Source organism: Lemur catta, chromosome 7 (assembly GCF_020740605.2).
Source record: "Lemur catta isolate mLemCat1 chromosome 7, mLemCat1.pri, whole genome shotgun sequence".
Taxonomy (NCBI): domain Eukaryota; kingdom Metazoa; phylum Chordata; class Mammalia; order Primates; family Lemuridae; genus Lemur; species Lemur catta.
Window position 1 is genome coordinate 94,984,122 of NC_059134.1, and position 72,089 is coordinate 95,056,210.

General features: G+C 35.7%; 6 protein-coding genes and 1 pseudogene across 6 annotated transcripts; 6 read left to right on the forward strand and 1 right to left on the reverse strand.

The window, feature by feature from the left end:
• Positions 1-3,491: 3,491 nt before the first annotated feature.
• Positions 3,492-4,478, forward strand: LOC123641775 (olfactory receptor 4A5-like). Its single transcript, XM_045556714.1, has one exon. The coding sequence runs from the start codon at positions 3,492-3,494 to the stop codon at positions 4,476-4,478; it is 987 nt and encodes a 328-aa protein (XP_045412670.1).
• A 14,943-nt stretch (positions 4,479-19,421) lies between these two features.
• Positions 19,422-20,366, forward strand: LOC123641776 (olfactory receptor 4A5-like). The gene has a single exon (XM_045556715.1). The coding sequence runs from the start codon at positions 19,422-19,424 to the stop codon at positions 20,364-20,366; it is 945 nt and encodes a 314-aa protein (XP_045412671.1).
• A 4,234-nt stretch (positions 20,367-24,600) lies between these two features.
• LOC123641777 (olfactory receptor 4C46) lies at positions 24,601-25,624 on the reverse strand. The gene has a single exon (XM_045556716.1). It carries the CDS (start codon positions 25,599-25,601, stop codon positions 24,663-24,665), a length of 939 nt encoding a protein of 312 aa, XP_045412672.1. The 5' UTR covers positions 25,602-25,624; the 3' UTR covers positions 24,601-24,662.
• An 11,150-nt stretch (positions 25,625-36,774) lies between these two features.
• Positions 36,775-38,390, forward strand: LOC123642100 (annotated as a pseudogene).
• A 4,802-nt stretch (positions 38,391-43,192) lies between these two features.
• Positions 43,193-44,110, forward strand: LOC123641778 (olfactory receptor 4A15-like). The gene has a single exon (XM_045556717.1). The coding sequence runs from the start codon at positions 43,193-43,195 to the stop codon at positions 44,108-44,110; it is 918 nt and encodes a 305-aa protein (XP_045412673.1).
• Positions 44,111-57,315: 13,205 nt separating this feature from the next.
• LOC123641779 (olfactory receptor 4A16-like) lies at positions 57,316-58,302 on the forward strand. The gene is given in 1 exon segment (XM_045556718.1): positions 57,316-58,302. A coding segment is annotated over 1 exon segment (987 nt).
• A 10,607-nt stretch (positions 58,303-68,909) lies between these two features.
• Positions 68,910-69,842, forward strand: LOC123641782 (olfactory receptor 4A5-like). Its single transcript, XM_045556720.1, has one exon. The coding sequence runs from the start codon at positions 68,910-68,912 to the stop codon at positions 69,840-69,842; it is 933 nt and encodes a 310-aa protein (XP_045412676.1).
• Positions 69,843-72,089: the final 2,247 nt, after the last annotated feature.

A 72,089-nucleotide genomic window follows, 5' to 3' on the forward strand; every position in this document is an offset into this window, starting at 1 on the left:
AGAAGAGAAAAATTCAGGTAACTAAATTTAATGTTGTTAAATGTTTTGTTTATTTGTGCCACCAAATAATGGGCTTAGCCTTGTTAATTTACACTAGTTAGATGAATTTTTACATAGTCATGCAAACATAGCATTTTTGTTTTTCTATGAAGAAATTTTTCCAGCAGGTGAGAATATTCAACTACCTTTGTACAGTAAATATTGACATTATGTTTAAGTGTCTTGTTTTTATATTTTAGGCATGTGCCTTGGTAGCTTCTATAGCTGTCTGAAGGACTGAGATAATGGGAAGCCTGTGTGGAAATATGGAAACTGTTGCCACTTGGATCTATTTCTAGGTTCAGTGATCATCCACATGATATCTTGTGTTTTATGCTCACACATAGATGCTTGAGGTATCTACAGTTATCTTAAGTGAAAGAAGCATTGACTTTTCCAGACCAAGGACAGGACCCAAGATGTGAGTCCTTGACACAATTGACAAGGGCTACTCATTGAAATTTCCTGTAATGTGTTGAAATATAGCTAATGTCTTAAATATCATACGTTTTCAGTGGAGAAATCAAAATTTTAAATATTAATGTAGCAATACACAGAAATTAATCAGCATATACAAAGTACATTTGATTGTAGTATACAACTAGATAGGCGTTTATTTTTCATTTTGCCAAATAACATGAGAAACATGTTACATGTTACACGTATAACAAATAAACCAATGGATGTATAATCTCAGTTTTGAGGGTATGATATTTTACATGATATGTTAATAAACCTGTAAATTTCCTTTCAGATATATTTGAATTAGAGAATTTAAAATCATGTGTCGTACCAAGTGTGTTAGAGTGTAAAAGAACAAATGTGTATTTTGTTCTGGAAACACGATGTGGGCTTTTATGTATGGATCTAAAAATTAATTATGTATCCCAGCAAAAATGACACTTGGAAATTACCTTGTGTACTGTCATTTAGAATGATTTATAAGAGCGTAATTGTAAAATACCAAAGAGGTTATTTTTGTTATTATGGGAATTTTTCTTTTAAAAATGTCATGTTTTTAAGAAACTGCATGAAATTATTTTTCTACTAGAAAAGTGATAAAATAGTGTTTCACATTGAAAGTCTAGTAATACTACCCTAAAATATTAAGTTTTTGATGGCGTAAACTATAGAGGATACGTAATGTACCCTAATTGACAAGTAGATATTTAAATTGCCCAATAGAAGATTTATCCAGGTGAGATCTATCATTGATGATTAAAGAGAGAGAAGGCCCTCACCTCACAGATAGTAAGATGTGGATAATAAAAGAGAATTGGGTATAGACTACTTTATACTCTTACACTCTTCACAGTTATGCCTTTATTAGTCTATAGCTTCAACAATGACAGAACTCCTGGATTATGTGAATGAGACGTAATTTGAGAAGAGCTCAAATTCTCCCTGCATGTGACCTCCCCCACCACCAAATCTATGTAAATGGAATCATCTTGTCTACGATTTGAGATTTATTAATTTTCTTCAGCAGTGAATAATCGGAAAGTCTAGGTTTGTAGCTATACTTGTTCCATTTTTCTCTGTTCTTCAAGTTTGGCATTAACCATCAGATCTAGAAACTTTAAGAAATCAATGCTTTTGTCTTTTTGAATTTTTGGAAGTTTTCTTTACTAGGATCTGGTTTGAGTTTATTTGTTGTGGAAACCCCATGAATCTTCCTGTGTATCCTCAGGGACTCTCAGGAGCTTGGGCTCCCAGTACTTCCTCCCTGAAAGAAAGCTTTCTTAAGAACATTTTTAAAAGAATGCTAGCCTCTCTTAATTATGACAGTAGTATTCTTATTACTTGTGCACATTCATTTATTAACTATACTATCTGTTTCCTGATTTGATCCTTCTTTTCTTTCCTCTTATACCATGTAGCTCTCCTTCTGGTGAAGGGTTGAATCTTCCCCCTATTATTCTGCATGCTTCTCTTCAGAGTCCATCCAAGCACAGGTATAATTACTTCTCACATATAGTTATATTTGTAATTCCTAAGATATCCAATTTTATGTTGTTTCTAAAATGAAGTTAATGAATTATGGGTTTTATTTCATTTTATCTTAGACTATTTCTATAATTGTTTTCAAGTTGACTGACATCCGGATGATTTCCTGTGACCCAATGTTCACAGTGAAGCTTTCAAGAACACTAGCAACAGCTCTCATTTATTCAGACTTTGCCAGGTGCCAGGCACTGTTCTAGGCACTTTACCTGTTGTAATAAACAACAACCCTAAGAGGTAAGCACTATGGGTGTCCCCATTCTAAAAATGATGAAACGGATGCCCAGAGTTTTACTAGGTGGCTCAAAGTCACATAGTAAGTGATCAAACTGGTAGAGGCCGTGTGGCTCCGGAGTCCACATTATTCACTGCCGTGCTGTGCTCTCTCTGCAAGGTTGTCTTGGATCTTAAATATTTACACCCTGAATGAGAAACTTAGATTCATTATGAGATCACTGTAATGATCAAATCCCATTTGTGACTCATTTTCATTGTTCAAGTAATGATGATAATCTGGGATATTATTATTTAAATATAAAAATCTGAAGAATAAAAGAAATCAGGAGAATACAATAAAGTAGGGAGGCCCTAATAGTATCATAGACAGTTTGACTGAAAAAGATTCTGAGATTGTCTAGTTCAATACCATTATTTTCCAATGAGCAAACTGAGACTTGTAATTACATTTAGAAAATTACTCAATCACATGTCTTCTTACATTGAGCTTGGAATTTTCCCTCGAGTATAATTCCCTTTTGGAATCTGGACACTGAAGTTCTATTTTTGAGCACTCTTGGTACCTAAACAGAATTATAAATAAACCCCTGTCCTACTGTTCTTTACCTCTCTTTTCAGTGCCTATTTTCTCTTCCTTCACACAGTGGCATGACATAGTATTGTGTGAGATATTTTGGAAGACTTTTCTATTAATATGTTTGGTGCTACACAGATCATATTGTAAAGATGCCATGACTGCTATAAATTCAAGGGACTGACCCTATGCCAATTTATTTATTTAGAGTTTATTGCTACCGCCAGACAGTATGTTTCCTGAGAGCTGGAACACTTTCTCTGTTTGTAGCTGATGTCTGTGCCAAGTAGTAACATATTTTACATAAGGAGTTATTAAATGTGTGAATGACTGTTGGGGCCTTATTCTTCTTTATAGAATATCCAGTAAGACTTAGAGATAGAACCTTTCATCTGTAGGAGCAAAACAAATTCATCTGAGGAAAACTAATATTATTAATGGCAGGTGTATTGACCTTCAGAAGAGGAACTAAATAGATACTTTCTAAACGTATCTTGTAAGTAGGCCACTGTTGAAGGTATGATGATGAATATGTGCTCCAGAACATCGTGGGTGTGTTCATAGTCCTGTCACAATTTCATTACAGGTGTTGGTCTCCTGAATTCTCAGCTCTGATACAAGCCCTACAGAAGAGTAAATGGGAGAGAGTAACAATGTGACCGAATTTGTCCTCCTGGGTCTCACTCAGGATCCTCATGGGCAAAAAGCATTATTTGTAATGTTTTTACTCACATACGTTGTGACGATGGTGGGCAACCTGCTCGTCACGGTGACTGTTATCAGCAGCCCCTCCTTGGGCTCCCCAATGTACTTCTTCCTGGGCTCTCTGTCACTCATTGATGTTGCTTATTCTACTTCCATTTCACCCAAATTGCTTGTAGACCTACTCCGTGATAAAAAGAAGATTTCCTTCCTAGGATGCATGGGCCAGCTCTTTATAGAACACTTGTTTGGTGGAGCTGAGGTCTTCCTTCTGGTGGCAATGGCCTATGATCGCTATGTGGCCATCTGTAAGCCTCTGCACTATTTGACCATCATGAATCGACGGTTTTGCATCCTTCTGTTGGTGGTGGCCTGGGTTGCAGGTTTTGTGCACTCTACGGTCCAAATTGTCTTTGTGTACAGTCTCCCCTTCTGTGGCCCCAATGTCATCGACCACTTCTTCTGTGACATGTACCCATTATTGGAACTTGCGTGCACTGACACCTACTTTATAGGTCTGACTGTGGTTGCCAATGGTGGAGTCAGCTGCATAGTTGTCTTTACCCTTCTACTTATCTCCTATGGAGTCATTCTAAGCTCCCTTAAAAGTTACAGTCAGGAAGGGAGGCGTAAAGCCCTGTCTACCTGTAGCTCCCACATCACCGTGGTTGTCTTCTTTTTTGTCCCCTGTATTTTCATGTATGCTAGACCTGTCTCCAACTTTCCTATTGATAAACTCATAACTGTATTTTATACAGTTTTCACTCCCATGTTGAATCCTTTAATATATAGCTTGAGAAATTCAGAGATGAAAAATGCTATGGAAAAACTCTTGTGTAAAAAGCTAACTGTAGATAGAATAAGAATTTCTTCCACACTGAACGTGTTTATTTCCAGTTCTAAGACAACAAATATACAGTAAATTCTAAGGATGGATTATGTAGTTCTTTCAATGGATTCTCTAGAAATGTTTCTCTTTATTCAAAGTCACCAATAAAGTGAAATAAATTATGTTTTGAGATTAGAATCAATCTAATCGAGAAGTTCTGCAGGGTGAATAAAAGGCACTGGTATCCTATTACAAGTAATAATAAAACTAAGCGCATCTTGTAACTTTATTTTTATTAGTTTATATTGAAATGGGACTTAGAAGAAAGTGGTTTATTCTTTTCAAAGGAGAAAAACAGGTTGTTTTTGAAAATTTACTATCACTCACATTCATGTGAAAGCAATTTAATTAATCCTTAGAACAAATTTCTAAGGCCAAAAGATTAGATTTTGTGTTTTAATGTTCATTAATTTATCAGCAAAGCGGCTCTCTTTAGCTGTACTATACTTTTTCTTTTTTTTTTTAAGATTACTTTTGTTTCTCATGTCATTGTCTATGCATTTCCAGTTCAGGAAATTTGGTTGACAGATAATATTATGTTTATTTAAAGACACTATTGGTGGACAATTTTGTTGGTTGAAATGTAGATGGTGACAAAAACAGATTAGAGTTCTTGATTATGTGATGGAGACTTGACTTTGGTTTATTTTGTGATTTTTCCTCACTGGGTATCGTGTGCATTTTTGCCTTTCTTCAAAGAACAGGCAAAGCTTCTTATTTTGTCTTCATGATGGTGAAGATATTGGTAAAGAACTGTCTTGGTTTGCATAAGCAATGTGCTTCCTAAATGTTATATTAAATCTGAATACTTAAAAATGATTGGTTGCGGCATAAAAAAATTTTTCTGTATTAGAGGATAGAAAGGAGCAGAAGCAGATATGAGGATGAATGAGTGTAGATATCTAATGTACAACAATTTTACTTTTCTAAAGGAAAAAGCATTTTAGAATTCATTATTTTAAAATTTTTATGCCTACCCAATCATGTATGCTATTTATTTATAAATTTTGTAACTTCTTTGCTAGAATATTATCAATGTCATTGAAACTACCTGTTTGTACCTACCTGATGCTGTAAACTTGTCTCTCCCTAGATGCTAAACTTATACTTAAAATATATTATTTACAGTTCATTATTCCTTATCTTTATTAAAATTATATGGTACACAATTTTCTGAATTTTACTGTTATCCACAATGTTAATTTTCTATAATATGATCACATTGCTGCCTGTTGCTTTAGTCTCATCCTTTCCCCTGCTGTGTGTTACTGCATGTGTGAATATACCACAGGTTATGAAACCATTGAATCAGAGACCGTTTGCATTATTAGCAGTTTTTTTATATTGCATGCAATATTGCTATGGACATCCTGATGGCAAGTCTTTTGTGTTAAGTGGAATTTTACATGTTTACTTTTACAGATGGCTGCAGTTTTCTCTAATGCTGTGTTATAAGTGACATTCGTACCAGTAGGACATAACAGTTCCATTGCTCTGTGTCCTTACCAATACTTGATATTGTGAGATGTTTGATATTTTTGCTAATGGAATGGCTTTAAGACTGTGAGTTCCTTGTAGTTTTAATTTGCAATCTTTATTGTTCTTGAAGTTGAGCATATTTTCATATGTTTATTGGATCTCTATTTTTTTTCCAGTTTTCTATGAAATGTGTATTTAAGTGTTTTCCCAATTTTCTGCTAGTTGTTTTTCATTATTATTAATTTATTGGAGTTTTTAGGTATCCTGTGTACTAGATCTTTTTTGTTTATAGGTATTGCAGAGTATTTTCTCAGTTTGTGATTTTCCATTTTTATAATTTTTTTTTACTCTTTAAATTACGTTATTTTCAAGTGATTATTATTTGAATTGTAGAAGAATATTGTTAAGTTCCCAAACAAACCATTGCTGTGCCATTGGAATTACATTAAATTTATAGGTTAATTTTGACCACACATTAGATATCTTTTCTTATTTAACTGTTATTCTATGCAAAGGAGAAATTTGTCTTTTTATTCTTTTTTTATTTTTATTTTTTTATTGATACATAATAATTGTATTTGATTAAGGGACAGAGAGAGCTTTTTTTCTTTTTTTTTTTTTTATTTCAGCTCATCATGGGGGTACATAAGTTTAGGTCATATACATTGTCCATGTCCTGCCCATCCCCCCGAGTCAGAGTCCCAAGTGCGTCCGTTCTCATTCTCCAGACAGTGCGCCTGGCACTCATCATGTAGTCATACCTCCATCCCCTCCCCCCCACCTCCCCGGGTCTGCACCTTCAAGCATGAGAGCTTTTTTTCTACATAGCACATTGCAGTCTCACTGCTACCAGAAAAATCATCCTGTTCATGGTTTTTACTGAATTTGCAAACTACTCATAGTTTTCAATAACCAGTTGTTCGTATCATGAACCACGAGAGGTGTGAAGAGGTTAATGGTGTCTGTGCAATAAAACTTTTGCCAGGTTCTACCTCCTCTGAGCAGAGGATAGTTTTATATGCAGGTATAGATCTTCCTCCTTTAGTAATCTGACATGGTGCATCTTGAGACAACAATATCTAGTGGATTCCAAAGACAATTTGAAGGAAAGGTGGATGTAAACTCTTGCTTTGTTTTTGCTTCATTCTGTTTTTTTTTTTAAAATCTCCTTTTTTATATTGGTACTCTCTTTTGGAGTGTCTGTCCGTGTGTGAAGGGTATGCACTGTTCTAATGATAGTGCACTGCTTACTTCAGCCTTCGTGGGAATACAGGTCCAAGTGTCAAGAATTGATTGTTCCAGCCATTTTTATATGTGACTTAAAAAATTGGCTGCATGCATTAAAAATGTATTGGCTGCATTTGGGAAGGTTTACTCTTGCAAGTAAAAATGATCACCCATGAAGTGTAACAAATTGTATTTAATTTTTGTTGTGTTTTTGTTTGTTTGGGTAAGATTCTTAAATAAATGAAAGAAAATAAAAAAACCTTAATTTTCATCTTTTTAATTCATTAACTCTTTAAATTGACAAATGAAATTTTATAGATGTATCATACATAACATTTTATTTTAAAAATACATACATATTGAGAGATGGCTAAATCAAGGTATTTATTATGTGTATTACCTCACAGACTTAAGTGATGAGAACACTTAAAATCTACTCTTTTAGCAATTTTCAAGAATAAAAGACATGGTTATTAACTATAGTCACCAGGTTGTACAATAGATCTCTTGAATTTATTCCTTGTATTTAGCTGAAATTTTGTATTCTTTGATCAAAATCTCTCAACTGTGCTCCACCCCCACCCCCTGGCTCCTGGTTATGACCATTTTATTCTCCACTGCTGGGAATTCATCTTTTTAAGATTCCACATATAGTGAGATCATGCGGTATTTGTTTTTCAGTGTGGAGAAAAGGGAACCTTTGTACTCTGTTGGGGGGAATGGAAAGTGGAATGGCCATTATGGAAAAACACTATGGAGGTTCCTAAAAAAATTAAAATGAAAAATAGAAGTACCATATGATCCAGCAATCCCGCTTCTTGGTATATATTCAAAGGCAATGAAATCAGTATCTTGAAGAGATCTGCACTTCCATGTATACTGAAGCATTATTCACAATAATGAAGATATGGAAATATCTTAAATGTCTATCAACCTGTCAAGAGATGAATGGATAAAGACAATATGATACATATATATGTAACACACACATTCAAACATATATGTCCAATATGGTATATTATACATATATCTCTCCCAATATGGTTTTTAAATATATATCTATATATCTATGTATATCTCCCCACTATGGTATTATTAACTAATGTCAGCATGTTATACCTTAGATTTCCAGAATTTATTCATCCTGCGTAACTGGAACTTTGTACCCTGTGTACACACACACACACACACACACACACACACACACACACATATGTGTATATGAAAAATATACATAATGGAATATTATTCAAGCTTAAAAAGAGGAAATCTTGCCATTTATGACAACATGCATAAACCTGGAGGACTTTAATAATGCCTTTTAGTTTTGACTGACAAATTATTTTATATTCTTATGGAGATGTTTTGATATCATTTGCAACAACATAAATGGACCCAGAGGACTTTATGCTATGTGAGATGACTTCTTATTTATTTTTATTTATTTTCTTTTTTTAAATTTAAGAATATTATGGGGGTACAAACATTTTGTTTACATATATTACATTGGCATCACCCAAGCCAGAGCTGTAAGCATGCCCATCCCCAGACAGTGAGCTCTGCACTCATTAGTTAAGAGTTTACCCATTCCTCTCATCCCCATCCCACCTGCCTGGCATGTGATGAATACTACTTTCATGTGTGCACCTAAGTGTTGATCAATTAGTACAAATTTGAAGGTGAGTACATGTGGTCCATTCTCCTGATACTTCACTGCAAAGAATGGGCTCTAGCTCCAACCAGGATAATATAAGAGGTACTAGTTCACCATTGTTTTTTGTGGCTGAGTAGTACTCCATGGTAAACGTATACCACATTTTATTAATTCACTCATGTATTGATGGGCATTTGGGTTGTTTCCACATCTTTGCAGTTGTGAATTGTGCTACCATAAATATTTGAGTGCAGATGTCTTTATTATAAAATCCCTTTTTTTCCTTTGAGTAGATGCTTAGTAGCGGGATTGCTGGATCAAATGATAGTTCTATTTTTAGTACTTTAAGGTATCTCCATGTGACTTTCCATAGAGGTTGTAATGAGTTGCAGGCCCACCAGCAGTGTAAGAGTGTTCCTCTCTCTGCAACCACACCAGCATTTTTTTGTTTCGGGACTTTTTGATAAAAGCTGTTCTCACTGCAGTTAAGTGATATTTCATAGTGGTTTTGATTTGCATTTCCCTGATGATTACAGATGTTGAGCACTTTTTTATGTTTGCTGGCCATTATTCTGCCTTCTTTTGCAAAGTTTCTGTTTATGTCCTTTGCCCACTTTTTAATGGAGTTGTTTGATCTTTTTCTTGTTAATTTTCTTAAATTCTATATAGATTCTAGTTATCAGCCCTTTATCAGATGTGTAGCATGCAAATATTTTCTATCATTCTGTAGGTTGTCTATTTGCTCTAATGATAGATCTTTGGCTGTGCAGAAGCTTTTTAACTTGATCAGGTCCCATTTATTTATTTTTGTTGCTGCTGTGATTGCCTTGGGGGTCTTCTTCATAAAATTTTTGCCTAGGCCAGTGTCTATAAGAGTTTTCCCAACATTTTTTTCTAGAATTCTTATGGTTTCATGTCTTGGGCATAGTCTGTTATCTATCATGAGTTGATTTTTGTGAGAGGTGAGAGGTGTGGATCCAATTTCAATCTTCTTTATGTGGCCATCCAATTTCCCCAGCACCAGTTATTGAATAGGGATTCTTTTCCTTAGTATATATTTTTGTCTGCTTTGTAAAAGATTAGATGACAATATGAGGATGGTTTCATATCTGAGTTCTCAGTCCTATTCCATTGGTCTATGTCTCTGTTCTTGTGCCAGTACCATGCTGTTTTGGTTACTATAGTCTTGTAGTATAGCTTGAAGTCTGGTTGGAAAATGCATCCTGATTTGTTATTGCCTAAGATTGCTTTGGCTATTGGGGGTCTTTTTGGTTCCATACAAAGCATAGAATTATTTTTTCTAGATCTGCAAAAAGATGACATTCGTATTTTAGTGGGGACTGCATTGAATGTATAAATCACTTGGATAGTATAGACATTTTATCAGTATTGATTCTGCTGATCTGTGAGCATGATATGTTTTTCCATTTGTTTACATCCTCAGTGATCTCCTTCTTCAGAGTTTGCAGTTCTCCCTGTAGAGGTCTTTCACCTCCTTGGTTAAATATATTCCTAGGTATTTTATTTTTTTTTGTTGCTATTGTGAAAGGTATTGAGACATTTATTTGACTCTCACCTTGACTTGTTATTGGCATATATGAAAGCTAATAATTTGTGCACATTGATTTTGTAACCTGAAACTTTTCTGAGTTTATTTATCAATTCCTGTAGTCTCTTTGCAGAATCTTTGGGGTCTCCAGATAGAAGATTGTATCTACAAAGAACGACAGTTTGACCTCTTCTTTCTCCATTTGGATACCCTTAATTTCCTTTTCTGGCCTCATAGCTCTGTCTAGGACTTCCAGCACTATGTTCAGCACCAGCTATGACAGTGGGCTACCCTGTCTGGTATCAGTTCTAAGCAGGAATATTTTCAATTTCTCCACATTCAGTATGATGTTGGCTGTGGGTTTGTCATATGTGGCTTTTATTATATGGAGGTATGTTCCATTTATACCTATTTTGTTAAGCATTCTTATCACAGAAGGGTGCTGAATTTTGTCAAATGCTTTTTCTGCACCTATTGAGAGAATCATACGGTTTTTGTTTTTGGTTCTATTGATGTGGTGAATCACGTTTACAGCTTTGCCTATGGTCAACCAATTTGCATCTCTGGGATGAAGCCCACTTGATCATGGTGGATTATTTCTTTGATATGCAGCTGAATTCTGTTTGGTGGGATATTGTTGAGACTTTTTGCATCTATATTCATAGTGCATATTGGTCTGTAGTTTTCTCATTTTGTTGTGTCCTTTCCTGGCTTTGGTATCAAGGTGATATTAACCTTGTAGGACAAGTCTGGGAGGATTCCTTATTTCTCTATGTTGTGAAATAATTTCTGCAGTATAGGTACCAGTTCTTCTTTGTAGGTCTGGTAAAATTTGCTGTGAAACCATCTGGGATTTTTTTTGGGGAAGTTTTTTTTATTGCTTCTTCAATTTTGTTACTTGATATTGGTCTGCTCAGAAGTTCTGTTTCTTCCTGACTGAGCTCAAGGATGTTGTGTGGTTCCAGGAATTTGTCAATTTCCTCAATGTTTTAAAGTTTATGAGCCTAGAGATTTTTATAGTATTCAGAGATGATATTTTGTATTTCCATTGTATCAGTTGTACTATCTCCTTTTTCACTGAGCTTACTAGGGTCCTTTCTTTTCTGTTTCTGGTTAGTCTAGCAAGAGGCCTTTCAATTTTGTTTATGTTTTCAAAGAACCAACTTTTTGTTTCATTAATCTTCTTTATAATTCTTTTATTATAAATTACATTTAGTTCTTCTCTGACCTTAGTTATTTCTTTTCTTCTGCTGGGCTTGGGATTAGTTTGCTTTTCTTTTTCCAATTCCTGGAGATGATTCATTAGTTTTTTTTTTTTTTTCTGAAGTCTGGCTTTAGATTGTTGATTTGTGATCTTTCTGTCTTTTGGGTGTAGGCATTTAAGCTTATACGTTTTCCTCTGACTGCTTTTGCTGAATCCCACAGATTTTGATAACTTGTGTTCCCTTCATCATTGTGTTCAAACAATCTTTTGATATCCGTCTTACTTTCCTCCTTGACCCAAAAATCATTCAGTGGTAGGTTGTTTAATTTCCATGACTTTGTGTAGAGTTGAGTGTTTCTATTGGAAATGATTTCTAATTTTATTCCTTTGTGGTCTGAGAAGATACATGGCATAATTTCTATATTTTAACATTTTTGGGGACATATTTTATGGCCTAGGATGTGATCAATCTTAGAGAATGTTCCATGAGCTGATGGGAAGAATGTATATTCAATGGTTTTGGGGTAGAATGTTCTGTAAATGTCTGTTAGGGCCATTTGTTCTAGAGTTCTGATTAAGTCTGTCATTTCTTTGCTTATATTCTGCTTGGAGGGTCTGTCCAGTTCTGTCAGTGGGGTGTTGAAGGCCCCAGCTATTACAATGCTGCTATGACTTTGTTTAGATCAAGTTGGATTTTCTTTATGAATCTGGGTGCACCTGTGTTAGGTATATAAATATTTAGAATTTTTAGGTCTCCTTGTTGAATCATTCTCTTCACCATTATATAATGACCATCTTTGTCTTTCTTTACTTTTGTTGATTTGAAGTCTATGTTATCTGATATGAGATCAGTTACATCAGCTTTCTTTTGGTTTCCATTTGCATGGGTTACTGTTTTCCATCTCTTCCCCTTGAGTCTGAATGAGTCGTTGTGGGTTAGATGTGTTTCCTGGATACAGCACATACGTGGCTTGCATTCTTTTTTATCCAATTATCCAGCCTATGTCTCTTGACTGAGAAGTTCAAGCTCTTCCCATTTCTTGAAAAAATTGATAGGTGGGGTGGCTTTCTGTTTATTTTGGTGAGTAGAACTTTATACTTTTATTTTACCTTTTGAGCCATTGTAGTTTCTGGGCTCTGATCTTTAGCTTTTGGGTGATTTTATACTGGTGACTGTCTATTGTTCTAATCCATGTATAATGCACATCTGAGTACTTCCTGCAGGGCAGGTTGGTTCTTGAAAAATTCTCTCAGTGTTTGCTTGTCTGGGAAAAATCTTTATTTCTCCCTCATATACGAAACTTAGTTTTGTAAGATACAAAATTCTAGGTTGGCCATTATTCTGTGTGAGAAGACTAATAATGAGGCCCCAATCCCTTCTGGATTGTAAGGTCTCTGTTGAGAATTCTGCAGTTATTCCAGTAGGTTTTCCTTTTAGGTTACCTGATGCTTTTGCCTTTTCTCTCATAAGGGTGCCTCTTTTGTGTTTACTTGGTCCAGTCTGATAACTGTGTGTTGTGGTGATTGTCTCCTTACAATGAATCTCCCAGTGGTGCTTTGAGCTTCTTGTACCTGGATATCTAGATTTCTAGCAAGGCCAGGGAAATTGTCCTCAATTACTCCTCAAATAGGTTTTCCAACCCTTGTGTTTTTTCTTCTTCACCCTTCAGGGACGCCTATGAATCTTATGTTAGGCATCTTTACATAATCCCATATTTCTTGGAGGTTTTATTTTTTCAAGTTATGTCTCAGTTCCTTCTCTTTGACTGACTTTTTTAACTTAAAGTTGTTGTCTTCAAACTCTGAAATTCTTTCTTCTGCCTGATATGCCCTATTCTTGAGGCTTTCTACTATGTATTATACTTCCGTATATGAATTTTTTTAATTTAGGTTATATATTTTATTTTTCAAATTTATTATCTATCTTGTGCTTTAATTATTTGTACTTGCTAAGCTTATTTTAGCTTGCTTTTCATTATTTGAATCATCTATGTCTACTTTTATTGCTCTTGCCTTTCAATCAGGCCTGTTTTGTCCTATACATTATTATTTTTAAGTGCTAGATTTTGTATATAAAAAGTTGTAAGACAATTGTAGACTTTTTCCAATGTTTTCTGCCTCAAGAGAGGATTTCCTATGTTTATGGGTGGCAGCTAGAATTGGAGAGGTAAAGGTCCCGTATAACACTAATATAATCGAGAAATTAGATGACTCAAGCTGGGCTTGATTTCCTTTGAGGCCTACTCTGTAGTCTATTCTTCCCTACTACAAGAGTAAAGCCCTCAAATGGTCTTGGATGAAAGCCTGGCTATTTAAGAAGGACTCTTCTTCTTGATAGACCTTGAATTTCACATGTCCCTCAGGGTAAACCATCTAAAGGGAGAAGGTTTCAGCTTTTCAGGCTTTCGTCTGTGGCTTTTAGGATTATTCCATACCTTTAGAGAAAAGAGACCCCAAATGCAGAGTTCACATCTCTGGCTTTCCTTCAAAATATTGGTCCCCAAGATCCTTTGTTCCAGGCATTTTTTTAAATGCTTTCAAGACATGCATATTTCATGTTTCTAGCTCTCATGGTTGTTCTTACATGGAGATTTGGGGTAAAAGAAGCCCTTTTTGCTAGATCTATCTTTAACTTTCTAGTTTGGCAATATATGTCGGTTATAGAGAATTACTGTGGCATATTTTGAGGCAGCATACATATCAGTTAATATTTTCAATGTATTTTTTATTGGAGTAAATAAATTCAGATTCTGGGCTATTGTAGACATCATCTGATCTAGCAAACAGTGTTGCCTCATTCAAATAAGCAGAAAGCATTAGTAGTTCTTTGAATTCAGCTGGAAGGGATACAGAAAATTATGGCTTATGCTTATAGTAGTTTTTCATCTTAGAGTCATAATTTAATCCACAGTGACTTTGATTCCATTAGATAGTTCTTCAGAATTAAAGTATGTTTGTGCATCTTTTACCGCTTACCAATAAGAGAGGCACAGTTCTTAGATACGCTCTTTAACTCTTAGAAATAATACATAGGATATTTGGGGTTGCTGGATTAAACCCATTTATTGGGTAAATTGAAAATTTCCAACTTTTAGTGGAGCCTGTTACATGATAAAGATTTTGGCTGGTTCAGATAGGTATTTATGTGACTCTTTAATCTAAGGCCCTTACAGCATAGAAGACCCATGTTTAACTAAACATAAGATAAAGATAAAGATGCTCAGTGGAGCCAAAGGGAAGTCAAGTCAAGGAAATAACAGTGAGGACTTTAGGTGCTGTTGCTGTGTTGGAAAAGAACAATTTTTTTTTCTTGTAGAAACAGTCATTGAATTGATATTGAACTAAAATTAAGGGATTGAGTGACAGACTAAAGATCATCATGGTTACATCTGACATAGGTGCAGGCCTTGATCAATACTCTCTGCTCCAACCTAAAACTGCAGAACTAAGATTGCCTATCTTTCAGAGCATAAGAATGTCAACTTCAGCTCTAGGGCTCTCTGTCTTTGAGCTTCATGGCTTCAGGGGCAGAGACTTTCTAACAGCCAGAGTAAAACCCTCCTTTGCTGGGGATATGGTTGGGTAAGGGAACCTGGGGGTGCATCCTCCTTCATTCTGGTTTAAATATGACTTGCCTTATAATGTGAAACTCATAATTTATTATTCAACTTACTATAGGATTTTTCTTTTCACATTACAGGCTTTTCACATTCCTTGGCATTGAACTACTTTTTCTTGGAAAGACTCAAGTCTTTTTCCTCTAGGGATTGTTCTAGGGAAGAAAACTGCTCAGAGAGATTACTTCATCTGAGTTTGTGCCAAATATTCTAATGAACTAATCTTTAATGACCTACATTCTCCACCATTTAAATTAGTGATAATTCAAAATGTTGTAAAAATGTGTCTGCACATGTAAATGGAAGAATTACTTTCCTGATAAAATAACCCAGGAGATTTCTGAAGACTCAGTTTTCTGCCCAAGCTGGAGTATGTGTTCAGTTGGTATCTAGTCCTCTAGCTGTGATTTTTTTTTGTGATATCCATCACTGCTTGGAGAAATTTTTGCAAGTTCTAAATTTCCAGGGATGAGATTGGGATATATAGGGAGATGCTTTTAATTAGTAAATTGCTCATAGGGGTATGGTATTTGAATGACTGAATAACTGAAGAGTTTTTCTTCTATCTGTGAGAAAGCTCTGTCATTGGTTTTTCCATGAAGTTAAATTTCAGCATTTGCTTTGTTAGGTACAGAGCTTAAAGATATGAAAGTTATAAATCCTCAATCATAGTAAAGTACTTTTTTGTTTCTTCATCATAAGTGACAGAGAAGAGAAAAATTCAAGTAACTAAATTTAATGTTGTTAAATGTTTTGTTTATTTGTGTCACCCATAATGCACTTAGCCTTGTTAATTTACAGTAGTTAGGTCAATTTTTACATAGTCATGCAAACATAGCATTTTTGTTTTTCTATGAAGAAATTCTACCAGCAGGTGAGAATATTCAACTACCTTTGTACAGTAAATATTGACATTATGTTTAAGAGTCTTGTGTTTATATTTTAGGCATGTGCCTTGGTAGCTTCTACAGCTGTCTGAAGCACTGAGATAATGGGAAGCCTGTGTGGAAATATGGAAACTGTTGCCACTTGGATCTATTTCTAGATTCACTGATCATCCACATGTTATCGTGTGTTTTATGATCACACATAGATACTTGAGGTATCTACAGTTATCTTAAGTGAAAGAAGCATTGACTTTTCCGGACCAAGGACAGGACCCAAGATGTGAGTTCTTGACAAAATTGATAAGGGCTACTCATTGAAATTTCTTGTGATAAGTTGAAATATAGCTAATGTTTTAAATATCATAAGTTTTCATTGGAGAAATCAAAATTTTAAATATTAATGTAGCAATACACAGAAATTAATCAGAATATACAAAGTACATTTGATTATAGCATACAGCTAGATAAGCATTTATTTTTCATTTTGCCAAATAACATGAGAAACATGTTGCATTTTACACGTATAACAAATAAACCAATGGATGTATAATCTCAGTTTTGGGGATATTATATTTTACATGGTATGTTAATAAACCTGTAGATTTCCTTTCAGATATATTTGAATAAGAGAATTTAAAATCATGTGTCGTACCAAGAGTGTTAGAGTGTAAAGGAACAAATGTGTATTTTGTTCTGGAAACACGATATGGGCTTTTATGTATAAATCTAAAAATTATCTCAGGAAACATATTAGGGACCATATCCTAGCAAACATGACACTTGGAAATTACCTTGTGTACTGTCATTTAGAATGATTTATAAGAGTGTAATTGTAAAATACCAAAGAGGTTACTTTTGTTATTATGAGAATTTTTCTTTTAAAAATGTCATGTTCTTAAGAAACTGCATGCAATTATTTTTCTACCAGAAAAGTGTTAAAATAGTGTTTTACATTGAAAGCCTAGTAATACTTTCCTAATATATTAAATTTTTGATGGCTTAAACTACAGAGGATAGTTAATGTACCCCAATTGACAAGTAAACATTTAAATTGCTCAATAGAAGATTTATCCAGGTGAGATCTATGATTGATGATTAAAGAGAGAAAAGGCCCTCACCTCATGGAAACAAGGTATGTATAACGAAAGAGAATTGGGTATAGAGTACTTTATACTTTTACATTCTTCAATAGTTATACATTTATTGGTCTATATAGCTTCAACAATGACAGAACTCCTGAATTATGTGAATCAGAGGTGTAGTTAATCACATCTGCCTTCTAGGAAGAGCTCAAATTCTCCCTGCACATGACCTCCTCCACCGCCAAATCTATGTAAATGGAATCATCTTGTTTATGATTTGAGATTTATTAATTTTCTTCAGCAGTGAATAATTGGAAAGTCTAGATTTGTAGCTATACTTGTTCAACTTTCCTTTATTCTTTAAGTTTGTCCTTAACCATCAGATCTAAAAACTTTAAGAAATCAATGCTTTTGTCTTTGTGAATTTTTGGAAGTTTTCTTCACTAGGATCTAGTTTGAGTTTATTTGTTGTGGAAACCCCATGTATCCTCCTGTGTATCCCCAGGGATGCTTAGGAGGTTGGGCTCCCAGTACTTCCTCACTGAAAGAAATCCTTTTTGAAGATTTTTTAAAGGAATACTAGCCTCACTTAATTATCACATTAATATTCTTATTACTTGTGCACATTCGTTTATTAACTATACTATCTGTTTCCTGATTTGATCCTTCTTTTCTTTCCTTTTCTACTATGTAGCTCTCCTTCTGGTGAAGGGTTGAATTTTTCCCCTACTATTCTGCATGCTTCTCATCAAAGTCCATCCCAGCACAGGTATAATTACTTCTCACATGTAGTTATCTTAGTAATTCCTGAGATATCCAATTTTATGTTGTTTCTAAAATGAAGTTAATGAATTATGGGTTTTATTTCATTTTATCTCTGATTATTTCTATAATTCTTTTCAAGTTGACTAACTTCCAGACGATTTGTTGAGACCCAATGTTCACAGTGAAGCTTTCAAGAACACTAGTAACAGCTCTCATTTATTCAGGCTTTACCAGGTGCCAGGCACTGTTCTAGGCACTTTACCTGTTGTAATAAACTATAAGCCTAAGAGGTAAGCACTATGGGTGTCCTCATTCTAAAAATGACGAAACGGAGGCCCAGAGTTTTATTAGGTGGCTCAAAGTCACATAGTAAATGGTGAAGCTGGGGTTGCAGCAGAGGCAGTGTGGCTCCAGAGTCCACATTACTCTCTGCTGCACTGTGCTCTGTCTCCAGGGATGCCATGGATCTAAATATGTACACCCTGAATGAGAAACGTACGGTCATTACTTGCTCACTGTAATGATCAAATCCCATTTGTGACGGGTTTGCATTGTTCAAGTAATGATGATAATCTGGTATATTAGTATTTAAATACAAAAATCTGATAAATGAAAAAAAAAGTTAGCAGAATGCAATAAAATAGGGATGCCTGAATAGTATCATAGATAGTTTGACTGAAAAAGATTCTGAGATTGTCTAGTTCAATACCATTATTTCCCAATGAGTAAATTGAGCCAGACTTGTAATTACATTTAGAAAATTACTCAATCGCCTGTCTTCTTACGTTGAGCTTGGAATTTTCCCTCGAATATGCTTCCTTTTGGAATCTGGACACTGAAGTTCTATTTTTAAGCACTCTTGGTACCTAAACAGAATTATAAATAAACCCCTGTCCTACTGTTCTTTACCTCTCTTTTCAGTGTCTATTTTCTCTTCCTTCACACAGTGGCATGACATAGTATTGTGTGAGATATTTTGGAAGAGTTTTCTATTAATATGTTTGGTGTTACACAGATCATATTGTAAAGATACCATAGCTGCTATAAATTCAAGGGACTGACTCTATGCCAATTTATTTATTTAGAGTTTATTGCTACTGCCAGAGAGTATGTTTCCTGAGAGCTGGAACACTGTCTCTGTTTGTAGCTGATGTCTGTGCCAAGTAGTAACATATTTTACATAAGGAGTTATTAAATGTGTGAATGACTCTTGGGCCCTTATTGTTGTTTAGAGAATATCCAATGAAACGTAGAGATACAACCTTTCATCGGTAGGACCAAAACAAAATCATCTGAGGAAAAATGAAATTATTAACCTGGTGTATTGTCCTTCAGAAGGGGAACTGAATAGATACTTACTGAACGTATATTGTGTGTAAACCACTGTTGAAGGTATGATGATGAAGATGTGTTTCATAACATCGTGGGTGTGTTTGTAGCCCTGTCACAATTTCATTACAGGTGCTGTTCTCCTTAGCTCTTAGCTCTGATACAAGCCTTACAGAAGAATAAATGGGAGAGAGTAACAATGTGACAGAATTTGTCCTTCTCGGTCTCACTCAGGATCCTGATGGGCAAAAAGCATTATTTGTAATGCTTTTACTCATATACATTGTGACGATGGTGGGTAACTTGCTTATCATGTTGACTATTATCAGCAGCCCCTCCTTGGGCTCCCCAATGTACTTCTTCCTGGCTTTCCTGTCACTCATAGATGGTGCTTATTCTACTACCATTTCACCCAAATTGCTTGTAGACCTACTCCGTGATAAAAAGAAGATTTCCTTCCTAGGATGCATGGGCCAGCTCTTTATAGAACACTTGTTTGGTGGAGCTGAGGTCTTCCTTCTGGTGGTGATGGCCTATGATCGCTACGTGGCCATCTGTAAGCCTCTGCACTATTTGACCATCATGAATCAACGGGTTTGTGTTCTTCTGTTGGTGGTGGCCTGGGTTGGAGGTTTTGTGCACTCTGTGGTCCAAATTGTCTTTGTGTACAGTCTCCCCTTCTGTGGCCCCAATGTCATCGACCATTTCTTCTGTGACATGTACCCATTATTGGAACTTGCGTGCACTGACACCTACATTATAGGTCTCACTGTGGTTGCCAATGGTGGAGCCATCTGCACGGTCGTCTTTGTCCTTCTGCTCATCTCCTATGGAGTCATTCTAAGCTCCCTTAAAAGTTACAGTCAGGAAGGGAGGCGTAAAGCCCTGTCTACCTGTAGCTCCCACATCACCGTGGTTGTCCTCTTTTTTGTTCCCTGTATTTTCATGTATGTTAGACCAGTCTCCAACTTTCCCATTGATAAGTCCGTGACTGTTGTTTACACAGTTGTCACTCCCATGTTGAATCCTTTAATATATACCTTGAGAAATTCAGAGATGAAAAATGCTATGGAAAAACTCTTGTGTAAAAAGTTAACTATAGATAGAATAAGAATGTCTTCTACATGAACGTATTTATTTCCTGTTCTAAGGCAAAAAACCTGCAGTAAATTCTAATGATGGATTATGTAGTCCATTCAACGGAATCTCTAGAAATGCTTCTCTTTATTCAAAGTCACCAATAAAGTGGAAGAAATTATGTTTTGAGATTAGAATAATTCTAATTGAGAAGTTCTGGGGGGCAAATAAAAGGCACTGGTATTCTATTACAAGTAGTAATAAAACTAAGCTCACCTTGTAATTTTATTTTTTTTAGTTTATATTGAAATGGGACTTAGAAGAAAGTGGTTTATTCTTTTCAAAGGAGAAAAAAAGGCTGTTCTTGAAAATTTACTATCACTCACATTCATGAGAAAGCATTTGACTAATACTTAGAAGAAATTTCTAAGTCCAAAAGATTAGATTTTGTGTTTTAATAACCATTAATTTATCAGCAAAATAGCTCTCTAGCTGTATTATACTTTTTTTTTTTTACAGATTACTTCGGTTTCTTAGGTCATTGTCTATGCATTTCCAGTTCAGGGTATTTGGCTGACCGATGATATTATGTTTAGTTAAAGATACTATCAGTGGACAATTTTGTTGGTTGAAGTGTAGATGGTGACAAAAACAAATTATAGTTCTTGATTATGTGGTGGATACTTTGCTTTGATTTATTTTGTGATTTTCCTCACTAGTTATTGTGTGCATTTTTGCCATTCTTCAAAGAACAGGCAAAGTTTCTTATTTTGTCTTCACGATGCTGAAGATATTGGTAAAGAAATGTCTTGGTTTGCATAAGCAATGTGCTTCCTAAATGTTATGTTAAATCTGAATACTTTACTTATAGACTTAAAAATGATTTGTTGTGGCATAAAAAAAATTTTTCTGTATTAGAGGATAGAAAGGAGCAGAAGCAGATATGAGGATGAATGAGTGTAGAGATCTAATAATGTACAACAATTGTACTTTTCTAAATGAAAACATTATTTTGGAACTCATTATTTTAAAATTTTTATGCCTACACAATCATGTATACAATTTATTTATAAGTTTTGTAACCTCTTAGCTGGAATATTATCAATGTCATTGAAACTACCTGTTTGTACCTACCTGATGCTGTTAGTCTGTCTCTCCCCAGATGTAATCCCGATGGTAAACTTTTCCTTAAAATATATTATTGACAGTTTATTATTCTTTACCTTTATTAAAATTATCTTATATATACACAATTTTCTGAATTTTACTGTTATCCACAATGTTAACTTTCTAAAATATGATCACATTGCTGCCTGTTGCCTTAGTCTCATCCTGTCCCCTGCTGTGTGTTTTTCCATGTGTGAATATACCACAGGATATGTAACCATTGAATCAGAGACCGTTTGCATTGTTAGCAGTTTTTTTATATTGCACGTAGTACCACTATGGATATCCTGAGGGCAAGTCTTTTGTGTTAAATGAAATTTTATATGTTCACTTTTACAGATGGCTGCAGTTTTCCCTAATGCTGTGTTATAAGTGACATTCGTACCAGTAGGACACAACAGTTCCATTGCTCTGTGTCCTTACCAATACTTGATATTATGAGATGTTTGAAATTTTTGCTAATGGAATGGCTTTAAGACTGTGAGTTCCTTTTGGGTTTGTTTTTTCATGTTTATTTATTTATTTTTTATTATTTCAGCATACTATGGGGGTACATAAGTTTAGGTTACGTATATTGTCCTTGCCCCCCCACCCCCCTGAGTCAGAGCTTCAAAAGTGTCCATCCCCTAGACAGTGCACATTGCTCTCATTATGTATGTATACACCCCCCCCCACATCTGCCTGACACCCGATTAATGTTACTCCTAAATTTGCTCTTTGGTGATGATCAGTGAAACCAATTTGATGGTGAGTACATGTGGTGCTTATTTTTCCATTCTTGGGATACTTCACTTAGTAGAATGGGTTCCATTCTATCCAGGATAATACAGGAGGTGCTATATCACCATTGTTTCTTGTAGCTGAATAGGACTCCATGGTATTCGTATACCACATTTTATTAATATGCATATGTATTGTTGGGCACTTGGGTTGTTTCCACATCTTTGCAATTGTGAATTGTGCTGCTATAAACATTTGAGTGCCCCAGGTATAAAACCATCTTCATATAGCCATCTAGTTTTGACAAAGCAGACAAAAATGTACACTGGGGAAAAGAATCCTTATTCAATAAATGGTCCTGGGAAAACTGGATACCAACATGTAGAAGACTGAAAGAGGATCCACACCTTTCACCTCTCACAAAAATCAACTCATGGTGAATAACAGACTTAAACCTAAGGCGTGAAACTATAAAAATTCCAGAAGAAACCATTGGAAATACTCTTCTAGACATTGGCCTAGGCAAAGAATTTATGAATAAAACCCCAAAGGTAATCACACACACACAAAAAAGTAAATGGGACTTGATCAAATTAAAAAGCTTCTGCACAGCCAAAGAAAGCAACTATCACGTGAGCAAACAGACAACCTACAGAATGGGAGAAAATATTCACATGCTACACATCTGATAAAGGGCTGGTAACTAGAATCTATTCAGAATGCAGGAAAATCAGCAAGAAAAACATCAAACAACCCTATCAAAAAGTGGGCAAAGGACATGAACAGAAACTTTTCAAAAGAAGACAGAATAATGGCCAAGAAACATATGGAGTTACATGTTTTTAAATACATAAGGCACTCTTATGAAAAAGCGAACTGATTAACAGAGAAATATACATAGTTTGCAATTATAAGATAATGAAATTTAGTGAGAACAGAGAGAATTTGGTAATATGCTGAGAATTTATTTCAAATTCTTACTTATTCTTCAGTGTATGGAGGAATAAAAACAAACTGTCATTTCCTCAAGAGGTCCAGCTGGAACTCTCCTCAGATTCTGAATCAGGTGTGGGTAGGAAAGAATTCCCTTGTCTCCAATACCATTTTTCTCTCTACATTTTGTTGAATTCATTCATCTTCTTTAGTATTTTTATTCATTCATTCAATATTTTTCATGTACTGGACATTGTGCTGCCTTGCAGTAACTATTGTTATCTAGAAGGTGATATTTTATGGCTTATGATTGTATACTTAATGAATAGAAATTTCTGCCTGACATTTAAATGTTCTTTTATTTGAGTCATCAGTCTTTCTGATGGGTTTTATCATAATATGGGTGACATGAGCAATACAAAGTGGTTCTAAAGCCTACAAGAACAATTGGAAACATGGCATAAACTTCATTACCTACCCAGGAGAGGTTAAATGGCCGATTGCTATTTATAGCCCTAACGGAGTTAGTTACCATAATGTTTCAAGCATCAAATGATCGTCAATTATGATATATAAAATGAGCCATTATTAATAAAAATTATTATATTTTGTTTATATAACTAACTAATATATGCAATGTCCTCAGCACAGCCCCTGGTTCCAAGATGTTAAGCAGTATAATTATGTGACCTTTCAGTCATCATTCTGTGGCAGAGTACTGCAGAAGTCAAGAGTATGGTCTGGAAAATCAATCATATTTTGGTTTTTGGCTTGTCAATGTTTCTGTTTCGAGAACTTCCCCTTTCTATCATTTTCCTCACTTATGAAATGGGGGTAACAATAGTGCTTCCCTCTTTGGAGTGTTGTTGACATTACTGCTCAATACCAGTATATTGTATTATTTCTTCTTTTTATTCATTTATTTATGTATTTATTTTATTATTATTAGTTTTTAATTTTAGCATATTATGAGGGTAGGCATGTGTAGGTTACATATATTGCCTTTGCCCCACCTGAGCCAGAGCTTCAGGCATGTCCATCCCCCAGAATGTGTGCACTGCACTCATTAGCTGTGAATATACTCAACCCCTCCTCCCCCTCCAACTTGCCCGACACCCAATGAATGTTACTACTGTATGGAGCCCATTCTGCTAAGTGAAGTATCAGAAAAATGGAAAAACAAGCACCATATGTACTCACCATCAAATTGGTAATAACTGACTTAACTGACCAATACTTAAGGGCACATATTTCTTCTTTTTAATGAGAAAGAAAGCCTATGAATCCATGTAGTGGATGAAGCTAGTAAAACTAAGCCCCAATTTGGTAGACTTTCCTAAATACGCAGGGTTGTCCAGGATTAGATTTGCTCCTATTTTCTGGAAGCATTTCTACTTCGATCAGTGCAAAATCTATGAACGGTATGGCGAATTTTATCTCTATCCAATAAGGATGCCACCCTCAGATTATCCAAAATATTCTTTTGACACCTGCCTCAGTTAAATCAAAGTTGGACTCCAGGCACATTTATTTGTCACCTGAAATAGCTTTATTGATACACAATTTCCTAATGGCATTTTTCATCTGGGCATTCCTGAAGGTGTAGATTAAGGGGTTCAACAAGGGAGTTATCATAGTGTAGAATATAGCAACTGCTTTATCAATGGGTAAAGTAGCTGCAGGTCTCATGTACACGAATATGCAGGGCACAAAGAATAAGACGACCACTGTGATGTGGGAGACACAGGTGGAGAGGGCTTTGCGCCTCCCTTCGGAGCTGTGGGTCCTTAGGGAGCACAGGATGACCACATAGGAGACCAGCAGGAGGAGGAAGTTCAACAGGCAGATGAACCCACTGTTGGCGGCAACGAAGAGCCCCAGAGTGTGGGTATCAGTGCAGGCAAGATTGAGCAAAGGGTTCAGATCACACATAAAGTGATCTATGACATTAGGGCCACAGAAGGGTAATTGGAAGATGAAGAGGATCTGTATGGTTGCATGAAGAAAGCCTCCTACCCAAGCCACTCCCACCAGAAGGCCACATACACGCTGGTTCATGATGGTGGTGTAGTGCAAGGGCTTGCAGATGGCCACATAGCGGTCATAGGCCATCATAGTAAGTAGGATGACCTCTGCTCCTCCAAAGAAATGTTCTCCAAAGACTTGAGTCATACAGTCATTGAACAGGATGGTCTTCTTTTCATGGAGTGAATCTGTGATCAGCTTCGGAGTATTGACAGAGGAATAGCAGGCATCAATAAAGGAGAGATAAGCCAGAAAATAGTACATGGGGGACCTCAGTGATGGGCTGACAGTGATCGTGACCACAATAAGCAAATTTCCTACCACAGTGATGATGTAGATGACAAAAAACGCAGCAAATATGATATTCTGCATCTTTGGATTATCTGTAAGGCCCAGTAAAACAAACTCTGTGACGTTGTTTCTATTTTCCATGTATTTCATGTGATGGTTAGTTACATTACCTGAAAAAAATTTTTATTAATGCAGCCTTGAATTCATTACACTTCTTCATTCTAATAAATAATAACTGCTTGAATTCTATAGAGCTGTGAATGCTTATAAGATTTTTCTTGAGACGTAAATAAAGATTCTCTGTTCGTGAAGATTACTCAAATTACTTCCCTGGTGAAGACTCTGTTAAGAGTATAGACATGAGGAACTTTTTTAAACACACAAGTCAAGAGATCATCTGTGTACACTTGATCATCTGAGGCGACTAAGAGACTAATTTGAAGTAGTAGATTGAACACAGAGTGGCAGCTAAACCTGAAAAGGGAGGTTGAAGCTGAATGTACAGGCCATGGTTGTAAAGCTAAGGAATTTGTTCTTTATTCTTTAGAAAATGAGGAACATTGGTAGGTTACTGAGAATATGACTGAGGATGAAGAGGAGTTTCAGGAAGCAGAAATCTTGGGATATTCCTCCAGTGAAGGTCTTTGTGAGTCTTAAATGAAATGGACTGAGATTCCACAAGGAGGTGGAAACTAGAGAAAGAAACCCCAGTGAGCAGAATATTTAGAGTTGGCCGGGCGCAGTGGCTCACGCCTGTAATCCTAGCACTCTGGGAGGCCAAGGTGGGTGGATCGCTCGAGGTCAGCAGTTCGAGACCAGCCTGAGCGAGACCCCATCTCTACTAAAAAAATAGAAATAAATTATCTGGACAACTAAAAATATATATACAAAAAATTAGCCGGGCATGGTGGCGCATGCCTGTAGTCCCAGCTACTCGGGAGGCTGAGGCAGGAGGATTGCTTGAGCCCAGGAGTTTGAGGTTGCTGTGAGCTAGGCTGATGCCACGGCACTCACTCTAGCCCGGGCAACAAAGTGAGACTCTGTCTCAAAAAAAAAAAAAAAAAAAAAAAAAAGAATATTTAGAGTAGTTGACATAAGTAGCTGGGCATTGTGATGGGAATGCAGAAAAGAATAAGAGAGCTACTGTAAAATAATTCACAATGCTATTGTCTAAATCTAATTAATTTTATAATAGTTAATAATATATACCTTTTAATGATTAATTTCCTTGTGCAAGGTATGCTAGTAAGTGCTTTGCACATATGACTCAACACTGGCAACAATCTGTGTGTGTGGTTGGTATTATTTCATCCATTTTGCAGATGAGGCAACAATGTCAGAGGCTAATGTTAATGGTTATATTAACACAGTAATAGTTATAAAAGTACTCATATTAACATTAAAACGTTCACAGTTGTAATAATGATGATATTACCTAAAACATACTGAGCAGTTCTAAATATTTTTTGCAGACACTTGTTGATTTAATCGTTAACATAAGCCCCCCAAATAGTTAATGCAATCATTTATGTACTTATCTTACATGTTAGGAAATAGAAACAGGGAAGTTAAAGATTCTGTCCAAGATCAAACAGCTAACAAAGGACAGAGTCAAGAATAGGTCAGATTCTACTAGTTAATTTTTTCTCTCCAAATCCTGAACCCATGCCCTGTATTGCTGTTATAATAAACAACATTAAACTAGTAATCTACTTTTGAAATGACCTTTGTTATTATAACTACTCTAATACTACTTAGGAGGCAAATTTGTATGGAGTAATTTCATCAGTAGACACACACACACACACATGCACACACACAATGACATCTTTGAATTCCGAAATATTAAGAAAAATGTGATATTGCATTAATTGAAGGGACTTTTATCTTAGCCTCTCCCTCAGCCTCAGTTCTTTTCTTAAACCCTTTTCAAATCATGGGACCCCAGACTCTTAAGCAAAATGTTGAAATGACTACCACAGTGGTTAAGTATATTAGATTTAGAATCAGAAGTACATTGCATTAGAATTATGGTTTTTATATTTGTAACTTCTTTTACCTGGGGTACATTTCTTGGCACCTTACATCCTTGTTTCCTCATCTAGAAAGTGAGAATAACAACACTGCCTCACAGATTGTTATGAGAATTGATTGAGGTAACATATATGAAAAAAATCTAGCACAGTCCTGTGGATACATATAGGAATTTCATTTATTTTTATGAGTGTGTATATACTTACGAGATAGTAAGAATTGATAGAGCAAATACCAGAGGAACATTTAATCATGCAACAAGCTCAGGAAGAAGCATCTCCAATATTATTCTCGAAGAAGTAATAGAGACTTTTATTATCCATAGCAGTTGATCCCATGAAGTGTTCTCCATGTTTGCACTTGGACTAAACAGCTGATGATTTATGCCATTTATATTTATCTTTTTTATATGTGAAGTGTATCACAAGAATGGAAAAACAAATACCACATGCACTAACTATTAAATTAGAACTAACCAAATAGCACTCATGTGCACAGATGGAAGTGAAACTTAATGGAAATGGAGCAGGTGGGGAGGGGTGAAATCATACCTAACAGGTGCAGTGTACACTATCTGGGTGATGGGCACACTTACAACTTTGTCTGAAGCAGTACAAAGGCAATCCATGTAACCTAACATTTGTATCCCTCTAATATTCTGAAAAAAAAATCCTCCTGACTAGTTTTGATTATTAAGGAAGTGTCTCAGGCATAAGCATGATGTGGTATCAGAGAGCTGCGTTCTACAAATTGCTTATCTCAATGAGCCTCAAATTTTTCAACTGTCAAATTAGGTTAGTGAAATTTACCAACTCTCTTTGAAGAATTAGGATGAGGATGAAAGACTCTATTGCTATATTTGAAGTGTTAAAAATACTGATTACTGTGTATGGAAAGTAACAATATTTAATAAGCAACAGGACTATTGAAAAGCTTACCTCAGTAGTCTGAGCACTTAGATGGTCTTACTGATGTTGGGGGGTGTCCAGAAACAATCCCTTCTCAAACTGATCTCCTCTTGGAGTAAGCATCAATGTGAAAGATATTTCATACTTGTGAGGAGCCTATTCAGAATCAAATCGGCAGTTGTTAAGAAACTGTAAACATTTAATGTGCAGGTTTCTTTTGTATATCAATTATGCTTCAGTAAAGCTGTTTGAAAAAAGGAAGGTGTTCTTACAAGTATAAATCTTTTTCCCTGGCCTAAGCCTCAAAACTTTTCACAGAAAACCTGGGATTTGAATTAAAGTAGATTTACTTAAAACCCTATGAACAATTGTCTATATATGGCTCTGTGCCTGCAGTAGAAGAGACAGAAAATGTGGAGGAAACAGATATAAATGGGTCACTCCACCCTTGATTAATCTTGCTGTGGAGATGTGGATGGCAATGAAATCATTTTCATCTTCATGGCATGGATATTTAAAGAGGTTTCCATAAAGTTTCAGGGATCTTTTTCTGTAGTTGCTGCTCTCTCCCAGGAATTCATTATCTACTTTGATGGAAAAACTTCGTTTTAGAAGAAGGTATTCTGGAGAGACATGCTTGGGAAACACCATTTTTGAATGGGGAATTGTATTCCTTACACTTGGAAGATAAGCCTGTGAGAGTCCTCTTTCTCATCTGAAGTGGGGTTCTTAAGAAAGCTGAATGCTATGTGACTATAAAGGTGCCTAACTCCAGTGTGTGGACCCATGATGGAGTTTCTGTGCTGACTCATGTCACAGAAAGAGGTTTTGTTTTCTTATCACTATTAAACCTTTTCTGGAAACCCACCATTGCTTGAGATCTAGAGTAGTGAGGGGACAAAATCCATGGCATCCATTTAATTAATTAATTTCAATCTTTAATTTTTTAAATTTGTATTTTATTTATTTATTTATAATCAGGATATTATGGGGGTACAATAATTTTGGTTACATAAAATGCATTTGTCGTGCTCAAGGCAGGGCCACAAGCGTGTTCTTGCCACGTACAGTGTGCCCCATCTCCATTAGCTGTGGGTTTACCCACCCCACCTGCTCTATCCCACACCCCCCATCCCCCATACCTGACTGGCACCCAGTGAGTATTACTACCATATGAGCACCTTAATGTTTGTTGATTGATTAGTACCAGTTTGATGACGAGTACATGTGGTGCATGTTTTTCCAACCTTGTGATATCTCACTTCAAAGGATGGGCTCAATCTCTACCCAGGATAATATAAGAGGTGCTAGATCACCATTGTTTTTTGTAGTCAAGTAGTATTCCGTGGTATATATACCACATTTTATTAATCCACTCATGTGTTGATGGGCACTTGGATTATTTTTACATCTTTGCGATTGTCAATTGTGCTGCTATAAACATCCTAGTGCAGATGTCTTTATTACAGAATGTGTTTTTTTCCTTTGGAGAGATGCCTAGTAGTGGGAGAGCTGGATCAAATGGTATTTCTATTTTTAACTCTTCAAGGTATCTCCAAATTACTTTCCACAGGGGTTGTACTAATTTGCAGTCCCACCAGCAGTGTAAGAGTGTACCAATCTCTCCACAACCACACCAGCATTTGTTATTTTGGGACTTTTTGATAGAGGCCATTCTCACTGGAGTTAGATGATATCTCATTGTAGTTTTGATTTGCATTTCCCTAAGGATTAGAGATGTTGAGCATTTTTTATATGTTTGCTGGCCATTATTCTGTCTTCTTTTGAAAAGTTTCTGTTCATGTCCTTTGCCCATTTATTGACTGGGCTGTTTGAGATTTTTCTTGTTGATTTTCTTAAGTTCTATATAGATTCTTATTATCAGCCCTTTATCTGATGTGTAAAAAGCAAATATTTTCTCCCATTCTGTAGGTTGTCTATTTTCTCTAAGGACAGTTTTCTTAGCTGAGCAAAAGCTTTGTAATTTGATAAGGTCCCGTTTATTTATTTTTGTTGTTGCTGTGATTGCTTTGGGGGTCTTCTTCATAAATTCTTTACCTAGGCCAATGTCTAAAACAGTCTTCCCCACATTTTATTCCAGAGTTTTTAAGGTTTCAAGCCTTAGGTTTAAGTCTGTTATCCAATGTGAGTTGATTTTGGTTAGAAGTGAGAGGTGGAGATCCAGTTTCAATCTTCTGAATGTGGATATATAGTTTCCCCAGCACCAGTCATTGAATAGAGATTCTTTTCCCCAATGTACACTTTTGTCTGCTTTATCAAAGATTAGATGACAATATGAGGATGGCTTTATATCTGGGATCTCTGTCCTATTCCAAAGGTCTGTATCTCTGTTCTTGTGCCAGTACTATGCTGTTTTGGTTACTATAGCCTAATAGTAAAGATTGAAGTCTGGCAGACTGATGCCGTCCAATTTTTTCTTTTGGCTTACATTGCTTTGGCTATACAAGGTCTTCTCCGGTTCCAGACGAAGCGTAGAATTATTTTTTCTAAATCTGTAAAGAACGATGGTGGAATTTTGATAGAGATTGCATTAATTCTGTAGATCACTTTAGGTAGAGTGGACATTTTAACAATATTGATTCTACCGATCCATGAGCATGGTAGGGATTTGCATCTGTACATTGTCTACAATTCCTTTTCTCAGTGTTTTGTAGTTCTCCCTATAAATATCTGTCACCTTCTACGTTAAATATATTCCTAAATATTTAATTTCCTTTGATGCTATTGTAAAAGGTGTTGCATCTTTGATTTGATTTTTGGCTTGACTGTTATTGGCATATATGAATGCCACTGATTTGTGTGCATTAATTTTGTATCCTGAGACTTTACTCAATTGATTTATCAATTCCAGGAGTCTCCTGGCTGAATCTTTGGGATTTTTTTTAGGTATAATAGCATATCATCAGCAAAGAGTGAGAGTTTGACCTCTTCTGCCCCCATTTGGACAACCTTAATTTCCTTCTCTTGTCTGATTGCTCTGGCCAGGACTTCCAGCACTATGTTGAATAGAAGTGGAGATAGTGGGCAACCTTGTCTGGTTCCACTTCTAAGCGGGAATGTTTTCAATATTTCCCAATTCAGTATGATATTGGCTGTGGGTTTGTCATATATGGCCTTAATAATTTTTAGGAATGTCCCATCTATACCTATTTTGTTGAGTGTTTTTTATCATAAAAGTGTGCTGGATTTTATCCAATACTTTTTCTGCATCTATTAAGAGAATCATATGGTCTTTGTTCTTGCTTTTATTTATGTGGTGAATTACATTTATAGATTTGCATATGTAGAACCAGACTTGCACCCTTGGGATAAAGCCCATCTGGTCATGGTGAATTATTTTTTTGATGTGCTGTTGGATTCGGTTTGCTGAAATTTTGTTGAGAATTTTTTCATCTATTTTCATGAGGGATATTGGTTCTCTTTTTTGCTACATCCTTTCCTGGCTTTGCTATCAAGGTGGTATTGGCTTCCTAGAATCAGTTGGGGAGAACGTTATCCTTCTCAATGTTTTGGAATAATTTCTACAGTATGGGTATGAGTTCTTCTTTGTACATTTGGTAAAATTCAGGTGTGAACCCATCTGGTTCAGGACTTTTTTTTTTTTTTAAGATTTTTTTTATTGCTGCTCCAATTTCTGTGCTTGATATTGGTCTGTTCAGGAGTTCTATTTCCTCCTGATTGAGCTTAGGGAGGGTGTGTGTTTCCAAGAATTTGTCCATTTCCTCCACATTTTGTAGCTTTTGGGCATATAGATTTTTATAGTATTCAAAGATAATGTTTTGTATTTCCATGATGTCTGTAGTGACACTTTCTTTTTCATTTCTGATTGAGTTTATTAAAGTCCTTTCTTTCTAGTTCTTGTCAATCTAGCAAGAGGGCTATCAATTTTGTTTATCTTTTTGAAAAACCAGCTTTTGATTTTATTGATCTTTGGTATAGTTCTTTTATTCTCAATTTCATATGGTTGTGCTCTAATTTTAGTTATTTCCTTTCTTCTTCTAGGTTTAGAGTTAATTTGCTCTTCCATTTCCAGTTCCTTGAGATTGTTTATTAGTTTGTTGATTTGTGAGCTTTCTGTCTTTTGGATGTGAGCATTTAATGCTATTAGTTTTCCTTTCAGGAATCCTTTTGCTGTATCCCACAGGTTTTGATAGCTTGTGTCCCCATTATCATTTAATTCAAAGAATTTTTTGATCTCCATCAGAATCTCTTCCTTGAACCAGTAGTCATTCAGCAATAGATTGTTTAATTTCCATGACTTTGGGAAGTGGTGAGCATTTCTGTTGGAATTGATCTCTAGTTTTCTACCACTATGGTCTTAGAAGATACATGGTACAATGTTTATTTTTTAAAAATTTGTTGAGGTCTGATTTGTGGCCTAGGATGTGGTCGATTTTGGAGAAAGTTCTGTGAGCTGATGAGAAGAATGTATATTCAGCTTTATTTGGGTGGAATGTTCTGTAGATATCTGTTAGACCCATTTGTTCTAGAGTTCTTTGCTTTATTGCTTTATTTGCTTTATTAGAGTTCTTTGCATTATTTCTTTGCTTATTTTTTGTTTGGATTATCTGTCCATTTCAGACAGTGTGGTGTTGAAATGCCCACTACTATGGCATTACTGTTTATCATACTATTTAGTTCATACAGGGTTTGCTTTATATATCTGGGTGCTCCTGTGTTAGATGCATAGATATTAAGAATTGTTAAGTCTTGTTGGATTTTTCCTCTCACAATTATATAGTGACCATCTTTTTCTTTACTTGTGCTATTTTAAAATTTTTGCTGTTTGAAATCAGAATCACTACCCCCACTCTCTTTTGGTTTCCATTTGCCTGAAAGTTTGTTTTCCAATCCTTGACCTTGAGTCTGAAAGTGTCTTTGTGGGTTAGATGCATTTCCTGGAGACACAAGATACTTGGCTTATAATGTTTTATCCACTTAGCCAGTCTATGTCTCTTCAAAGGACAATTCAAGCCATTCACATTTATTGAGAGGATTGATATTTGGGGTAGATTTCTGTTCATATCATTGGAAAAATTCTTACTGTTTTGTTTTACCTTTTGAACCATTGTGGAATCAGGGTTCTGGACTTTAACTCTTGAGTGTTTTTAATTTGGTGGGTGTCTATTTTGCTGTTCAGTTTATAATGCAGGTCTGAGTACTTCCTGCAGAGCAGGTCTGGTCTTTGCAAATTCCATCAGTGATTGCTTATCTGGGATAGTCTTTATTTCTCCCTTGTAGGTGAAGCTCAGTTTTGCTGGCTAAAGAATTCTAGGTTGGTCATTATTCTGCTTTAGAAGATTGAGAATGGGTCCCCAGTCCCTTCTGGCTTGTAGGGTTTCATTTCAGAAATCTGCAGTTAGTCTGATAGGTTTTCCTTTGTAGGTTATCTGTTGTTTTCATCTTACTGTGTGAAGGATTTCCTCTTTTGTGTTTAATTTGGCCAGTCTAATAATTATGTGATGTGGTATTTGCCTCTTCTCGTTGAGTCTCCCAGGAGTTCTGTGTGCTTCTTGTATCTGGATATCTAGGGTTCTTGCCAAGCAAGCATATTTTCCTCCAGTATTCCAAGAAATAGATTTTCCAGCCCTTGTGTATTTTCTTCTTCTCTCTCTCAGATGCCTATAATTCTTATATTTGGTTTCTTTGCATAATCCCACATTTCTTGTATGTTCTGCTATTGTCTCTTGCTTCTATGTTCTTTTCCTTCATCTGATTTGTTTAGCACATAGGCATTATCTTCAGGCTCTGAGATTCTATCCTCTGCATGATCCATTCTATTTTTAAGGCTTTCCACTGTGCTTTGAAGTTCCTTGAATTCTTCATTTCTAAGATTTCTGTTTGGTTTTTCATAATATTTCAATTTCTTTAGAGAATTTTTTATTCAATTCCTGTATTGTTCTCATGGTTTCTTTGTGTTGGGTTTCTATTTTCTCTTCAATTCCATTGAGTTTTCTTACAATCCATATTCAGAATTCTTCCTCTGTCAATTTAATCGTATCATGTAAGTTGGTATCCATTGATGGAGGTAGAATGTTTTCTTTTGGGGGTGAATTTTCTCTCCGATCTTTCATGTTTCCTGTATTCTTTTGCTGATTCTTTCTCATCAGGCTACTTTGTCAAGAACTAGGGCTGCTGGGGCTGGTTTATGGCCTTATCCCCAAGTCCCCAACGGGACATTCCTTGACAGTGCTGGGGAGAAGCATGCTGGTCCTGTATTGCCTTAGAAGTGTTTTAGCCAGTTGGGTTACCGCTGACCTGTTGTCTTCACCTCTTGCCAAGGGAGATTAGTGAGTTTGGACCCTTTGCTTAAGCTCCCAGGTGGTAAATAACTCTTGTGTGTGTGACTCTGCTGCCCTCCATAGTTTGAGATGGAAGGCACTGTGTTGAGCTTTGGGGTTACCCTCTCTGTTGTTGCATGTAGTTTGTGTGGAAGAGCCAAATTATCAAGGTATTCTGATGCCTTTGTGTTGGTCTCTAATCCCTGAATGAGGTATAGGAATGCCCCGATCTTTGGGAAATGTCTTGTCACTCCTGAGTGTTACTTGAGCCCTGTTCCCACTTTAGATGGAGTAAGGGCAACTGGTGCCTGCAAGCCTGAGAGCATATATTTCTATGGTTGCTTGATCTGGTGCTAGGAGGGAGCCACTAATATGTTATTCAGGGCTCTTTCACCACACTTGTGAGGCACCTCTGGTGGGGGGTGTCAATTGGTGCAATTTCTGAGGACTCTGGCCAGGATTTTCCTTCCCAGTCCACAAACACCAAAGCTGGCAGCGGCCTCGGCACCAAGAGCAAGTCCTAGTGTTATGTTCTTATCAGATGATCAAAGGCAGCCCTCTTGGACCAAATCAACAGGCTGCCCCCTATTGCTTGGTGTCAAAGTCCCACAGATTCACACCAGTTGCACAGAGAAAGCAACTTTTCTCCCTTCTCCCTGCCTCCAAGGTCAAGCCTGCCCTGCCTGGATTGGGCAGGGGTGTTGTCTGAGGCCATTTCCTGAGCCTACCCTGCTGGGCCAGTGCCCAGAACCGCAAGGCGCCTCAGCGTTTCTTGGCTCTGGACCCCCAAAATGGTGGCTGTCCACCCACGGAGAGCCAGCAGTGGGGGCAACTGCTTAGGGTTCCACAGGTGCAGGGTTTGGCAGGCTGTCTCAACAAGCCACCGGCTGCCCCCATTGCTTCCCTGTCCTGCTGTCTCACGTCAGTCCAGTACAGGGTCCTGCACTCTCTGTACCACCCTGAGCCAGGCAACTCTTTGGTGGTTTCCAGGAGCAAAGCCTCCTTTTCAGCATTCACCTCCTTTGTTCTGATCCCATTGACCACCAGAGGTGAGATGCCTATCTCCAAACTCCCTCCTGTGGACCCGGGAAGTGTCCACTCAGACTAGTCCTTCTCCCACCCAGTATGGACCTAGCACAGAGCACCAGGGAGTTCAAAATGTTTCCCACTATTATCTCTTCTCCCCATAGCCTGTCATCCCATGCCACAACTTTGCACTGACTTCCAGCACATCCTTGCCTGAGTGGATGTGGAGGTCGGTGGAGGAACAGTTGTCCTCCTGTGGGTCAGAGCCTTCTGCCTGGGCTGGCCGGCAGGTGGCACTGTCCCATACTCTATTCCCTGTTGTATATCTCGCAGTCTCCAGACATTGTGGTTGATTCTCCAATTCACCTCTTTTTTTTTTTTTTTCCCCCAGTGCTGCTTGTCCTATGCTGCTTCTCTGAAGATTCACGATGCTGTTCTTGGGGGAGGGTGATCCACTCGTGTATAGCTGTCTGTGTTCTTCACCTCCTATTCTGGGAGCAGAGAGCCAGGAGGTCACCACTGATCCGCCATTTTTGGGCTCCTCCTGGTCATAATTAATTAGTTATTCTGATTCTCAGTTTCTTCAGCTAGGCCATGGGAATTATACTTTTTACTGTAAAGTTTAAATTTGAGAAATTAAGTGTTAGTACATTACTGTAATTAATTCTAGGGTTTTTGAGCAGGGGAGCCATAGAAAGTGAATAAGATTTCAAAAGCATCACTTGGGCTGCTTCAGGAAAACATGTTGTTGGAGGCCAGAATGAAAACACAGAGACCTGGCAGTAGGCTTTTGTCATGGACCAGGAAGGTAACAAGAATTAGTGAAATGATCAAATTTATGATACATTTTGGAAGTAGATTCAATAGGATTTGTTAAAGCTATCAATAAGTAATATGAGAATAATAAGAGAGTGAAGGACAATGTGAGATTATTTTTCTTAACAGTAACATGGCTGGTAGTCCCACTTAATGAGATGGGGAAGACTGAGGTCTTATGGAAAATTAAAAAATTATTAATTTAATATAAACTAAATATTTAAATTTATATTGAGGATGTCCATAATTAGAGATGTTACCTATTCAGGTTTGAAAGTTAGGAGAGATATAGAGGTAGGTTTCATAAAATTGAAGTGCTTTAGCATTTATTGATCAGGAAAAAAGAGAAAATTCAACTAAAGACCCTAAAAGAGATGTCAAAGAGGTAGGAGGCAAACCAACCAGGACAGTAACCTTTCATTCACAATTTGTTCTACTGGCTTTCAATATGTAAATTACCTCAATGGGTCTCAGGTATTATACTTCTAAGATTTCACAAATGATTCACCATTTTATGAAATATATAATTCCCTTCCCATCTTCCCCTCTTCTTTCACTTTTTGTTTAAAACTCAGTTAAAGTATTGCTTCCTCTGGGAAGCCTTCTCTGATTATGGTTTGATTTGTATATTCCTACGCTGTAATCCTTAGCATCTTGAGAATATTTATGGCATTTGTTACATTGGTCTGTATTTTTTTTTTTTAATAGACACAGGGTCTAACTCTGATGCCCTGGCTAGAGTTCAGGGGCCCAATCATAGCTCACTGCAATCACAAACTCCTGGGCTCAAGTGATCCTTCTGCCTCAGCCTCCCTGAGTAGCAGGGACTACAGGTGCATGTCACCATGCCCTGCTAATTTTTAAATTTTTTGTAGAGGTGAAGTCTCTATGTGTTGTCCAGGCTGGTCTTGAACTCCTGGCCTCAAGCAATCCTCCCACCTCAGCCTCCAAAATGCTGGGATTGCAGGCATGAACCACTGTGCCCAGCTTGTAATAGATCCCATCATTACGTATCAAATCACTGAGGGTAGGGAACCATGTTCTTTTCAACTTCGTGATTCCAATGTCTATGACAGATTTGACATAAATAGATATTTGATGCAGTTTTTAAAAATTGAATGAATAAATAAAAGAGATTATAAAGCATTTAAAGTCCCCTCCCCTTATTTATAGGTAAACTGCTTCTGCAATTTGAAGTTAGCACCTGTAAAGAATAGATGGAACCAATGACCAATGTTACTTTGTCCTCTTTGACCCCACATAGAATCCAAAGAAGCAGAAAAGTCCTTTTTTTGTTCTGTTCTTGCTCTTCTACATTCTGACCATGGTGGGAAACCCGCTCATTGTTATGGCTGTGACTGTCAGTAAGATCCTGGGCTTGCCCATGTAATTCATTCTTGCTAGTTTATCGCTTATTTGTCATCTATTTCCCCCAATTTGATTTCAGACTTGTTCTTTGGGAAAAATACTATATCATTCTAATCTTGTATGACTCAGCACCCAGCTCTTTACAGAGCATTTTTTGGTGTGTCAGAGGTCTTTCTTTTGTGGGTGATGGCCTGTGACCACTATATGGCCATCTGTAAGCCCTTGCATTATTTGGTTATCATGAGGCAATGGGTGTACGGTGTGTTGCTGATAGTGTACCATATTGGAGGATTTCTGCACTTAGTAATTCAATCTGGCACTACTTATGGGCTTCCATTATGTGGCCCCGATGTCACTGATCATTTTACTAATATGATGTGCACCCCTTATTAAAACTTGTCTGTGGTTACACACCTAACAGATTTGCCTATTTTGAAGATCATCATTTAAATAAGAGAGTTTTTACATATTTTATTTCTGCCTAGATTGGACTTTTCTCTTTTGCTGATTTGCCCTTAAGCTGTTCTTTTGCAATTTTTCCCCAGAGGGCATGGTTCTGTATGTCCTGTTATATATAGTTATTATCCTTGTAGCATCTCTGGAGATGCAGAGTCTACCTACAGAAAATGATAAAGGTCCCAATGAATGTAATTAGAGAAGAATCACCCTTGGAGACACACCAATTGAATGATTCAACAGTATGTGCTGTAGTTCAAATGTCGATAAAGTATCCATAGACTTTTGCCCTTAGCTCAGAGAGTGTTTGCCTGAATCAGTATTCATGAGTGGCTTTCTTAGGAATTGAAGTGATGGACTCAAAACATAATACAAGGATCAGAATTATTCTCCATCCTTCAGACTACTCAAAGTTCAACGATGCTGTATGAAAACAGGTCAGTAGAACTGATTGAGAATCAAAATGCTACAAAGCCTGCTTCATTATTTCATTTTTATTGGTGTAAAACACAAATTGCAAATATTTATCTTAATTCACAATTCTCTCTCCCACAAAATTGACTTTTCCTTTAACCTCAAAATGCTTATTTAATCCATTCATCCTTTGATGGCTATTGTGAATAGTGCTGCAATAAATACAGGAGTGCAGGTAACTCTTAGAGATACTGATTTCCTTTCTTTTGGATGTACACCCAGCAGTGGGATTGCTGAATCATATAGTAACTTTATTTTTAGTTTTTTTGTGGAAACTCCATCTGTTTTCCATAGTGCCTGTACTAATTTACATTCCCACTGTGTACACGCATTCCACTTTCCACATCCTTGCCAGCATGTTATTTTCTGTATTTTTGCTAATAGCCATTTCAACTAGGGTGAGATGATATCTCCACAAAATCCTGTCATGCTCAGAGGCATGGATGGAACTGGAAGACAGTACATTAGGTGAAATAAGCCAGGTGCAGAAAGACACATATCACATCTTCTCATTTATATGTGGTAGCTAAATAAATTGATCTCACGGAGGTAGTGAATAGCATTGTGGTTCCCAGAGGCTGGGAAAGGTATTAGGGAGGAGGGATGAAAAGAAGTTGCTTAAGGGGTAAAAAATATATATATAGTTAGAGATAAATAATAAGATCTAGTGTTTGGTAGCATAATAGTACAATATAGTTAATAATTTATTGCATATTTCAAATAGCTAGAAGGGAATTTTGGAATGTTCCCAATACAAAGAAATGAAAAATGTTTGAGTTGATGGATATCTTAATTACCCACATTTGGTCATTATACATTGTATGCTTGTATCAAAATATCATATGTACCCCATAAATATGTACAACTATTATGTATCCATAAAAAGTAAAAAAAAAAGAAAAATGCTTATTTAACATTTGTTTGTTATTAGGTCAAATCTTGCCAACGATGAAGATTTTTGGGTATGTTAGTTCATAATCAAGATTCAGACTTCTTTAGCTTAAGTTCTTGATATTATTTTTGATAATACCAGCAATTTAAAAGGTAACTTTTTTCTGAATGAATCAGACTTCCTGTGGGCTTGCAAAGAGTTGGACACATGGGAGCATTTCAAGGTCCAGCGATGGCGAGTGTGTTATTTTGCTGTCTGTGTTCACAGAGATGGTGTCAGTGTACACAGCTGTTATCTTTTAGGGCAAAGGAGAAGGTACAGTATCACAATCAGATCTTGGACTGAATGACTACCCTGTTATGCACATAACCCAGGAAGTTTATTTATACATAAAATTCTGAACTCGGCTTTACACTATGCAATATTACATTGGTGGTGTGGGAATTCACAGTCTTTTAAAAGTTCTTCTAAGTGATTCTGATGATAAGCCACTTTAATTGTCCTTTATGATTACTATGATATATGTGAATTGACTCAATTCTGTAATAGTCTTTTGGGTATTTTAACATTATAAAAATCCAGAATAAATTTACCTTCTTAATATCAGTGTTCTTAGAGACTAATTTCAAGTATAAATTTTGGGGGATATTTTAATATGCAGGCATTTGTAAATGTTTTGATAGGACCAACTGATGTGTTTTCTAAGCATTGTTTGATATGTGAAAAATTAGAAGGTGATTTAGCATCTATAGAAGTTGAATGAGTGACTTTCAAGAACCCAAGTGGTACATAAGTAAGCAAGCTGTTACGTGAATTCCTTGGAATGATAGATCAAGCAAGAAGAGAATTGAAATTGACCACTGGGTGTAATAATATGAAGATATTTTCATAAAGAAGAACAGAGAATTGAGCTGGGGTGCTTGGATGAAGGATACATGGGGTCAAAGCATAGATTTTTAAAACATGGATATATACCATACACACACACACACACACACACTGACAGGTGCAATATAGGAATGAAAATTTATGACGTAGGAATTGGAGGGGACAATTGCAGGAACACTGTTCTTAAGAGCAATCAAGAGCATGTGATCCTGCTGGTGGGACTGCAAACTAGTGCAACCTCTGTGGAAACCAATATGGAGATATCTCAAACAGATACAAGTAGACCTACCATTTGATCCAGCAATCCCATTATTGGGCATCTACCCAAAAGAACAAAAGACATTCTATAACAAAGACATCTGCACCCAAATGTTTATAGCAGCACAATTCACAATTGCAAAGATATGGAAACAACCCAAGTGCTCATCAATACATGAGTGGATTAATAAAATGTGGTATATGTATACCATGGAATACTACTCAGCTATAAGAAATAATGGGGATATAGCACCTCTTATATTTTCCTGGATAGAGCTGGAACCAATTCTACTAAATGAACTATCCCAAGAATGGAAAAACAAGCACCACATGTACTCACCATCAAATTGGTTTCACTGATCATCACCTAAGAGCACATTTAGGAATAACATTAATCAGGTGTGAGACAGATGGGATGGGGGAGGAGGGACGGGTGTATACATATATAATGAGTGTGATGCGCACTGTCTAGGGGATGGACATTCTTGAAGCTCTGACTCGGGGAAGGGGAAGGCAAGGGCAATATACATAACATACACTTTTGTACCCCCATAATATGCTGAAATAAAAAAAACCCCTGAATGACAGGAAAAAAAAAGAGCATGTGATCTAGTGCATGAGCAGAGAGGGTGGTCACAGTAAGGAACACAGACAGTCCATGTATTGTGAAGAGCAGGTGGTGCAGAATTTCTGAGGTCAGACTGAAGTGACTGTCAACAGAGACTTAGATAGTGACTGGTTGTCATTATTAGCATTATTTTAAGAGATAGCCTGGCTCATGAGTATTGATACTACTTATGATACAGTTTTTTTGTGTGTGTCAAGTCCTCTCCCCCTCCCCCCTTTTCTGGCTTGGTTTCTTCCATCCGACGTTTTCATTTTTTCACACACAACTTCTTGCCTCTGCCTGCATCACCAGCACAGACGTAAACCACGCTTACAAGACCAAAATATAAACCCTTCAATACTTTCCCATGTTCATGTAATTATATACAAGCGTTAATAAATGGATACATGTATGGTGTTTTTATATTTGTTTTATAATAATAGTGTATTATACACAGTTTTATGTTTCTTTCTTTCTTACTCAACAGTACCTTGTGGGAATATCTCTAAGAGTACTGGACTAGCTGTAATTAATTCTTTTAAATGGCTTTATTCCATATTAATAGATTTTGTATTCCATTCAACCATTTCTCTATTGATTAGCATTCACTTTGAATTTTTTTGTTTTTTCTTATTTAATGCCATTATAAATAATGGCACAAAAACATACCATGCATATGTCCTTGTGCTTTAGGGCTTTAATATCTATGGTATAGATTCTGAAGAGTGTAATTGTTGTTTTGGAAAGTATTTTTACTTTCAACAGAGATTGCTAAATTGTGTTCCAAAAATATAAAATTCCCATGTTCACTACCAGTGTAAGAAAATACCCTTTTCATTTGTGGCAGTCACAGCTATTATGATTTTTAAAAATTCTTAGTCTGATGAATATAAGGTGATATTTGAAAAATTCACACAAAGAAAAAAATAAAGTGATATTTGCTTTTTATTTTGAAATTTTCTGTTTATAGGTGAACTTCAGCATACTATCATATGGTTTTTGGCCATTTGGATGTACATTTCCTTTAATTGCTGGTTTATATCATTTGTCCATTTTGCTGTTGTTTTTTTTGTGTTTTGTTTATTAATTACTCAGAGCTTTTTGTCTCTTTGAAATTTTAACTCTGTATATGCCTTCTAAAAAGTAAATCTTTTCTCCAAACTACTTTTTTCTATTGACTTTATAGTATCCTGTCCTAAATTCTTAAAAAATTTTGAAATTGTCAAATATGTTTATCTGGGATTTAAATTATTACTTAAGAAAGTTCTTCCACCCATAGAATGTAGAAAGTTCTTTCTTTTATTAATTTGAAAGTAAATATACAGTAAGTCTTGCTTTAGTTTTACATTAAATTTCTAGCACATTTTTATTTTATTTTTGTTTATGGTGTTAGCTATATGTTCAATTTTATTAGAGTCCAGATAGAAATCTAGTGGTGGCAGACTCACTTATTTAATAATCTGTCCTTTTTCCATGTCTATAATTACTTAATTCTCTCTCCATTAGTCTGTAAAATTGTGGAGGTTGAGGACCATGCTTTATCAACAACATATTCCTATAATCTCTGACAATTCTGTAACACAATAAATCATAATGCCTATTTGTTGAACGAATAAACAAATTATCCTAAAATTTCATGAAGTTATTAGTGATAATTATATTTGCAGGTAATTTTGTCCTGAATACTGAAATAAGGATGCACAGAAGGACACATGGAACAAAAGAACAATGTGACTGAGTTTGTCCTCTTGGGGCTCACTGAGAGCCTCCAGGGCCAGAAAATATTATTTGTTGTGTTTTTGCTCATCTACCTTGTGACAATGGTAGGCAACCTACTCATTGTTGTGACTGTGGCGGTCAGCCCAACCTTGGATGCCCCTATGTACTTCTTCCTTGGCTACTTGTCATTTATGGATGCTGTTTATTCTACCACAGTTACCCCAAATATGATTATAGACTTACTCTATGAGAAGAAAACCATTTCCTTCCAAGCCTGCATGACCCAGCTTTTTATAGGACACTTATTTGGTGGTGCTGAGATTTTACTCTTGGTTGTCATGGCCTATGACCGTTACGTGGCCATCTGCAAACCCCTGCATTATTTAACCATCATGAACCAACGTGTGTGTGTTCTGCTCCTGCTGTTAGCCTGGTTTGGAGGTTTTGTGCATGCAGTAGTTCAACTTCTCTTTGTTTACAACCTTCCCTTCTGTGGCCCCAATGTCATCGACCACTTCATCTGTGACATGTACCCCTTATTAAAGCTTGCCTGCACTGACACCTATGTTATTGGCCTCACTGTGGTTGCCAATGACGGAGCAATCTGTGTGGTCATCTTTATGCTCTTACTCGTCTCCTATGGGGTCATTCTGCACTCCCTGAAGAATCTTAGTCAAGAAGGGAGACGCAAAGCCTTATCCACCTGTGGCTCTCACATCACTGTGGTGGTCCTCTTCTTTGTGCCTTGTATTTTTACGTATGTGAGACCTCCTTCTACCTTACCCATTGATAAATCCTTGACTGTGTTTTACACAGTAATCACCCCTATGTTGAACCCCCTAATCTATACTCTGAGAAATGCAGAGATGAAAAATGCCATGAAGAAGCTATGGACCAGAAAAAGAAAATGAGGTAACAGTGGAATGCATCACCTATTTTTGATTAAGAGTTGCTCTCTCCAGGAAAGCCATGTGTGATTATTTAACTGTTGTAAATTTTCCCCAGATTTAATAACTTGTGTACAATGAAAAATATTTATTATGTGAATACTTCCAATGATCAAAATATATTTTTAAGATTTTCATATTTTAGGAAAATATGTGTTTAGTTTTAGGATTTCAATTATTCTCTAGAGACTATAAATTTATGTGCTGTAGTGATTACTGTAAATTTATTTCAGTTAATGAAGATTTTCTCATATTTCTCTCTTAAAGCTAGTTCTTTTTCAGAATTAGTAGTGCTCATTACCAATTTCAGAAGCATAGAAGAAGAAATAAGATGTAAAGACTTGGTTCACTCCTCCCCATATAAATGCAGAGCATATTAATATTTGAAGTATATATTTTATTTTTGTATTTGTCAGATACTTTAATATATAGTTTTGTTCATACTGCTTAACATATTAAGGTTGAAGAGGAATAATGCTTCAGAATGTTAAGATTAATAATAAGCAGGCTAAGAATATAAAAACAATCTGAATGAACAAGGGAGCTATGCAGAAAAATAACTAAATATTACTGATTTTTCCAATTGGGAAATCACTAGCTCCACAGGTGGAGGAGGTTTGTTTGGTGCCATATTTTCATAAAGATGATCCATTAATCTTCCCAGATTAGAATATCTGATAATACCTCTGCTGTTGTCCAATATCACCATCTCATGGCCTTGTATTAATAAAGAGGGAGGCAGACTCTCCCTTTCATATGAAAATTAGCATAATCCATAATCCACATGCTTCAAATGTTCAATGCAGAGTTTGACACCAGATAATTTGGAAAATATCATTCTCAAGAAAGTTGTTGGCAATATATGCTGTTTCCATTCTTGCCTCCTTTATTAATGTGATACAGATTTCTAGGTAATAAAGAGGCCTGAACATACTATTTTATTTGATAGAAATCTCATTAATTAAGTCTTTGTGAAAATTTCTCTCTGAATCAGGCTTGAAATAAAACATTATCCACCCCTCATATAGTATAAAACATGTAGTCAAAAAACCTCATTGTTCTTGCTTCCTCCTTTAGTCTGGATTTATGAGGGGCCAAGGCTACACGGGAATGAGTTCTTTTCATTGGTAAATCACACTGTATGAGTAACTTTGTATTATTATTACATGGAGATTTTTCTTATATCATTTCAAGTTCTTCCCAAACATAATGCTATTCACCAAATAATATCAGACATTTGATTGCACCGGAGTTCACATAACTAAGTCCTTAACTTTTGGACATTTTAAAATTTGTAGTTACATCGAGTGATGAGTTAAAAATCTCGGTTCATTGTCGTTTATGTTCATTGGTCTGTAAGTTCCCAGAAGTCAGGAAAGTTACTTAATTGTCTTTGTTCTATCTGTTCCTTGCACAAAATCTGGGACATAGAATCCACTTCATAAACTTTGTCAATTACTTGTGCCCTTGAATTCTTGATCTATTAGAGTCAGATTTTTTATTGATGAATTTTGATAAACTCTTTCTATATTGAATGTATATGTTTACACCACTCTTCTTTGATGCTTGCTGTATATATTTACCTTATGTTATTTATGTTATAATTGTATTTTACATTTTAATTTCTTCTGTCATATCACATTGGGAAAATTCCATTTCTCCCCAGTGCCTCTAAAAATTTTAACATCTTATTTTTTAAATAACTTTTCAAAAAACTTGTTTTCCAACCCATTGATAATTTTTTATTTGTGGTAAGGAAATATGTAAGTCAATTTTCCCCAAATAGGTAAAATAATCTGCCAATATAATTTATTAATTTTTAATTATTTTCAGTATTAATCTGAAATTTCTCCTTTTAATATGCCAACCTTTTTACATCTAGAAGGTTCAATCTTTGGGCATTTTTTCTGTTTTGTCTTTCTTTCTTTTTGGTTTATTCTACAACTGACACATTATTTAAATGGTCAAGGAATTTTAATGTTTGTTTGTATGTTGTGGGGATAGTCTCCCCCAAATACTTACCTTTTTCAAAAATTTCTCACAAAAAAAAAGTTTCTTGCAATTCCTAAGTATATATTCTTTCTGATAAATGTTAGGGCTATTTTTAAAGCTTGAAAACTTCCCTCAAAATTATATTTAGAATATCATGACCATACTTCTTTATTTTAATGACAATGGTATTATATAATATAATAGCCAGTTATTAATATAATAGCCATCCAGAATAATACACCTATTATGAAGGTTTGATTGGTAAGTTTCGATCAAATTTCTAGTCATCTTCTTAGAGTCTGTATACATCTTGCCTTTTGACTTATTTATATATAGAGGGTGCAAGACAACTTCACTCATATGAATGGTACTTTGGCCTCAATGGCTAGAAAGTTTGGCTCTGCTAGATCACCTTTCTTCTCCATGTAGATACAGGGGTATGTAGACAAGATCTTTCCAGTGAGGTTGTCAGACTTCTAAAATGGTAATTCAGGGATCTCAGAGGTGGGAGGCAGGATTCAGAAGCTCCCAGGACAGTTAGGATCATGGCATCAGTTTGAGGTCCACGATCTCAACTTCTAAATTCAAACTGAGTGTGGATGAATCTTCTTTGGTGCAGTTCCTATTGTACAGTTCCTTAATTGTGGTTCTTTTCTATTTAAAGAGCATGAACTAGAGATAGGCTATTTCTTCCCCATCCCCAGTATCCACTGGAGGGAGGGAGGAACAGATAACCAAAATAGACACCACTGTTTACAAGGGAAGTTTATGGTGCTGTCTTTAGTGCAATTCCCTTAAATGCTTCGTAGAATTTCTATGTTTTTATTGGCATTTACTTCATTATGCAAACATCATACCACAAATATCTTTCATCTGGCCCTCCTCAGGGTAGGGCTAAAAGTCTGTGTGACTTTTAAGAGTCTTGGAATATTTTTGTCTAGTTGAGAGTGTTTGTGAGACACACTCTTAAATCCTTCTGAAGTCTTGACAAAGGGTCTCACATCCACAACTTTGAGATGATATTTCTTCTGATGACATTTCTTACTTTGAGAGTCTTTTGTTCTTTGGAGAGGGTGGGAATGAGAACCAGTTTTATTTTTGAAAAAAGCAAGTTATGGCTCTTTTATGTTTCTTCTAAATTCTGCCTGGAAACGTAAAAGTTACTTTTTAAACTCATTTTTCTTCACCGATATATTATCATACCAGAAACTGGCATAAGAAACAACTGGAGCTTTCACTATTCTAGCTGGAAATTTTAGCTAAATCCACCTGTTCATCTAAGCACATTTTCTATTTTCTACATTACTGTAGCTGTCTGTTGCCAAACTTTTCCCGTGCTGGATAACATGGGTCACTTTTTTGTTCCCTCCAAGGACAATTAGTCCTGTCTTTTTGGCCTTTACTTACAGTGTCCTTGAGACTCTTTCAGCTGCTATAAATCTTCTGGTACTAAAGCCAATGCCACATGCTTTAAATTTTTGTTATGGAAGCAGCACACTTAGTGGTTCCACTTTTTATTCTGGCTAGCTATTGCTACATGATGCAAGGCTCCACATTTTTTCTGACTTAAAACAACCACCTTTTAATTTTATCTCAAAATTTTGTGGGCCAGGAATTCAGGCAGTCATTGGATGGTTATTTCTTCTGCTTCATGTGGCATGGACTGAAGTCACTCTCTGATTCAGGTGATGACTGGGTGGTCTGAAGTTTCCAGGACAGCTTAATTCACATTTATAGTATCTTGGAAGTGATGACTAGAAGAGATCCACCGGGTCCCTTGTCCTATCCATTTAGATGAAGGACCACAGGTCTCTCCCACAGGATAGTCAGTCTTTTTATATGATGCTTAGAGATCCCAGTGGTAGAAAGTAGAAGTCAGGCCAATTGAGGGCTGTGTTCAGAACTGGCACAATGTCACTTTCACCATCTTCTATTGGTCAAAGTGGTCACATGGCCATCTCAGATATATATTGTTTTAAGTTTCAAAGTATTAAGAGGGTACAAATGTGTTTGGTACATGGATCACACTTGCAGTGCTTGAGTCACATCTATAAGTGTGCCATCACCCAAATAGTGTTCATGGTACCCATTAGGTAGAAGATAGACAAATGGCCCATAAGCATATGAAAATATACTCAACATCACTGATCATCAGCGAAATGCAAATTGAAACCACAATGAGAGATCACTTTACCGTTGTTAGAATAGCTTTTATTAAAAAGTCCAAAACAACAGAAGCTGGCATAGATGAGGAGAGAAAGGAATGCTTTACATTGTTGGTGGGAGTGCAAATTAGTAGAACCTCTATGGAAAACATTATGGTGATTCTTCAAAGAATTTAAAGTAGACCTACCATTCAGTCCAACAATTCCACTAATGGGTACCCACCCAAAGGAAAAGAAGTCATTTTATCAAAAACTGCTAGATTTGAGGTGGTGGAGAAATAGAGATTACCTTGAAGTCACATTGCAGAGGAGCATGCAGATCAATTGTCTACATCTCACAAAGAGCATGTTGGGCATTTTATTCAGATTGAGTTGAATCGACAAATCATTTACTCCAAAATGAGTGAATGATTCGCCCAACTGTTATTGATGCTAAAATGTGGTATATGTGTTAGTACTACTCAGCCATAAAAAATGGTGAACTGTTACCTCTTGTATTATCATGGATGGAGCTGGAGACCATTCTTCTAAGTGAAGTATGGAAAACACAAGAATGGAAAAACAAGCACTACATATACTCACTATTAAATTGGAACTAATTGATAAACACTTATGAGCACCTATGGAAATAACATTCATCGGAAATCAAGCAGGTCGTGGGGGAAAACGATGGGTAAATTCATGCCTAATGTATATAAGGCACAGTATCTAGGCAATGGGCATGCTATAACTGACTCAAAGTGTACAAGAGCAATTTATGTAACCAAAATGTTTGTACCCCCATAATATCCTGAAATAAAAAAAGTAAAAAATAAATAGCTTTCCAATTTCTTTTTGGGCCATTTTCAGAAGCTTATGTTTTTCATACAATTTACCCAATTATTCTAAGTTATCAACTTTATTGGAATAATGTTTTCATAATAATCCCTTTCTATCTTTTTATAGTCTGGAGGATTTGTATAATTATTTTTTTCAATTTATGATATTGATAATTTAAATTTTCTTTTCTCTTGATCACTCTTGCTACAAGTTTTTCAATGTTATTATAAAAAGACCAACTTTGGGTATTTTGATTTTCTCTATTGTATGTTTTCTATTTTATTGATTTTTGGTCTTGTAATTTTTTATGTCCATTCATTTACTGACCTTGGCCTTAGTTTATTCTTCTTGTTCTAGCTTCTTCAGATGAAAACTCAGATAGCTGCTTTTAAATCTTTATTTTTACTATACGCTTTTAAAGCTATAAATTTTCCTCTTAATACTGTTTTGGTGGCATCTCACACATTTTGTTATGTTTTGTTATTGTTTAGTTCTAAATATTTGCTTATTTGTATTATGATTTCTTCTTCAATTCTTGTTATTTAATTATTTATTGCTAAGTTTCCATGAAACCACAATGAGATATCACCTTACCCCAGTCAGAATGGCCTTTATTAAAAAGCCCCACACCAATAGATGCTGGCATGGATGCAGAGTGAAAGGAATGCTTATACACTGTCGGTGGGACTGGAAACTAGTACAGCCCCTATGGAAAACAGTATGGAGATTCCTCAAAGAGCTAAAAGTTGACCTACCGTTTGATCCAGCAATCCTCCTACTCTTCCTTTTACCCAAAGGAAAAGCAGTCATTTTATTAAAAAGACACCTGCACTCAGATGTTTATTGCAGCACAATTCACAATTGCAAAGATGTGGAATCAACCCAAATTCCCATCAATTCATGAGTGGATTAACAAAATGTGGTATATGTATACCATGGAGTACTACTCAGCCATGAAGGATGATGACTTAATGCCTTTTGCAACAATTTAGGTGGAACTGGAGACCATTATCCTAAGTGAAGTATCTAAACAATGGAAAAACAAATACAACATATACACACTATTAAATTGGAACTAACTGATGAGCACACATGTGCATAGAGGGAAGTAAAACTCAACAGAAATAAAGATGGGGGTGAGTAGGGTATAGGCAAAAAGCTACCTAACAGGTACAATGAACACTATTTGGGTAATGGGCACACTTTTAACCCTGACTCAAGCATTACAAAATTGATCCATGTAACCAAAAACATTTGTACCCTGTAATACTTTGAAATAAATAAAAAAGTAAAAAAGAAAAAAAATTTATTCTTCATCACACTTTTAATACCATATCAATTTACATCTTAATGTTTTTCAACAGTTTAGAAAATTTTAAGGTGTATCTTTTTACATATATTGGCTACAGCATTCTCTTTCTCTTTTCTTTGTGGAATTGTAATTAAATTAAATGTATGTTAGAGTTTTGCACTGTGTCCTTTATACCTCTTTTATACGATTAATATTTTTTGCATTTACTTCATTACTCTCAGCCTTGGTCTGCACATTTTTTCTACTATTCCTTCCAATTTACTAATTCTCTGTTTATGTATTTCTAATCTGCTGTCAAATCCAATCATTGAGTTCTTAATTTCAGTTGTTATATATTTGAGTTTTCAAATTTATTATCCATCTCGTGTTTTAATTATTTGTACATGCTAAGCATATTTTCGAATGCTTGTTTTTCATTATCTGAATCATCTATGTGTACTTTTATTTCTCTTGCTTTTCAATCAGGCTTTGTCTTCTCCCACACATTGTTATTTTTAAGTGCTAGATTTTATATATAAAAAGTTGTAAGACAATTCAAGACTGTACGATGTTTTCTACTTTAAGAGAGGATTTCCTATGTTTTCGGGTGGCAGCTAGAATTGGAGAGGTAAAGATCCCATATAACACTAATTTGTTGAAGAAATTAGATGACTCAGCTGGGCTTGATTTCCTTTGGGGAGTACTCTATTGTCTGTTCTCCCTACTCCACGAGTAAAGCCCTTAAATGGTCTCAAATGAAAGCCTGTCTGTTTAAAAAGGACTCTTCTCCTTGATAGACCTTGAATTTCACATGTCCCTCAGGGTAAAGCATTTGAAGAAAGATGCTTTCAGCTTTTCAGGCTTTCATCTGTGGCTTTTAGGATTATTCCATACCTTTAGGGAAAAGAGACCCCAAATGCAGAGTTTAGGTCTCTGGTTTTCCTTCAAAATATTGGTCCCAAAGATCCTTTGTTCTAGGTAGTTTTTTAAATGCTTTCAGGCCATGCATATTACATTTTTTTTTGGCTCTTACGGTTGTTCATATATGGAGATTTGGGGTAAAACAAGCCATTTTTGCTAGATCTATCTTTAACTTTCTAGTTTGGCAATAGATGTTGGTTATAGAGAGTTACTATGGCATGTTTTGAAGCAACATTCATATTGGTTAATATTTTCAATGTATTTTCTGTTGGAGTAAATAAATTCAGATTCTGGGCTGTTGTAGGCATCATCTGATCTAGCAAACACTTTTACCTCATTCAGGTAAGCAGAATGCATTAGTAGTTCTTTGAATTCAGTTGGAAGGGACATAGAGAATTATGGCTTATGCATATATTAGTTTTTCATCTTAGAGTCATAATTTAATCCACAGTAACTTGGAACACGTCAGATAATTGTTCAGAATTAAAGTATGTTTGTGCATCTTTTGGCACTTACCAATAAGAAAGGCATAGTGCTTAGATGTGCTCTTTAACTCTTAGAAATAATACATAGGACATTTGGGGTTTCTGGATTAAACCAATTTATTGGGTAAATTGAAAACTGCCAACTTTTAGTGGAGTCTATTACATGATAAAGATTTTGGCTGGTTCTGATAGGTATTTTTGTGAGTCTTTCATCTAAGGCTGTTATGGCACAGAAGATCCAACATTTGACTAAATATGTGATGAGATAAAGATGCTCAGTGGAGCCAATGACAAGCCAAGTTAAGGAAATAACAGTGGAAACCCTTAGGTGCTGTTGCTGTGTTGAAAAGAACAATTTCTTTCTTGTAGAAACAGTCACTGAATTGATATTGGACTAAAATAAAGAGATTGAATGATTAGACTAAAGATCATTACGGTTACATCTGACACAGATGCAGGCCTTTGTCAATACCCTCTACTCTACCCTAAAACTGCAGAGCTATGATTGCCTATCTTTCAGAGAATAAGACTGTCAACTTTCAGCTCTAGGGCTCTCTGTCTTTGAGCTTCAGGGCTTCAAGGGCAGAGACTTTCTAACAACCAGAGTAAAACCCTCCTTTGCTGGGAACATGGTTGGGTAAGGGAACCTGGGGCTGCATCCTCCTTCATTCTGGTTTAAATATGACTTGCCTTACCTGAATATATCATAATGTGAAACTCATAATTTATTATTCAATTTACTATAGAATTTTTCTTTTCACACTACAGGCTTTTCACATTCCTTGGCATTCAGCTACTTTTTCTTGGCAGGACCCAAGTCTTTTTCCTCTAGGGATTGTGTTCTAGAGAAGAAAACTGTTCAGAGAGTTTACTTCATCTGAATTTGTGCCAAATATTCTAATTAACTCACCTATAATGACCTTACATTCTCTTTCATTTGAAATAGTGATAATTTAAAAAGTCACAAACTGTATCTGCACACATGAATAGAAGAATTATTTTCCTGGTAAAATAACCCAAGAGATTTCAGAAAACTCAAATTTCTGCCGAAGCTGGAGTATGTGTTCAGTTGGTATCTAGTCCTCTAGGTGTGATGTTTTCTTGTTATATCCATCATTGCTTGTAGAACTTTGTGGAAGATCTCTATTTCCTGGGATGAGATTGAGAGATATAGGGAGATGCTTTTAATTAGTAAAGCAGTGGTCATAGGGGTATGCTATTTGAATGAGTGAAAAACTGTTCTTCTACGTGTGAGAAAGCTCTTTCTTTGGATTTTCCATGAAGTTAAATTTCAGCATTTGCTTTGCTAGGTACAGAGCTTAAAGATACGAAAGTTATAAGTCCTCAATCATAGTAAAGTACTTTTTGGTTGCTCCATCATAAGTGACTGAGAAGAGAAAAATTCAAGTAACTAAATTTAATGTTGTTGAATGCTTTGTTTATTTGTGCCACCAAATAATGGGCTTAGCCTTGTTAATTTACACTAGTTAGATGAATTTTTACATAGTCATGCAAACATAGCATTTTTGTGTTTCTAGGAAGAAATTTTTCCAGCAGGTGAGAATATTCAACTACTTTTGTACACTAAATATTCACGTTATGTTTACGTGTCTTGCATTTATATTTTAGGCATGTGCCTTGGTAGCTTTTACACCTCTCTGAAGGACTGAGATAATGGGAATCCTGTGTAGAAATATGGAAACTGCTGCGACTTGGGTCTATTTCTAGATTCACTGATCATCCACGTATTATCATGTGCTCTATGATCACACATAGATTCATGAGATATCTGCAGTTATCTTAAGTGAAAGAAGCATTGACTTTTCCAGATCAAGGACAAGATCCGAGTTGTGAGTTCTTGAAACAACTGACCAGGAATACTCATTGAAAATTCCTGTGATCCTGTGATATGTTGAAATATAGCTAATGTCTTAAATATTATATGTTTTCATTGGAGAAATATTAATTGGAAAATTTAATCTTGCAAAACACAGAAATTAATCAGAATATGCAAAGTATATTTGGTTGTATTATACAGCTTGATAGGTGTTTATTTTCCATTTTGCCAAATAACAAGAGAAACATGTCACATGTTACATGTATAACAAACCAACGGATTCATAATCTTAGTTTTTGGGAATTATATTTTAGATGGTATGTTAATAAACCTATAGAATTACTTTTAGATATATTTGAATTAGTGAATTCCAAACTGTGTATCATACCAAGCTTGTTAGAGTTTAAAGGAACAAAATGCATATTTTGTTCTGGAAGCATGATATGGCCTTTTATGTATGAATTTAAAAATTATCCCAGCAAACATGTTAGGGACAGTATCCCAGCAAAAATGACACTTTGATATTACCTTGTCTACTGTCATTTAGAATGATTTTTTAAAGACTAAAATTGTAAAATACTATAGGGGGAATTTTTGTTATTTGAGAATTTATCTTTTAAAAATGTCATGTTCTTAAAAAACTATGCTAAATTATTTTTCTTCTAGAAAAATGTTAAGGTCGTATTTTAAGTTTAAAGCCTAGTAATACTACTTTAAAGTATTAAATCTTTGATGACTTAAACTATACAGGATAGTTTATGTACCCTAACTTACAAGTAAATAGTTAAATTGTCTAACAGAAGATTTGTTCTGGTGAAATCTGTCATTGCTGATTAAAGAGGGAAAAGGCATCGGAGCTTGCAGAAAGTAAGGTGTGGATAAAAAGAGAGAATTGGAAATAGACTACTTAATATCATTATGTTTTTCAACAGTGACACCTTTATTAGTCTATAGAGTGAACAATGACAGAATTTCTGAATTACGTGAATGAGAAATATAGAATGTCCATCACAGCTGGCTTCTAGGAAGAGCTCAAATTCTTCCTGCACATGACCTGCCCACTGCCAAATGTATGTAAATGGAAGCATCTTGTCTACATGTGAGGTTTACTAATTTGGTAACTTTCCTCAGAAGTGAATAACGAGAAATTTTGAGTTTGTTTCTTATACTTGTTCCATTCTTCTGTGTTCTTTAAGTTTGTTTTTAGCCATTAGACTTAGAAACTTTAAAAAATCAATGATTTTTTTCCTTTTTGAATTTTTATAAGTTTTCTTTACTAGGATGTGGTCTGGGCTTATTTGTTGTGCACACCCCACGAAGCCTTCTGAATATGCCCAGGAACCCTCAGGAGGTTGGGCTCCTAGTACTTCTCCATTATAAGAAACCTTTCTGAAAAAGATTTTTAAAAGAATACTAGCCTCACTTAATTACCACATTAATAATCTTATTACTGGTCAATATTGATTTATTAGGCATTATTTCTGTTTCCTGACTGGATCCTTCTTTTCTTTCACTTTCTACTATGTAGCTCTCCGTCTGCTGCTGGGTCCAACTTTCCCCCTCTTATTCTGCATGCTTCTCATCAAAGTCCATCCTGGCACAGGTATAATTATTACTCACATATAGTTAGGTAGGTAATTCATAAAATATACAATTTTATTGTATGCCCAGAAAGAAGTTAGTGAGTTATGGGTGTACTACTTGTTTTATCTTGGACTATATATATAATTCTTTTCCAGTTGTCCAATATGCAGAAGATTTTTTCTGATCTAGTTTTCACAGTGAAGCATTCAAGAAAACTAAGAATAGCTCTCATTTATTGAGACTATACCAAGTGCCAGGCACGGTTCTAGGCACTTTACTTTGTTGTAATACAACAGCAAGCCTAAGAGGTAAGCAGTATGGGTGTCCCATTCTAAAAATGATGAAACTGAGGCACAAAGAGGTTTCTTAAGAGGCTTAAAGTCACACAGTAAGTGGTGACGCTGGGATTGCGGCAGAGGCAGTGTGGCTCCAGCCAGAGTCCACATTATTCACTGCTGTGCTGTGCTCTCTCTCCAAGGATGCCTTGGATCTTAAATAGGTAACCCTGATGAGAAACTTAGAGTCATAATTTCCTCCTTGCAATGATCAAAACCCATTTGCCACTGGCTCGCATTTTTCAAAGAACAGTTTATAGTCTGGGATATTGATATTTAAGTATAAAAATATGAAAAATAAAGAAAAGTCAGCAGGGTAGAATAAAGTAGGGCTGGGGTAATAGTATCATAGATAGTTGAACTAGAAAGGACTCTGATATTGTCTGGTTCAATCCCATTATTTTCCAGTGAGCAAACTGAGACAGACTTGTAATTACACTTAGAAAAGGACTCAACCTTATACCTTCTTACATTGAGCTTGGAATTTCCCATCATATATGTCTCTTTTTGGAATCTGGACACTGAAATTCTACTTTTGAGCTGTCTTAGTAAGTAAACAGTATTATAAATAAACCCATGTTCCACTATTCCTTACCTCTCTTTTCAGTGTGTATGTTCTCCTTCCTCACTAACTAGCTCATCCCAGGAGTTTCAAATTGGTACTAACTGATCAACACCAAGGTGTTCACATGGTAATAATACTCACTGGGTGCTGGCCAGGAGGGGTGGGTGGTGGGGTGGGGGGTAAATCCATAAGTAATGGAAGCAGAGCCCACTGTATGGGGGAAGGACGTGCTTGTAGCCCTGGCTTGAGTGAGGCAAATGCATTACATGTAACCAAAATGTTTGTACCCCCATAATATCCTGAATTAAAAAGAATAAAAAAAAATAAAAAAGAAAAAGAATGCTAGCTGCTAATGTGGTAGTTGGTGATAGTTCAGTTCCAAATTAACTGCTGAAAATCAGGATAGTGCGTAAGTGTATTAAGAGTTGTCGTATAGGTAAAGATGAAATACAGAGAATTACAGCTTCTTAAAAATGAGAGTCAAACCAAAAAACAACGTGAAATAATTTTGTAATTATTTAATATAGTTCAAAGTCCAGTCCATTGATGTTTAAGGAGAGATTCATGAAGACAGAATATCCTTAAGGAATGAGGTAGCGAAGGTATGACAGTAACTACCACAGTATTGAGTGAGATATTTCAGAAGAAGTTATGTTTTGTGCTACACAGATCACAGTGTAAAGATACCACAACTGGTACAAATTCTAAGGATTGACTGTATACCAGTTTATTTATTTAGAGTTTATTGTCACCACCAGAGAGAAAGTTTCTTGAGAGCAGGAACACTGTCCCTGTTGTTCATAGCTGATGCCTGTGCCAAGAAGTAACATATTTTGAATAAAGAGTTATCAAATGTATGAAATATTGTTGGGCCCTTAACTACTTTTGTCTATAGAGTAGCCACTAAGACTTAGAGATAGAAACTTTTAGCTGTAGGCCCCAAAGAAAATCATCTGAGGAAAATGGAATTGTTAAGGGAAGATGCATTGTGAGCTTTAGGAGAGGAGTAGACTAAATGCTTAGTAAATGTATAACATTTAGTAACGTGTTAAAGGTATGATGAAGAAGATGTGCTCCATGACATCCTGTGTGTGTTCATCGTCCTGTTCACCATTTCATTACAGGTGCTGTTCTCCTGAGCTCTCAGCTCTGATACAAGCCTTACAGAAGAGTGAATGGGGGGGAGTAACAATGTGACAGAGTTTGTCCTCCTGGGCCTCACTCAGGATCCTGATGGGCAAAAAGCATTATTTGTAATGTTTTTACTCACATACGTTGTGACAATGGTTGGCAACCTGCTCATCATGGTGACTGTTATCAGCAGCCCCTCCTTGGGCTCCCCAATGTACTTCTTCCTGTGCTGCCTGTCACTTATGGACGTTGCTTATTCCACTGCCACTTCACCCAAATTGCTTGTAGACCTACTTTGTGATAAAAAGACGATTTCCTTTTCAGCATGCATGGGCCAGCTGTTTATAGAACACTTGTTTGGTGGAGCTGAGATTTTTCTTCTGGTGGCAATGGCCTATGATCGCTATGTGGCCATCTGTAAGCCTCTGCACTATTTGACCATCATGAAACTATGAGTTTGCGTCCTTCTATTGGTGGTGGCCTGGGTTGGAGGTTTTGTGCATTCTGTGGTCCAAATTGTCTTTGTGTACAGTCTTCCCTTCTGTGGCCCCAATGTCACCGACCACTTCTTCTGTGACATGTACCCATTGTTGGAACTTGCGTGCACTGACACCTACTTTATAGGTCTGACTGTGGTTGCCAATGGTGGATCCATCTGCATGGTCGTCTTCACTCTTCTACTCATCTCCTATGGAGTCATTCTAAGCTCCCTTAAAAGTTACAGTCAGGAAGGGAGGCGTAAAGCCCTGTCTACCTGTAGCTCCCACATCACCGTGGTTGTCCTCTTTTTTGTTCCCTGTATTTTCATGTATGTTAGACCTGTCTCCAACTTTCCCATTGATAAATCCATGACTGTGTTTTATACAGTTGTCACTCCTATGTTGAATCCTTTAATATATACCTTGAGAAATTCAGAGATGAAAAATGCTATGGAAAAACTCTGGTGTAAAAAGTTAAGTGTAGATAGAATTAGAATGTCTTCCACACTGAATGTGTTTATTTCTAGTTCTAAGGCAACAGACAGACAGTAAATTCTAGTGATGGATTATGTAGTCCATTCAATGGATTCTCTAGAAATGCTTCTCTTTATTCAAAGTCACCAGAAAAGTGCAATAAATTGTCTTTGAAGATTACAATCACTCTAATCGAGAAGTTCTGCAGGGTGAATAAACGGCACAGGTATCCTATTACAAGTAATAATAAAACTAAGCTCATCTTGTAATTTTATTTTCATTAGTTTATATTGAAATGGGACTTAGAAGAAAGTGGTTTATTGTTTTCAAAGGAGAAAAACAGGCTGTTTTGGAAATTTACTATGTCTCATATTCAGGCGAAAGCAATTGACTAATATTTAGAACAAATTTCTCGGGTCAAAAGATTAGATTTTATGTTTTAATGTGCATTAATTTATCAGCAAAGTAGCTTCCTGTATCTGTACTATGCAGTTTTTCTTAGGATTACTTCTGTTCCTCAGGTCATTGTCATGCATTTTCAGTTCAGGATGTTTGGTTGACAGATGATATTATGTTTAGTTTAAGACACTATCAGAGGAGCATTTTTTTGGAGTAAATGTGGATGGTGACAAAAACATATTCTAGTTCTTGATTATGAGATAGATCCTTTCCTTTCTTTTTTGATTTCATGATTTTCCTCACTTGTTATCACGTGCATTTTTGCCATTTTTCGAAGAACATGCAAAGCTGCTTATTGTGTCTTCATGATGCTGAAGATATTGGTAAAGAAATGTGTTGTTTTGTATAAACAATGTGTTTCCTAAGAGTTATATTAAATTTAAGTACTTTACTTATAGACTTAAAAATGATTTGTTGTGGCATAAATACAATTTTGTTTTTGAATTTTATAAAATAATAAGTTTTCTTCAATTAGCAGCCATGTTGGAATATTGCAAACCAGGAAGAATATAGAATTGCTTTCATTGCAATATGGAACATTATCTACAGTTTATTACAATTTACATTTTAAAAAATGAGTTTTATATTTATTAAATGTATACAACATGTTTCAAGCTACACATAAAAAACAAAAAGTTTACTATAGTGAAGCAAATGAACATATCCATCATCTCACATAGTTACTCCATTTTTGGTTTCTGGAAAAGAGCAGCAGAAATATACTGACTTAGCATAAATCTCAAATATAGAACAATTTTGTTACCTATAGTCCTCATGTGCTGTATCAGAGGATGCAAAGTGGCAGAAGCAAATCTGAAGATGAACCAGTGTGAAGATCTAATGTGTAACATGTTTACCTTTCTAAATGAAAAAAGTATTTTAGAGCTCTTATTATTTTAAAATTTTCATGCCTACCCAGTCTTATATGTAATTTATTTATAAATTTTGTAACCTCTTAGCTAGAATATTATCAATGTCATTGAAATTAGCTGTATGTACCTCCCTGATGCTGTTAGTCTGTCTCTCCCTACACGTAATCCCGATGCTAAATTTATCCTTAAAATATATTATTGAGATTTTATTATTCCTTACCTTCATTAAAATTATATGCACACAATTTTCTGAATTTTACTGTTATCCACACTGTTAACTTTCTAAAATAAGATCATATTGCTGCGTGTTGCTTTAGTCTCACCCTTTCCCCTGCTGTGTGTTATTGCATGTGTGAATATACTGCAGGTTATGTAACCATTCAATCAGCGACCATTTGGGTTGTTTCCAGTTTTGTGTATTGCTCACAGGACTGGTATGGACATCCTGATAGCAATTCTTTTGTGGTAAGTGGAATGTTTATATGTTCACTTTTACAGATGGCTGCAGTTTTCCCTAATGCTGTGTTATAAGTGACATACCTTCCATTAGGGCATAACAGTTCCTTTGCTCTGTGTCGTTACCAGTAGTTGACATTGTGAGATGTTTGAAATTTTTGCTAATGTAATGGCTTTAAGACTGTGAGTTCCTTGTGGTTTTATTTGCAATTTTTATTGCTATTGAAGTTGAGCATATTCTCAGATGTTTATTGGATCTCTGTTTTTTCCAGTCTTGTATGAAGTGTGTATTTATGTCTTTGTCAATTTTCTTCTGGTTGTTTTCCATTATTAATAATTTATTGGGGTTCTTTAGCAATCCTGTGTACTAAATCTTTTTTGTTTATGTGTATCATAGAGTAGTATTTTCTCAGTTTGTGATTTCCCATTTTTATAATTTTATCATTTCGTTTGATGAAGGGGCAGAGAGAGCTTTTTTCCTACATAGGGAATGCAGTCTCACCACTACCAGAAAAAAAATCATCCTGTTTAAGGTTTATGCTGAATTTGCAAACTACTGATATTATTTTTCTATAACCACTTGTTTGTACCATGAGCCTTGGGAGTTGTGAACAGGTACACGGTATCTCTGCAATAAAACTTTTGCCAGGTCCTACCTCCTCTGAGCAAAAGATATTTTTATATGCAGGCATAGATTTTCCTCCTTTACTAGTCTGACATGGTGCATTTTGAGAAAACAAGATCTAGTGGAATCCAAAAACAATTTGAAACAAAAGTGGATGTAAACTCTTGGTTTGTTTTTATTTCATTGTCTTTTCAAAAATATCTTTTTTTATATTGCTACTGTGTTTTGGAGTGTCAGTCAGTGTGTGCAGGACACGTACAGTTGTAGTGATGCTGCACTGCTTCCTTCTACCTTCGTGGAAATACAGTGACAAGTGTCCAGAATTGATTGTTCCAGCCATTTTGATATGTAACTTAAAACACTGGTCTCATGCAATACTAATGTGTTGGCTGCTTTTAGCAAGGTTTACTCTTCCAAGTGAAAATGATCACCCATGAAGCGTAACAAATTTTGTATTTAGTTATTATGTTTTTTGTTTCTTGGTTTTTTGTTTGTTTCTGTAAGATTCTTAAATTAAAGAAAATAAATTTAAAAAACTTAATTTTCATCTTTTTAATTCATTAACTCTTTAAATTAACAAGTAACAATTTTATACATATATATGCACAACATTTTCTTTTAAAAATATGTACATATTGAGAGATGGCTGAATCGAGCCATTTAATATATATAGCACCTCACATACTTATTTTTTTTGTGATGAGAACACTTAAAATCTACTGTCTTAGCAATTTTCAAGAGTAAAAGACATGGTTATTAACTATCGTCACCAGGTTGGACAATAGATTTCTTGCATTTATTCCTCGTATTTAGCTGAAATTTTGTATTCTTAGATATAAATCTCCCAACTGTGCCCCCCCCCCCCGTCCGGCTCTTGGTAATGACCAATGTATTCTGTACTGCTGGGAGTTCAACTTTTTTAGATTCCACATATAAGTGAGATCATGTGGTATTTGTCTTTCACTGTGGAGAACAGGGAACCTTTGTACTGTACTGGTGGGAATGTAAATTGGTACAGCCATTATGGAAACACTATGGAGGTTTCTAAAAATATTTCAAATGAAAAATAGAACCATCACAGGATCCAGCAATCCCACTTCTTGGTATACATCCAAAGGCAATGAAATCATTATCTTGAAGAGATATCTGTACTTCCGTGTATACTGCAGCATTATTCACAGTAATCAAGATATGGGCACATCTTAAATGTTTATGAACCTGTCAACAGATGAATGGATAAAGACAATATGATATATATGTACACATATACACACACATATATGCCCAATATGGTATATTATATATCTCTCTCTCCCCAATATGTTGTGTATATGTGTGTGTGTGTGTATATATCTCCCCAATATGGGGGGTGTGTGTGTGTGTGTCCCCAATATGATGCTATTAACTATAGTCAGCATGCTGTGCTTTACATTTCCAGAATTTATTCACCCTGCATAACTGAAACTTTGTAGTTTGTGTTCATATATATATATATAAAATATATACAAAGGAATATTATTCACTCACTATTCATTAAGAAGAGCAATTCTTTTTTTTGTGTGTGTGTTTCTATGCCTGGTTTATTTCTCTTAAAATAATGTCCTCCAGGTCCATCCATGTTTCTGCAAATGACAGAATTTCCTCCTGTTTCATGGCTAAATAATATTCCATTGTGTACATATACCACTTCAAGAGGAGAACATCTTGCCATTTATGACAACATGCATAAACGTGGAGGACTTTAGTAATGCCTTTATTTTAGTTTTAATTGACAAATAATTTTTTGTTCTTATGAAGATGTTTTGATATCATTTGCCGGCAACATAGATGGACCTGGAGGGCATTATGCTAAGTGAAATGACTTCTTGAATGGACATTTGATGTATTTGTTTTTAGTCTGTCTTATAGTTTAATAAATACAAGTAAGATTTTGCTGATTATTTCAAGCATTGATATATTATCATTATCATTAAGCTCCAAATGTTTTCTAACTTCTGTTGTTATTTTTACCAATGGGTTCTTTAGAATTTATTTGCTTAATTTTCAAACATACAGAAATTATCTGGCTAATTTTAGGTTTTTATTTTCTAGCTTATATTCTTGATGTTCAGAGACATACTTTGTGATTCTCATTCCTTGAAATTTGTTAAGAATTGCTTTATGGACCAGCATATGATTCACTTTGAAAAATATTCCATGTGCACTTGAAAAGGATGTGCATGTATTTCACAGCTGTTGAATATGCATTCTTCCCTTATATCCATAGGTGAAATTTGTTAATGGTGCTTAAATATTACTATGTTTATGAATTTTTTGTGTGCATATTCTTACATTTACTGAGAGTTGTGCTAAAATCTTCCTGTATTATTGCTGATTTATCTATTTCTCCTTTTGAGTCAATCTAATTTTACAAAATCTTATGAAGGTATGTTTTTAGGAGCATACCAATTTTTAATTGTTATATCTTCCTGCTGTTGACCTTTTGCTGTCACAAAAAATTTTATCTCTGGCAATATTTATTGTCTTGTAGTCTAGTTTTGTCTGATATTATTAGGAAACTGTTCTTTTGGTCAGGGTTTATGCAGTTTATTCCACTATTTTTACTTTTTTTTTTATCCTCTTATATATATGTTTCCTTGTAAGTCTCCTAATATAGAGTTCAGCTTGAGTTGAGGGGATAGCGACTCATTTATTTTTAAAAATAAAAACATCATATATTTGGATTTAAACCTACTCTCTTTCTATTTGTTTGCATTAATCAATGTTACCCACAGTTCATATTCATTTTGATTTAGTCCCATATTTCCTCTTTCCATAGTCTTCACTATTTCCTGCATTTCTTCTTTTTCCATTTCAGAGGAATGAAGGATCTGTGGGACCAATATTTTGAAGGAAACCCAGAGAGCTAAACCTTGATTTGGGAGTCTTTTTTTCTCTAAAGGTATAGAATAATTCTAAAATCCACAAATGAAATCCTAGGAAGCTGGGTTGAGCTTTCTATACATGCTTTACCCTGAGGGAGAAGTTGTTTCAGGAAAATTCCAGGACAGTAGAGAAAAACTGGCCCCCAATTGAGAGGGTGCAGAGAGGCCAAAGAATGACCCAGACAAATCCAGCTTTATGGGTTAGTCTTTTAGAGGTTACTTACACAGGGCTCTCACTCCTGGGCGTCAGCAGGAGTTCTCCAGAGAGTAAAATCCTTCCAGCCTGCCTGTTTGTGAGGCCTTAAATGTCTCCTTGGCAAGTGACACAGAGCTCTCTGTGTGTCATTGCATGTTTACAGGTAAGACAACCATCTACGCACAAGGAGCTACTTAAGAATATTCTTTGTTCTCTTATCTCTTTCAGCTACCTTGTGTTGATCTATATCGCTAAAGAAATCTACACAAGTTCTGTTAAACAGTAAAAGCCAGTGGTGGAGAGCTTGTATTCTTCCTTCACAAGTGAAATTCAAGGTCTACCAAGGAGAAGAGTCCTTTTTAAATAGCCAGGCTTTCATTTGAGACCTTTTGAGGGCTTTACTCTTAGAGTAGGGGAGAGTAGACAATAGAGTAGTCCTCAAAGGAAGTCAAACCCAGCTTGAATCATCTAAGTCCTTGTTTGGATTAGGGTTTTTTTGGGATCTGTACTTCTCTAATCCTAGCTGACAGACAGAAAACCAGAAAATTCTCTCTTAAAGAATAGAACATTGTAAAAGTCCTAAATTGTCTCACAAAATTTTGAATACAAAAGCTGGCATTCAAATAAAACTAAAATATAGGAGAAGACAAAGCCCAATTAAGAGGCACGAACCATAAAGCATTGAAAATGCTCTTAAACATATACATTTTACTTTTTTTTTAGCATCTCTATTTGTCTTATTTGGTGCTTTGGTATAGAAAAAGCTATTTTTGCTATATCTGTATTGAAGTTTCTAGTTTGACAATAGGTATGGGTTATGGAGAATTACCATAACGATGGCATGTTTTGAGGCAACACCTAAATCAGTTGCTATTTTCAATGTATTTTTTATTGGAGTAAATAACTTCAGATTCTGGGCTGCTGTAGGCATCATTTGATCTAGAAAATACTTTTGCCTCATTCAAATAAGCCGAAAGCATTAGTAGTTCTTTAAATTCTGCTGAAGGTGACATAGAGAATGATGGCTTATGCATATATGAGTTCTTCCTCTTGGAGTCATAATTTAATTCACAGTAACTTTGATCCCATCAGATAGTTCTGCAGAATTAAAATACATTTGTGCATCTTTTACCACTTACCGAAAAGAGAAACACAGTGCTTAGATGTGCTCTTTAAGTCTTGGAAATGATACATAAGACATTTGGGTTTCCTGGAATCAATGCATTTATTAGGTAAATTGAAAGCTGCCAACTTGAAGTAGAGCCTATTTCATGATAAAGATTTTGGATGTTTGAAATAAGTATTTATGTGACTCTTTTTCTCAGGCCCTTATGGTACAGAAGATCCACTATTTAACTAAACACATGATGAGATAAAGGTTCTCAATGGAGCTAATGACAAGCCAAGTAAAGGAAATAACAGTGAAGCCCTTAGGTGATGTTCCTGTGTTGAAAAGAAAAATTTCTTTCAACTGTAAAAACAGTCATTGAATTGATATTGGACTAAAATTAAGGGATCAAATTAATAGACTAAAGATCATTATGGTTACATCTGATGCAGATTCAGGCCTGATCAATACCCTCTGCCTCAACCTAAAACGGCAGAACTATGATTGTCTATCTTTTTAAGAATTAGAATGTCAATTTCAGCTCTAGGGCTCTCTGTCTTTGATCTTCAGGGCTTCTTGTGTAGAGATTTTCCAACAGTCAGAGTAAAACCCTCCTTTGCTGGCGATACGGTTGGGTAAGGGAACTTGGGGCTGCATTCTCCTTCATTTTCGTTTAAATATTACTTGCCTTACCTAAATATTTCATAATGTGAAACTCATAATTTATTATTCAATTTACTATAGAATTTTTTTTTCACATTGTTTTAGGCTTTGGATAGTTCTGCATCTCTGTGAAGGACTGAGGGAATGGGAAGCCTGTGTGGAAATAAGGAACCTGTTGCCACTTGGATCTATTTCTAGATTCACTGATCATCCACATATTATCATATGTTCTATGATCATATGTTGATGCATGAGGTATCTACAGTTACACTCAGTGAAAGAAGCTTTGACTTTTCTGGAACAAGGATAAGACCCAAGTTGTGAGTTTTTGAAACAGCTGACAAGGGATACTCATTGAAAATTCCTGTGATATGTTGAAATATAGCTAATGTCTTAAATATCATATGTTTTCATTGGAGAAATCTGAATTACAAAAATTAATCCAGCCAAACACAGAAATTAATCAGAGTATGCAAAGTACATTTGGTTATAGAATACAGCTAGATAGGTGTTTATTTTCCATTTTGCCAAATAATGGGAGAATATGTTGCATGTTACATGTATAACAAATAAACCAATGGATTTATAATCTCAGTTTTGGGGATATTATAGTTTACGTGATATGTTACTAAAGGTGTAAATTACTTTTAAATATATTTGAATTAGAGAATTTAAAATCACTTATCCTACCAAGTGTGTTAGAGTGTAAAGGAACAAATGCGTATTTGTTCTAGGAACACAATATGGGCTTTTTTGTATGAATCTAAAAATTATCTCAGGAAACTTATTAGTTACAGTATCTCAGCTAAAATAACACTTGGGAATTACCTTCTCTACTGTCATTTAGAATGATTTATAAGAGTACAACTATAAAATACTACAGAGGTTATTTATGTTATTATGGGAATTTATCTTTTAAAAATGTGATGTTCTTAAGAAACTACATGAAATTTTTTTCTACTAGAAAAGTGTTAAAGTAGTGTTTTAAGTTGAAAGCCTAGCAGTGCTACCTTAAAATATTAAATCTTTGATGACTTAAACTATAAAGAATAGTTAATGTACCATAATTTATAGGTAAAGGTTTAAATTGTCCAGTAGAAGGTTTATCCAGGTGAGATCTGTCATTGATGATTAAAGAGAGAAAAAGCCTTTTCCTCACAGAAAGTAGGGTGTGGATAATAAAAAGGAATTGAGTACAGACTACTTTTTTACAGTCTTCAACAGTTATGCCTTTATTGGTCTATAGCTTCAAAAATGACAGAACTCCTGAATTATGTGAGTGAGACGTGTAGTTCATCACAGCTGCCTTCTAGAAAGAGCTCAAATTCTCCCTGCACATGACCTCCCCCACTGCCAAATCTACGTAAATGGAATCATCTTGTCTATGATTCGAGGTTTATTAATTTTCCTCAGGAGTGAATAACTGGAAAGTCTAGGTTTGTGTTTATACGTGTTCCATTCTTCTCTTTTCTTTAACTTTGTCCTTAACCATCAGATCTAGGAACTTTAAGAAATAAATGTTATCTTTGAATTTTCTTTACTAGGATCTGGTCTGAGGTTATTTGTTATGGCTGCCCCAGGAAGCAGCCTGTGTATCTCCAGGGACCCTCAGGAGCCTGGGCTCCCAGTACTTCTCCACTATATGAAACCTTTCTGAAGAAGATTTTTAGAAGAATACTAGCCTCACTTAATTATCACATTAATATTCTCATTACTTGTGGACATTCATTTATTAACTATAATTTCTCTGTTTCCCAATTTAATCCTTCCTTTCTCTCATTTTCTACTATGTAGCTTTCCCTCTGCTGATGGGTCCAACTTTTGCCCTATAATTCTGCATACTTGACGTCAAAGTCCATCCCAGCACAGGTATGATTACTGCTTATGTATAATAGGATAGGTAATTTTTAAGATATACAATTTTATTGTGTTCCCAGAAAGAAGTTAATGAGTTATGGGTGTACTGCTCATTTTATCTTGGACTGTTTCTATAGTTCTTTTCAAGTTGACCAAGATCCAGATGATTTGTTGCGAACCAATGTTCACAGTGAAGCATTCAGGAACATTAATAACAGCTCTCATTTATTCAGGCTTTACCAGGTGCCAGGCACTGTTCTAGCCACTTTCCCTGTTGTAATAAACAACGAGCCTAAGAGGTAAGCACTATGGGTGTCCCCATTCTAAAAATGATGACACTGAGGCCCAGAGTTGTATTAGGAGGCTCAAAGTCACATAGTAAGTGGTGAAGCTGGGGTTGCAGCAGAGGCAGTGTGGCTCCAGAATCCACATTACTCTCTGCTGTGCTGGGCTCTGTCTTCAGGGATGCCTTGGATCTTACATATGTACACCCTGAATGAGAAATGTACAGTCATTACTTGCTCACTCTAATGATCAAATTCCATTTGTGACTGGGTTGCATTATTCACGCAATGGTGATAATATGGGATATTGTTATTTCATTATGAAGATATGGAAGATGAAAACAGTCAGCAGACTACAATAAAGGAGGGCTGCACTAATAGCATCACAGATAGTTAGACTGAAAAAGGTTCTGAGATTGTCTAGTTACTCCCATTGTTTTCCAATGAGCAAACTCAGACATAATTACACTTAGAAAATTACTCAATCCCATGTCTTTGTACATTGAGCTTGGAATTTTCCCTAGAGTATTCTTTTTTTTTTTTTTTTTTTTTAATCTGGGCACTGAAATCCTGCTTTTCAGCACTCTGTGTATGTAAATGTAATTATAAATAAACCCACGTCCCACTGTTCTTTATCTCTCTTCTCAGTGTCTATTTTTTCCTCCTTCACACAGTGGTATGACATAGTATTGTGTGAGATATTTTGGAAGAGATTTCTGTTAAAGAGTTTGGTGCTACACAGATCAAATTGTAAAGATACCATGACTGCTATAAATTCAAGGGACTGACTCCATGCAAGTTTATTTATTTAGAGTTTATTGCTACCACCAGAGAGTAAGTTTCCTGAGAGTTGGAACGCCTTCCCAGTACATAGCTGATGTCTGTGCCAAGAAGTAACATATTTCACATAAGGAGTTTTTGAATGTCTGGATGAGTGTGGGGCCCTTATTCTTCTTTATGGAATATCCACTAAGACTTAGAGATAGAGCCTTTCATCTGTAAGACCAAAACAAAATCATCTGAGGAAAAATAAAATTATTAACGACAGGTCTATTGATCTTTAGAAGAGGAACTCAATAGATACTTGCTAAATGTATATTGTGCATAAGCCACTGTGGAAGGTGTGATGATGAAATTGTGCTGCATGACATCGTGGGTGTGTTCATAGTCCTGTCACCATTTCATTACAGGTGCTGTTCTCCTGAGCTCTCAGCTCTGATACAAGCCTTCCAGTAGAGTAAATGGGAGAGAGTAACAATATGACAGAATTTGTCCTCCTGGGCCTCACTCAGGATCCTGATGGGCAAAAAGCATTATTTGTCATGTTTTTACTCATATACATTGTGACGATGGTGGGCAACCTGCTCATCGTGGTGACTGTTATCAGCAGCCCCTCCTTGGGTTCCCCAATGTACTTCTTCCTGGCCTCCCTGTCACTGATCGATGTTGCTTATTCCAGTAACATTTCACCCAAATTGCTTGTAGACCTACTCTGTGATAAAAAGAGGATTACCTTCCCAACATGCATAGGGCAGCTTTTTCTTGAACATTTATTTGGTGGAGCTGAGGTCTTCCTTCTGGTGGCGATGGCCTATGATCGCTATGTGGCCATCTGTAAGCCTCTGCACTATTTAACCATCATGAATCGATGGGTTTGCGTCCTTCTGTTGGTGTTGGCCTGGGTTGGAGGTTTTGTGCACTCTGTGCTCCAAATTGTCTTTGTGTACAGTCTCCCGTTCTGTGGCCCCAATGTCATTGACCATTTCTTCTGTGACATCTACCCGTTATTGGAACTTGCGTGCACTGACACCTACTTTATAGGTCTCATTATGGTCGCCAATGGTGGAACAATATGCATTGTCATCTTTACCCTTCTATTCATCTCCTATGGAGTCATTCTAAGGTACCTTAAAAGTTACAGTCGGGAAGGGAGGCTTAAAGCCCTGTCTACCTGCAGCTCCCACATCACCGTGGTTGTCCTCTTTTTTGTTCCCTGTATTTTCATGTATGTTAGACCTGTCTCCAACTTTCCCATTGATAAATCCGTGACTGTGGTTTATACAGTTGTCATTCCCATGTTGAATCCTTTAATATATACGTTGAGAAATTCAGAGATGAAAAATGCTATGAAAAAACTCTGCTGTAAAAAGTTAACTATAGATGTTATACAATAAGGATGTCTTCTATACTGGATGTGTTTATTTCTAGTTTAAGGAACAGACAGTAAATTCTAACAATGGATCATGTAGTCCATTCAATGGATTCTCTAGAAAAGCTTATCTTTACTCATAAGAAGTCATCTGACAAGTGGAATTAAAGATCTTTTGAGATTAGAATCAATCTAATAGAGAAATTGTGCAGGTTGAATAAAAGGCACAGGTATCCTATTACAAGTAATAATAAAACTAAGTTCCCCTTGTAACTTTGTTTTTCTTAGTTTATATTGAAATGGGACTTAGAAGAAAGTGGTTTATTCTTTTCAAAGGAGAAAAACAGGCTATTTTTGAAAATTTACTGTCTCACATTCACAAGAAAGCAATTTGACTAATACAACAAATTTCTAAGGTCAAAAGATTAGATTTTGTGTTTTAGTGTTCATTAATTTATCAGCAAAGCAGCTCTCTTTAGTTCTACTATACATTTTTTTTTTTTAAGATTACTTCTATTCTTCAGGTCATTATCTATATATTTCCAGTTCAGGGTATTTGGTTGACAGATGATATACTATGTTTAGTTAAAGCCACTATCAGTGGACAATTTTGTTGGTTGAAAATGATTTGTTGTGGAATAAATAAAATTTTGTTTTTCAATTTTATAAAATAATAAGTTTTCCTCAATTAGCAGCCATATTGGAATATCCCGAACCAGGAAGAATATAGAATTGCTTTCATGGTAATATGGAACTTTTTCTACACTTTGTTACAATTTACATTTTTTAAAAAATGAATTATATATATATTTAGGGTATACAACATGATATTATAAGATACACATAAAGAGTAAAAGGTTACTACAGTGAAGCAAGTGAACATATCCATCATTTCACATAGTTACTCAATTTTTGGTTTCTGTGAAAAGAGCAGCTAAAATATACTCACTTAGCATAAATCCCAAATATAGCACAATGTTGTTACCTATGGTCCTCATGTTCTATATTAGTCAGAGGATACAAATGAGCAGAAGCAGACATGAGGATGAACAAGTGTAGAGATCTAATGTACAACTTTACTTTAATAAATGAAGAAAGCATTTTAGAAATCATTATTATAAAATGTTTATGTCCATCCTATCATATATGCAATTTATTTATAAATTTTGTAAACTCTTAGCTAGAATATTATCAATGTCATATATACAGGAAGATTTGACCCAACTCTCAGTAAATGCAAGAATACGTACACATAAAATTCATAAAGATATTTAAGATCTAAACAACACCATTAACAAATTTCACCTATTGATGTGGGAGAAGAATGCATATTCAACAGTTGCAAAATACCCATTCTTTTCAAGTGCACATGGAATATTTTTCGAAGTTAATCATATGCTGGTCCATAAAGCAATTCTTAACAAATTTCAAGGAATTATAATCATAAAGTTGTCTGTGAACATCAAGAATATAAGCTAGAAAATAAAAACCTAAAATTAGCCAGATGATTTCTGTGTTTCCAAATTAAGCAAATAATTTCTAAACAGCCCATTGGTAAAATAGCAAAATAAGTTAGAAAATATTTTGAGCATAATGATAAAGATAATATATTAATGCTTGGAACAGACAGTGGAAACCTTACTTGCATTTATTAGAACATAAGAAAGACTGAAAAACAAGTACATCAACTGTCCAATCAAGAAGTCATTTCACTTAGCATAATGTCCTCCAGGTCCATCTATGTTGTCGCAAATGATATCTAAACATCTCCATAAGGACATAAAATTATTTGTCAATTAAAACTAAAATAAAGACATCATCAAAGTCCTCCAGGTTTATGCATTTTGTCATAAATGGCAAGATTTCCTCTTTCCAAGGTTGTATAATATTCCATTAGATATGTTTATATTTATACATATGTATATATATGCACATAGGCTACAAAGTTTCAGTTATGTAGGATGAATAAATTGTGGAAATTTAACATTCAGCATGGTGACTATAACTAATAATACCGTATTGCGGAGACATATACACATATGTAAATACCATATTGAGGAGACATATACATATGCCATATTGGACATATATATGTGTGTATGTGTGTGTGCATACATATATCTCACATTGTCTTTATCCATTCATCTGTTGACAGCTTGATAGAGTTTAAGATGTGCCCATATCTTGATTATTGTGAATAATGCAGCAGTATGCATGGAAGTGCAGATATCCCTTCAAGATACTGAATTCATTTCCCTCAGATGTATACCAA

What these genes read in the sequence shown, in the direction of transcription:
- LOC123641775 (XM_045556714.1), top strand. Translation starts at nt 3,492, where the DNA reads ATGGGAGAGAGTAACAATGTGACCGAATTTGTCCTCCTGGGTCTCACT.
- LOC123641776 (XM_045556715.1), top strand. Translation starts at nt 19,422, where the DNA reads ATGGGAGAGAGTAACAATGTGACAGAATTTGTCCTTCTCGGTCTCACT.
- LOC123641777 (XM_045556716.1), bottom strand. Translation starts at nt 25,601, where the DNA reads ATGAAATACATGGAAAATAGAAACAACGTCACAGAGTTTGTTTTACTG.
- LOC123641778 (XM_045556717.1), top strand. Translation starts at nt 43,193, where the DNA reads ATGGAACAAAAGAACAATGTGACTGAGTTTGTCCTCTTGGGGCTCACT.
- LOC123641782 (XM_045556720.1), top strand. Translation starts at nt 68,910, where the DNA reads ATGGGAGAGAGTAACAATATGACAGAATTTGTCCTCCTGGGCCTCACT.